Genomic DNA, 72,089 nt, shown 5'->3' with positions numbered 1-72,089 from the left:
AGGCTGATAGGTACCCAATCTCTCTCTTGTGGGAGTGTTCTGGGAACCTGAACACTCCCACCCACCAACCTCCAGCTGCTTGCTGAAGTCCTTTCTTCCTCACGAAGTCCAAGAAGACAGCTCTGAGTCCGTCCTCCTTGGTTCCATGTCAGTCTCTGCTGTGTCATTCTCTCTCTCACTCTCATACCTCAGTTCGTAGGCTGCTGTAGTCAGCTTATCAAACGTCCTCCAAGTCAGTTTTTGGCTGCCCCCAGTCAAACCTCTGTAGGGCACCCGTCGAGCCTCTCTCTGGCCCGTCTCCAGTTTCACCTGGGGTTTTTTTCTTCCCCTGGCACCGAGCTGCTTTCGTTATCAGCCCGTCTCTTTTGGCTCAGCATCAAAATACCAAGTGTCGCATCCACTCCTACTTAACAGTGAGAGGGAAAAAGCCCCTGCTCACCTTTTGCTACAGGTGTTTGGTCCGGTTATGAACTGTCCCGAGCTCTGCAGTCTGGCTGGAAGGGGGGGGGAGATATGTGGATGAAATACATGGACAAGAAGCTTGATGGAAATCTGTTGGAAGCACTGGGATGAAAAAATTTTGATTAAAGCTACAAAGTCCATGTGGAAATTAGTTACAAGAGGCATTTCTCACTTTGCTACTGAACCAAACTGGGGATAGTGGTCAATGCTTTGGAGTTGATATTCAAAGGGATCCCATATTCAGAAGTGGGCTGAAAATAATCTCAAGTTCAACAAAAGGACATAAAAAATCCTACACCTGGGAAGGAATAACCCTATACCACCATACAGGCTGGGGCATACAGCAGGTCTGTAGAAAATACATTAGGCAACCTAGGTGGTCCACACGTTAAACACAAGTCAGTAACGTGTCCTTGTGGTGACATATTTTCCAGGCACATTCTGGGTTTTATTAGCAAGAATTTAACCAGCAGGCTAGAAATAATTTTTCTCCTCTATCCAATGCTTGTGAGACTGTATTTGGATCATTATGTCCAGTTTTGGACTCTGCAGATGAAGAAAGACAAGGTCGGACATTGTTGGAGCAGATCTATCAGAAAGTCACCAAGACAGTCAATGGGGTGCAGCACAAGAAGTACAAGAAGAGGCTGAGAGAACTGTCTTCGCTCAATCCTAAAAAGAGAAGGCTAATGGGAGATCTAGTTGCTGTCCTCAAATATATCCTGATAAAAGATATAGATTCATCCTGGACAGGCTCAGTGACAGGGCAAGAAGCAAGAAACACAATCTGTAGCATGTAAAATTCCAATTACATACTAGGGAAATGATTTTGCAGTGACAAAGTACAGTACAAATGATTAGTTGCCTTGTCTAAATTTTCCCTGCTGTGAGAAGAAAGTTGAACCTAATAACCTCCAGAGGTCACTCCAATCTAAATTATTCAGTGATTACATCCTAAGACATATTTTACCTTTCTCTGTGACTACTAAAGTAATATTCAAAATCAGAAAGAGAGCCTTTTGTTAGAAGATAATTGTTTGGGTATTTTACTAGTACAGATTTGTTTATTTAGACAGAATATGCAGAGGCAATATACTGTTTCTTTGAACACATCAGGGGCAAATACCAGACAGCAATTTCTCAGCTCCATAGTTCAAATTTTTTTTTCTATTAATCTCTGCTAAAAGAAATTCACCATGTTACTTGTAGTCATCATGCTATGGTTCCTCTCCCCCCAGTTTCTCTAGGGGTTTTTGTTTTCAGTACTCTCCAGCTGACACACCACTCTTGCTTTCCCAACCCATTCTCAAGAAACCAAGAGTTAGTCTGAGTTGGCCTTGCTCCAAGTTTGTGTGTTATGAACACATCTGTCTTGTATCACATAATCCCTAAAAGTTTTTTGTTTCTTTTCAGAGATTTTTGTGTGTGTTTTGAATGTTCTGTTTGATTCGTTGAGGAGTCAGGTTTGGGGTTTTGTTTTTTCTTTTCATATTTTTAGGTGAAAAGAAAGTCAAGTAACATTCTTAACACAACTGTCTGTCTAGAAAACTTAATCTATTTTGAGATTGGGTGGAACAGAACTTATCATAATTCAGATGAGACTAGAAGCCCTGACATTTCATAACTGCATGATTTCCTTATGGAAAAGTTGACATTCTCACTGAAAGATGTAAAAATAATAACAACCCCTCAGATGGGAAATTTCACTGTAGATGTGTTTTCTTATTGTGATAAGCATATTTTAAACCATAAATTCATATTAATTCCAGACATAACATCAACAAATTCTGTCAAAATCTGTAATGCTCAGAAATGAAAGAAATGATTGTGTAAAGTCATCAACAGCCTCCATAACAATACAATAGAACTATAGCTCAGTTTTTCAATAAGAAGTTTGTTTAGTTTGTTGGTTTGTTTTTTTCTGGCTCCATTTGAAGGTTTTTTTTTTTAAAGATTCATAAAATGCCGCAGGCTTTTAGAATTCAGTGACACAAAAAGCCCACCAAAGAAACATTAAGGTGTTTCTTTCTTATTTTAAGATATAAAAAACCTCTAGGTAGACAGAATGTTTGTAAAGCTATCATAAAATAAAGAAAAGTTAGATTAATCTTACAGATTTCTTACATTTTACTGGTATACTTATGTATATTTTAAAAATAAAAAAACAAATAGGTGAACTGAAACAATTTTAGCTACATGGTTCTTTGTCTTCCAGGCATATAGCTCCAAATAGGATAATTATTTAGAGTAAAGTATGCCTTAATAGACATAATTTATTGAGCATTTTTAAAGATCACTAGTGCATAACTATATTTTTCTCTTTTTTTTTATATGGTTCATTGCTCTCTGGTTGTACTTGAATGTCTGATTCATATTCCGCAATAAAATTCTATTATGTAGGCATCTCCTGGTTGGACTGTAAAAGCTGGAATACTTATCTCAAACACTTTTATGGCATGTACACACACCTCTTGTAAGCCACTCTTGTACTCCAGCACCATGTGGCTCCTCCAGTTAGAATTATTAGTAGTAAAAGCCTATCTTGGCTTTTCATCTCTTTTATTTGAATGACAATTCCTTTCCTCACTCAAAATGAAGGGCATTCTGACATAAAAATGAAGTGTGAGAGAAAAGTTCTCAGGTGAATTTTTCCTTTACAGGAATAATAACTTCATCAAACTTCAAACACTCACCGGTATACAGAGTGGCAGCTATATTGCAAGGTTATTGCAGAAGAGAAGTTAGGATTGGAGAAAGATTTTTCTGGTTCCGCATTCTACATTGTTAACGAATGTTTTGAAGCGATACATCATTGCTGATAGTTGGGGGTTTTTTACATTATGTCTGAATATTATTCATAGACTGTGAATATTTTTAGGGAGATGTGTTTCCATAGGCAAGCTTTTTTTTTTCTTTTACAATACGAAGAGTAGTCATTCAGTTATGACAAGATTTACATTTGGTCCAGAACCTGATCTAGTATTCTTAAGTATCACAGGGGCACGTTACAGATAAATCCTTACTATGTTAGTGGGAAATGTGTATTTTTCTTCTGATATAGACTTTTGAAAAAGAATAGTTCATCTTCAACCTTGGTATTGGGAGTATAAGATTTGACTTTGGTGGAGTCAGAATTTCAATCCCAGAGGTAAAATATTGAAGAACTTTCTCAATGTTGCTACAGAATGCTTCTTCAGAACAGTATTTAAGCAGAAATATGCAAATGATATTTCATTTCAAAACAATAAAGAAAAAAGCCTAGGTCATCTCCTTGCACTTTCACAGGGAAAAAAAATGCTTTCAGGCATGGTATCTGTGTTCTGTTTGTAATAGTGTAACAGAGCAGAAGTTTTGCATAGGAAAATAGGACACAGATGGTTATAGTATAATACTCACATGTTCCTTGAAGCTTAAAATATTTCCTGGTTTCATATCATAAGTTTCCTTTGATATTACTTGTGGATATTTATGAAGAGCAGAAATGGAAATATATTCAGAAACACTGAAAGAAATACAGAATGATACTTCTTGGTATAACCTTCTTCATTACTAAGTAAAAACCAACATTTTTAAAAGTATTAAGCTCCTAGAAAGCATTAAACTCCAAAACAGAATATTCAATCTGCAATAGGTTTGGTTTTCAAAAGTATAAAGAATTTTTGAACATCTGGAAGTAATTAAACACTAATGTGATTCCTGTCATAACATTCATCAAGTTCAAAAAAGGAAAAGCAAGCAAAAGTTTCAGCAATTACTTATGTGTTTTAAATATCTTAAATTTATACATATATGTATATGCATATATATATATCTTACATGTATATAAATAAAGATGTGTAAACGTGAAAGTATGTATGCATCCATACATATATACAGAGAATTCAAGGTGTTGCAATACCATGCATATGTTTTAGTAAAATAGATTTGAGGAACCATACTAAACCATATTTCTTAATTATGAAATCATTTGTGAAGATCCCAGAAGAAATAATAATTCTTAAATGTAATATTTTTTCTGTGTTTAGGATCATTTCACTTTTGGAGACCATTGGGCCACACTGGATTTAAAAAATATGATTAGGCCCATCAAGAAAGCAGGAATTCCTCCTGTCCAGAGAGCCTCTGCTTTGTGGAAAGTATAGAAATAAGTTTGGTACAATATTCATGTAGATTTGTGTACACAAGAATTAATTTATATAAAATAGTACAGCTTCTTATTGTCTCATAACTTCATATCCCTCAAATTACCTTCATTCTCAGACCAGCAAAATCAAATCTGATTCCTGTAGCCCTTTTATACAAAGTTACTGGACTGCAAACTGAATTCTAGGAAGACATTAACAAAAAGTAAAATTCAAGCAACACAGATATTTTAATAAAAGCTTCTTTAAGTTTATTTTGAAACTTCTGAGACAAAAAAAGAACTAAGTGACAAAAGCAACCATAGCAGTGGTTGTGTAGACTGTTATGCTGGAATAGATACTGTAGCTTGACCATTAAATATATATAAACATACCTTAAATATGCATATTTTAAAGACCAGTTTATGAGATCAAGTACAGCTTTGATGTTGATGTTAATATATAGAGATGTTGATGTTAATATAGTAGAGACATACTGATAATTGTTGGAATATAAACAATAAAAAGGCAAATTTAACTGCAGAGAAGGACTTACTATTCTAAATTATAAGGTACAACCATAGATTTCCAGAGTTTTGATTTAATGTTTATGAGTTCTGTTGTAGAGTATACACTCTGTATGCAAAACCAGGCAGCTATTTATAGATGTGGCCTCTGGTATCTTTCAGGGATTAGCAGAATAAGCACATGGATTTTAGGAATGAGATGTTAATTTCAAGGTTTTAAATTTATGTGGTGAATATCTGTCCACTGACGTCTGTAAAAGCATTCACTGTCATAAAACCACAATGACTCATGAGTGACTTCCTTTTTCTCTGTAATTCCATTTCTACCAGAGAAAAAGAGATGTCAGCTCCCTGAAAGAGAAAACAATGTTTGTTATCTTAAACAGTCATTGTCAAATCAATACATCTCTCAATTTGGCTCAAACAAAATGCCCTACTTGGAGTCTCTGAATGGAAACGATAGGACAAAATTTTCTTGAGTATCGTTATTCTTATTATTTCTAGGTCTTTCAGAGGAAGCAGAGTTCTCTTCATTCTCAGCATAGAAAGATAGTAAGAGTATAAACATGTGCTATAAACTAAAATTGACAGTTGGTCAAGGGAGGCGATTGTCCTGCTATACTCTGCACTGGTGCAGCCTCACCTCAAGTACTGTGTGCACTTTGGAGTAACAATATAAAAAAGACATTAAGTTATTAGAGAGCACCCAAAGGAGGGCAATGAAGATGGTGAAGGGCCTTGAGGGGAAGCCTCATGAGGAGTAGCTGAGGTCACTTGATTTGTTCAGCCTGGAGGAGACTAAGGGAGTGTAAAACTTCCTCCTGAGGGGAAGAGGAGGGGCGGACACTACCCTCTTCTCTCTGGGACCAATGACAGAACCTGAGGGAATGGCATGCAGCTGTGTCAGGGTTTAGGTTGGATGTGAGAAGGCGGCTTTTAACCCAGAGGATGGTTGGCACTGGAACAGGTTCTCCAGGGAGGTGGTCACAGCACCAAGCCTGATAGGGCTCAGGAAGTGTCTGGACAATGCTCTCAGGCTCATGGTGTCATTTTCCAGGGCTGTCCTGTGTAGGACCAGGAGTTGGACTTTGATGGTCCTTGTGGGTCCTTACAACTCAAGATAATCTATGATTCTATGAAAATCATATGTTTTTCCTCAATGTGATGCTGCAGTGACAGTTTGAGGGTCTCACTTCTAGTGGGTGAATCTACATTAACATTTTAACTGGAAAAGCTAGCTGTGCTTAGGTTGTTTTGAAAGCTGTGCTTTTCAAACTGCTTTGGTTCTGGAAGTGGAGTAGCTTTGGGAGAGCATAAACTAGATTTCCTTCAGATGAAGCTATTCTGGAAGATGCCCTCTAGGACACTGGATGCCATCAGGCCCCAGTCAGTGATAACAAGTCTAATGTATGTATTTGGATAAGGATTTGTATATGCATATATGCTTTCTTTACTAGTACATCTGTTTCACAAGTGTTATTCTAGGTTTTGAGTCTTCTATGGTATGTGGAAGGGTGTGGTCGTTTGAAACTCCCAAGAATCTAATTTTTAAGTTCAAGCCCCCCCCCCCCAGTTTGCCCCTGTGAGAGGGTTTGGTGATGGTATGGACTTGATATCTTTTTCACCCCATGTGGAAAGTTTTCAGACAAAACACAACCATTCGTTATTGGGGGAAGGGGAAAATATTTACAAAGGTTTATTTACACCCACAGATATATTTACATTAAATTAAATTTCTCCTCTTCTTCAATAAAAGTCCAAGAAGAAAAGAGAAAAGTCTTTCTGTCACTTCTCAAGCCACAGTTCCTTCATTTCAGTTTTTTGTGGCACTGGTTAGTGTCCTTCATTTTCCTGAGGCAGCAGATTAAGTATGGCAGTCAGGATTTTTGTTCTTACTTGTGGAAATTCCATCCCTGAGCCCGAGCCTTTGGGGTATTTCCTTGTGGATCTTCACTCCTCTTGGGTTAGAACATTGAAGGCAGTTTTCAGTTCAGTCTTACCAATGCTCTTTTGCTCTGTCCCAGCTCAACAGCTTGATAGAAACAGCAACAGCAGCAGCAGAGGGCACGGCCACCTCCTCCGCATTCCGTCCTGGCTCAGCTCTCAGGACAAACTCTGAGTTTTCAGCTCCTTTCTCCCTCTCTCTAGCTACTGCTGCATTTTGGGACTCCCTAAGGGTTTGGAAGTCCACCCCTCCTCTTCAGAGAGTCTCTGGTTTTGGGAAAATAATACAGTCTTACCCCAAACCAGCTCTGTTCAGTTTACCTCTGTTTTGTTGCCAGCTCTCCCTCCTGCAGGAACATCTCTGCATCTTTCAGCTGGCTTCACGTTATCTCACTGCTACTGGCTATCTTTTGGCTTTTAACCATCGCTGTCTCTGTTCAGGACTGCTCTGCTGCCGCTTTCAGTGTCTTCTGCTGCTGCTGACAGTAAGGAAACTTCTCCAGCTCTTGATTACAGGACCTGGTCCAGCTTTGACACTATACCAGGTCTCCCGTAGCCTCGGCTGGGGTCTGGGGGCCCTTGGCCCTTGGCTCCCAGAGGGGCTTACTGGCCCCCTGCCTCCTCGTGGCTCAGATCATGGCTACCTATCTACAAAACTATCTTCACTACCTTCTCTTCCGTTTCTGTGGGTATGTAATTTCCGTAGGGCGCACGTGGACTATTGATTGGTCCAGTATTATCAGTGGGGCAAACCATTACTACCTCAGAGAAAAGGTTTTTCAAACCACCACAAAGGGCAGTAAATCAGATCCAGTGAGTGTAAAGTGTTGAAACCAACTATGTATGATACTTATCTAAGTACATGCGTTTCTTCTAATGAAGAAATGGCTTTTTCCTCCTTATCTCTTTGTATTACTATAATCTGAGACTGTTTATGAGAAAAGTAGGATAGAGAAAACAAAAAAACCCAATAAAACAACAACAATAAAAACAACAAACAAACAAACAACAACAACAACAAAAAAGAGAAAAAACAACTCAAAAAAGTAGGATTTTAAGTAACATGATTTGCTTCCACAAAAAATACAAAAGTAACTTCATTCTTTTGTTTACTTGTCAGCTTCCCAGCTGCCTGCTTTGTGGGTCTTCAAGAGTTGGGTTTTTTTAAGAAATATCAATCCATAATACACCCGCTGAATGTATATACTTCAAGATGAAAAAAAAAAAATACAAACTTCCAAAATCACCACAGATTTTTTTCATGCAAGTAGAGTTTTGAAATAAAATTTGTCAAACTGAAGTTGCACATTCATATCTGGTATTCAGCTTCTTGTTAGTACTCTAGAGGCATAAGAAGTGTATGAAGCAGTGATACATTCTGAAAACCAACAGGGCAGGAATCCTTTTTCAAACATTTATGGACCATTTGATATCCTGGAGTGGTGATGTGTCTATATAGTCTCTATAACAGCAAACATTATATGTCATAAATATAGCTACATGATATACCGTGAAAGACAGGGGAAAAAAATGGTTGAAATACAAGAAAAAGAGTGATTTGTCCATGATCAAACTGGTTTTTTATATATTAACAGTATTTTTGGAAAGGAGGAGGAGGACTCTAAAATAGCTACATTTCTACATACAAATTACCTTGATGTTTTCCATGAAATTGGTTCCTTGTTATTTTTCCAGCATATTAACCTAAATCTGTAGCTGTACTTAGCACATAAGTGAACTCAGATTCTCTGGTTCTCACCATTTACCCTTTAGCATGACATTTTTTGGTGTAATTGTCCTGCTCCGAAAATTTTCAAAAAACTTATTTCACTTGAGAAGATCACTCAGCTTATGCCACAAATATCAATATTTTTCATGTGTTGGGATGAATGACAGAAACTGTGTGGTCAGTGGGAGTGGTATGAAATGACACAAATGCTATAAAATCACTTTTAATGAGCCTTGCATATTAATAAGTACTGCTCGAATTTGTTCTGATTGTATCTGTTGACTAGCTATTTGCAATCTCTCTCTGTAGGTGAGAAAGAATTGTATATTATGTGGTCAATCACAGGACATAATTGGTGTCCACCATCTGCTAGGAGTGACCATCACTGTAGGGTTAATTACCCCATTCTGACAATCTCTCAGGTGTTTACCCCTTTTTTAATGTATCCTATACCATTTGATTGATTATACCTTATACCTATACCTTGTTGATTATATGCAGATATTGCAAGGGCTGATTTTCCATTTTCCTCCTGTTTTTTAAGGTTTGGGGTTTTTTGGGGGGCTAAGAAATTTGTTTGTTGGTTGATTTTGTTTTTATTGTAGTTGTTTGTTTTAACTTTTGAAGTATCACTCATAAGAAATGTAGTATCTAATCACCATTTTTAATAACTCTTTATTATTTGTTTGAAAAGTTAAATGTCTTCATAACTTAACATATACACAAAAATTCCTTAGTGACATGGTTACATCAGCCTTTCAATACTTACTTCCAACAGTAGTTATTTTAGTTTGGAAGAAATAAACTTCCCCTAAACTACAAGTAAGAAGGGAAATCAGTTATGTTTCCATGACATAAGGTCAATTAGAACATGTTGGAATATTAGAATATACATCAGCCAGCACTGATATAATGGTGTCATAGGTTTATCAGTGATAGTGAAAATTTAATCACAGATTTTTGGGATTAAGTATTTTAAAAGAAATACTACATGGTCTTGTTTCCTTTTTACTCATCCTTCCACACCAGGATGAACCGAACGTAAATGGGTGTGAATTTTATTAATTCATAGAACTAAGAAGAAGTTTCTGATTAATGTTTTGTTTGGTATTTTGGCAGCTTCATGACATAATAAGTTATAATGATGTGTTGGTTTGAGCAGAAGTGACTACATTCTCAGAGATGTCCAGTCCTATGGAAAAATATCTAACTTAGAACTAAAAGTTTATTGTGAGGTGCATTAAATTTTCTCAATAAAATTTTTTAAAAAAGAAAAACAGATTAGCCAGTAATTGTTCAGATGGTTAAAAAAAGATTTTTATTTTTTGGTCAATTTTATTCAGAACTTTGGTATACTATACCATTTCATTTTTGGTACTTGGTGCATTTGGGGCATTATTAATTATTTCTTAAGATAAAATTGTAGACTAAATTAACATTCTTGTGTTTTGGTTTTCTTTCAGAAGTTAATTTAAATGAAAATAATTTTGGCATTTCCAAATTTTATTTTGCTATAAGTGACATTTTCCTGTGGAAAAAAAATGGTTTATTTACAATTGTAATTTTAATTGGGAAAATTATGTGACCAATTTCAGTGATATTCCCTTCTAAATCCACTGGTAGTTCAAGAGATTCACTTTTCACTCTGAACTTGTTATTCATAGGGGATTAGCCCTTTTAATGTTTTCATGGAAAAAAAACGGTAAGTATACAAGAATTTTTTTAATTTATTTTAAGCAACTGAAGCATGTAGTTAAGCATGTATTTCAAGCAACGGAAAACACAATACTGAGCATTTCTAACTCAATATACTATAATTGTTAGCTCACTTAAAGGAAGTGGTCTATTTGTTGATATCTTCCTCTGTTCCCCTCACCTGGCTTCACTTGGGATCCTAAGTAGGACCTATTTTGAAATTTATGAGGGAATTTTTGAATGCTTCTATTTGGGGGTAAATTCCATTCTGCTGAAGACTTTCTTTTCCATTGGAACACATCTTGAAAAGGAAAATGGCTAAGGTTTGATGGGGTTTTTTCTAAGCTCTTGATCTAGTATGACAAGATAAAATTTCAAGACTATCAGAGATACTGAAATGACAGGTAGCCTAGAAAGCAGCAGAAGCCTCAAAAGCTGTCAGTGTTTTCAGTTTCTCTACAGAGAAGAAGCAGTCACAACTGGAGAAGGCAACAAAAGGTGTTTTTTGGGAAACAAGCCACTTCTCTGCAATGAGACTGGTCTCGTCAATCATAGAATCATAAAATGCCCTGGGTTGGAAGGGACCTTGAAGTTTATTAGTTCCAATCTCCACCATGGGCAGGGATGCCAAACACTAGATCAGGCTGCTCAAAGCTCTATCCAATCTGAAATTTTGCGTTTCCAGGGATGGGGCATCCACAACTTCTCTGAGCAACCTGTTCCAGTGCCTCACCACCCTCAGAGTAAATAATTTATTCCTAACATCTAATCTAAACGTACCCTCTTTCAATTTAGCACCATTACCTCTTGTCTTATCCCTATCTGCCTATGTAAAAAGTCACTCTCCCTCTTTTTATAAGCGCCCTTTAAGTACTGGAAGGCTCCAGTGAGGTCTTCCCATAGCCTTCACTTTTCCAGTCTGAACAACCCCAACTATCTCAGTCTGTCTTCATAGCACAGGTGCTCCAGCCCTCTGGTCATTTCTGTGGCCCTCCTCTGAACCTGCTCCAATGACCCATGTCTTTTCTGTTCCGAGGACCCCAGGGCTGGTTGCCGGACTCCAGGTAGTACTAGGACTGAGTAGAGGGGCAGAATTACCTGCTGGCCACATTTTTTTTGAAGCAGTCCAGGATGCACTTCCCAATGAGATAATTCTGAAGAAATTGACTGTCACTATCTACAACTGTGTCTTCCTATTATTCCCTCTCTTTCTCCCAATCTAACAAGATCACAAAACTGTTCCAGAATGTGTCCATGTTTTGTTGCTCATTTTCATATACAGTGCAAATCCCTTCCTCTGTTAAGTAGCTGTATGTAATGTTGCTTTCAGAAACAACCGGCAACATATTCAGTCTCTCCTTTGAGCTGCTATAAAACATAGTATTATGTCTATAGACAGAGCTGTATCAAGTGACAAAAGCAGCTTAAGGGTCTTTTATGTCCTTAGTAAAAATTAAAATAAAAGTATCTATTAAAAGTTCTGGTCTGAAATAGATTGCTCAGAAGATGTTGTACACAGCAGTGGTGTTCAGTTAATCTGTGGCTCGCTGATGCCTGCCAACTGCCAAATAACTTCTGATATCCTGTAAGTTAATAAATAATTTACTTGCTGTTAATAGATCTGATGTTCCTGTTGTAGAACTATATTGTGCCAAGTCATTCAGACTTAGTAATGAAAAATCCAAAGAAATGATGATGAATTAATGTTTACTCAGAGTGTCCTTGGATTATCCGTCATAAGCACTTGATCCTCAGTAAATTCTATAAATCTGACTTTCATAGTCATTTAATATATAAACTTTTCTTTTAAATAACACTTTTTCCCCAAATAATTCCCCATATTTTCCCATCACAGCTGTAAAAGATATTTGGAATTCCATGCTTATTACAGTATGTAATAAACAGGAGATGGACACAATGATCTTTATTGATCATTTATTGATCTTTATTGATTATGAGTTGGGACCCTTCCAACTCAAGATATTCTATGATTATATGACTGAGGAAGAAAGCAACTGGCTTGAACCTCTGACTCCATTTCCCTTTGTAACAGCTACTATTTACATAGCTGAAGATGCACTGTTAACACAAAGAACTAACTTCCAATATAACCTCATCTTCATTCTTCCATCCTCTGTTCCCAGTGTGGTTTGTTTTGGGTTTGTTTTAGGGCTGAAATGCTTTGTGCTCTGAATTAATTTAGTCAAGTAAAGAGTCAGTCACAGTCTTCTTTCAAATGAATGCAGCTTAGAACCAATTTGTCAAAACAGCAAAATTAAGAGTATGTTTAACTAGAGTGTGTATATAGTAAAAACCAATGTAAGAGCTTTGCTGAAATATGAATTTATTAAAGAAAAAGGATTTTTATGCAGCTTCTCTTCCAACTTACTTCTTATTTACCGAAAGGTACATTTTTCTGGAGATATGAAACACTAGTTGCTAGAGAATAACTTGTCCAACACTAATATAAAGACAAGTAAACTTGGTTGTACAGCTTTAACCCTTTAGACTGAAACAGGGACGAGTAGCAAGAAAGGATTTAACAACTTTAATCGCACAATTATTAGCACAATTTTAATTTTTTAACAGAAACAGATAAAGACAAGCAGTAGAAAGGTACAATATTATGATATTTTTCTCCATCAATATTATGGTAGTACATTAAAATAAGTGTCTGTAAAGGAGATCAAATAAATTGACACTCAACACCTAAGTAGCTTATGCTGAATTTGATTACTCAGGTTCACCAGGCTCTAGATACTAATATATAATTACATACTGTTTGTGGGAATTAAAAACAAATTAATATAATTTACAAAATCTATATTTTACTGCTAGAAAAAAGGAGTCAGGAGCTGCCCAACAAACATTAACAAATATGGTGTAATGGACTGCACAAGCCTTTTAGCCCAGGCTTACCTCTTAAATCATATATCTTTACTTCGTTTCCTCTAGCCACATCCCAATTCACTTTTTTTATTCCTTCTGTAACCCCAAGAGACTTTATTTTCAAAATCACTTTTATCTGTCATGCCATGTAAAATGTGCTTTAGAAGTCTAAACAAATTAATGCCAACCTGCCTCCCTTGCTCACTGTACTCTATTCTCCCCAGAAAAGTCAAATATATTTCCTAAGTTAGAGCTGCTGTCCCTGAATTCTTACTGATCTGGAATTTAATGAATTCCTTAATGTACAAACTACATTTCAGTTAGCTTCAAAGGATCAGTCCTACAAAAGGAAGGGGTGTTTTAAATTACTGAATAGTAAAAGAATTTATTCCAGAAATTCCTAACTTGTACAAATTTAGAGCACAATAAATAGTTGAACAATTCTCGTTGTTGTTTCTCTTAATGCCACTTGAGTTTTCTAGCATTGCACATATATTTGCCCTACCAAGAACATCCAAATTAAAAATCAATCGAAATATTGCAATTATGAAGTGTCATAATTGAATTATAAATGAAAGAAAAGGAAATCTGTGGGGGAAAAAGTTAAAGACACCAGCAAACAATAATGGTCATGTCAGTCAGAATGCCTTTTCTATATCCTCCTTTTAGAGAGTTGAACAGTGATAATAACAGCAATTATCATGGAGAAGCTCTCCATCCACAAATCTAAAGACAAAGTGTATTCTTTCCAGAATTAGAAGTCAATTCTCCTTGAATATGTCATGAATAGGTCAAAAGTTTTCATCATATGATAAGGGCACTCAGTTCTGTAGGACTTGACATCAACTTCTTACACATTATTTCAATAATTCAACACATTTCAAAACAAAATTCTTAAGAGAAGCTCCTGAAGAATAGCTCTTATCTTAAAACTGTTGAGTTAGTAGAAATTAGAAATCTCAAGTTCAGAAAAATGCAACTATTTCTATCTGTTCATAAGGAAATGTCACCTCTCTAGAATTTGAAGTTTAAATAGTAAAAACACTGTAAGATGAGGAGTTGCCACCTTTTCAATAACAACAGGATTTAAGCCTCCATTTAGAGAATGACAAAACTACTTTCATGAAATGTCATTTGGACTATCTTTGCAAAATACTGACGTATTAGAATTGAAGCCATATGGTGTTATGTACTTGATTGGGGGGCTGGGGGAGTGTGTAGAAACAAAATTAAATGCCTGAGGAAGAAAAGATGCCTAAAATCAGCTCTTAAAAGAAACCCTCTAAGACCGAATTTGTGAGTTTTAAATGGCAGTATTCCATTTATTATTATGATGTTAGATGCACGAGAACCTAATTTCTTCAAAAGCATGCATACCTGAGTTACAAAAGCCTTTTGCTTTTATTTAGTTACCTAATCAACAATTCAAAACATTACCTAATACTGTTACACCCACTTCCAAAACCGTTCCTCCCTTAGTACCACCCCTGACATGCCTCCCTAATTTGAGTTGGAGGTCCCAAAGACCCATTATCTCCATCTTGTCTTCCTCTTCCTCATCTCCTTTGGCACAGTATCACATCTTCTGGAACAGTTTAAGGTTCCTGAACAGCTCTACTTATATCAAGTGTTATTTCTCTTTCTCAGTACATTTTTACAGATAGAGAACTCTTTACCTCGTTAAAATCCCTTGTCTCTTGAAATTCTTAATGAAGAATGTAAACATAATTTTTAGAAATCTGCTACAAAGGTACTAGCAAGCTAAAGGTACTAGCAATCTATACCAAAACTTATTTAATATAGGTTTTATGGCTACAGAAGTGCTGCAGAAAGTGAAAGAAAAATACATTCCTGACTACAACAGAACAGCTACTATTTCCATTACAGTCAACGTTTTTGCAGGCTTTTCTCGTGCACGTGCCCAAGTTAACTTTCTCAGTCTTTCGTGTAGGTATCAACATGAGCTAATCCCCGAGATTCACTGTTGGGGAACATCACAGAGTGTGTGTTGCCGAACCAGACAAGCCAGCCTGACACCAAATCACGTTAACCGTCTGATGATGTTGCACTCTTCAGAGTCTCGCTGAAGTTGCACAACACAAATTTTTAGAGTTTGACTCAACATACTTTCAGTCATCCTTTCATTGAATAAGTATGTGCACATGTTGGTTTTGTAGCTGGTGAGACACTTAATAAATATGTGATAGACATTTAATTGCTTCTGCTCTTGAGTGCAGGGAATCTCAGAACATATTTCTAGTTTATGTTCTAGATTGTTGAGTTTTTTCTCTCTTTTTTTTTTTCCACCTTCTGAAGGACTTTTAATGTCACCATAGTCTAATGAGATTTGGAATTACATTATGAGGAAGTTCAAATGTTATTACATCCCACAGAAAGGAAGTTTCTAGTTCTGAGAATCATCTTTATTAGTAGCACAGTTCTTAAGGACAATGTTTTAAAGATGAATTTTCATCAAAGGACTCTCTGTATGTTCCTGTCTTTCTTTGGAAAGATTTCTTCTACCTTCTTAATTATAGTAAGAAATTTGCTTAAGCTGTACTAGAAACCTAAATAACTTCTTAATTTTTAACAGTAATTTATGTGTATAAGCCACTTCTATACAGAAGACATAATGTACTGCCTAGTCTTCTTTCCAAATTAAACTGTTAAAGACTGTCACTCACACAGTTTTTTAAAATACTTTTAATAAGAAGCTCTTCATTAGTTCTTTCAAAACACTGTTCACTAGATATCAGGAAATGTCACTGTGTTACTCACTGGTCATAAGGGGCTGAGAAAGAAAAAGAAAGGCCCCTACATATTTTATTAAAATTTTAAACAAATGGCAAGTTTATTTGTGCCTAAGTGAGAATTCTAGACTTTGATTTTCATAAGTATACTGTCCAGAGGAAAAAGAAAAACACAACACAACCAAACAACAGAGAAGACCCAAACTGAGCTTTGGCATACTATTTGAGGCACTTTATTCCCCCAAAGTCTAAGATTAGGTTATTTTTTATAAGACTTGAAGTAAATATAAGGTATCAAAACTCCAAGCAAGAGATTAGAACAGTGGGTTGTTTCCATGGATGTCTGTATTAGAGTCAGCAAATATGGTAGAACATCTGATGTCAAAAAAGAGGGGGAAAAAAGCCAAATTAACCTCTGACTCATAGTCTTACAAGAGCCTTGCATCAAACTCTATAGTCAAACTGTTTGTTTGACTACCAAAGTGTTTTTTAGTTAATCAGCAGTTATGGGGGAGGAAGTATTAAAATAGTAATCTTATATTTGGGAAATAAATATAATATTATTTTAGACTGAAATAATTTCAAATTGTTTAAATTAATAAATATGCATGCAGAGATCAGAAGATCCTAAGTCTTACCAGGAAAAATAAAAATTTGAAACTTAAACTTTCTTTAGAAAGTTTGTAATGGTTACATCAGTCATGGATGTCCTGTTCTGTGTTTTGAGAAGCTTCAGCACATAACTGAAGCAGAACTGTGGTTTTTTGATAAAAGATTTTTATTATGTTCTTGTAGTACAACTGATAATGCCTATAGTTCATATTGATTTCAGATAAGAATTTGATCAATATGAGACTATGTAGCTAATCCACACTTTAGAGTTTGACTGTTACTCTATTTGCTTCAAATAAAAAAAAGCTGTTCTTGTAAATCTAGTTATTTATTCATTGACCAGTTCCTCAGTTAGTGAGAAACACCACAGCTTAATCCACTTCAGTACAAGTACACTGAATTTTCACATGTCCAAGTTAAAATAGTTAGGGTGTATTTAAGTACCTTTCTTTCCATTTCCCTTGTCTAACTTGATTAATTTCAGTGACCTAGTTCCTCATTTGTTTGGGACCAGTGTGTTCAAATTCAGATGTTAGTAAACTGGTTTGACCCCTGGAGTTTTGACCTCTTCAAGCCAGACTAATGACTTCAGTGTAAGATGTTTTCAGGAAATGCTGCTGGTACTTGAATCTTGGTAGAATTGTATACAGAGGAATAATCTTTTCCACCCTAAGGCCATCAGCTGGTACTTCCACAAGCATTTAATTCAATTATTATTTTAAGGTTACCAGCTCTTTTTGTTCACAAGGGAACACCTCTTGATATCAAAGCCAGCATAGACTGATGATAAAATGTATTTTTATAAAAGAAAATGAGTAAATAGAATGCAAGAAAACATACCTTAACGAGAATTTGAAAAAAAATTGTTTTCCTTACCTTATTTACCATTCCATTACCATTCTATTCTCCTTACAAAGATGAGAGAATTGTTAACACCAGATGCAGGACAGGAATTATATTTTAAAATCAAATTACTTCACTTGACTTGACAATCATTCTATATCCTGAAGAAGGCCACTGGAAGGCTTGATGCTCAAACTGTAGTGTTCTCTTATGTTTGAACACCTAAGAAATAAAGGGCTTCTGTGAGTTACAGATTTTACTGTTCTGGCAAAATCATTGGGATAACTTAAATCTAAATATAATATTTCATGGTATATCAACATTTTTCTCTGACTACTGTCCTCTCACATTTATACAAGAAGTATAGGCTAACCAAAACCAAATACAGAGACAATCCATAGTATTAAGTACTGTAAAACTGTAACTAAGCAGTTTGTTACCTGTGTTTATTTAGTTTCCGCAACATCAGTTTGGTCCTAAATTGCAACAAGTAGTCATCATAATTGTTCATTTTTCTTTCTCTTTTTTTCCTTTTGATTATTGAGAGTCCCAGATATTCATGTCTACTGTGTATGACATGCATGTACATACAAAATTATATAATGGAATGAAATAGGCAGTTCTCTGCAATTTGGTTACTCATCTAAAGTATGCAAATTTAAGATAAAATTTTCTTTTATCTTTAACTCATTTTGTCTGAAGAAATGCATTTGAGTAGTAAATGGTTTGTAATAATCCCTTATTGTAAACTTTTCCTCTGAAGAAGGGACCATACTTTTCTGCTTCATCTGATCTGTTTTAGGAAAATAACTTCTTCAGAGGGAAAATATATCTGCTTTACATAGGAAAGAGACAGAGAAGACTATTTTAAGATGACTGGCTCCAGCCCGAATACTACCTAAGAGAATCTAACTGAAGACCAAGAAGTGAAAATGATGTCTTTCTACATGAGTCAGCTATGGGTTTGAAGACCATAGAATCATAGAAGGTCTGTCAGCTATAAGATAGAGGGATGAATAGATGGATAAATATATCTCCCAAGGACCCCAAGGAGCTGCAAGAGTGTTTGAAGAAGTCAAATGTGAGCCCAGATCCACTCAGTTAGCTTTTAAGCTTTTTTCTAGTTTAGTGAAACTTTCTTTCCTAATGTTCAGCATGTGATGAACTGATTAACTGAATTTGAACTTAGGCCATATCCTTTAAATCTTTGTATGCCTTTTGATACAAGCCTATTGTTCCTCTTCAGGCAGCCTCCTCCTTGCATACTGACACTGTAGTTATCTAGTTTATATTTTATGTTGATTGCTGAGGAAAGTATTGATTAAAGGTGTCATCATGAGTCAAAAAGACTTTGTTTAGGCTTTAAGATGAATTGGAATTCAATTGTGCATTTCTCTGCTTACTTTTATAAAATGAGAGCATAACAACATAATTTACCTTGGAATTTTTTCCCCTGTAAGAAGCCATGGGATACTAGTAAAGAATATTTATGGCATTCTGAGGTAATTCCCCTGATTATAGCTGGTGAAAATCTATAAAAGAAGGATGATGCAAACTGTCAGAATGAAGCAGTTGGACAGGAGAGATATGACTAGCAGCAATTGTGTTTCAGGTGGAAAAGGGGCAAAATGGAGAAAAAAGGGACACAACATTTTCAGATTTGAAAATTGATATTTGCATAAATTTCATATAAATTTGAACCCATATATGGGAAAAAAAATAATGGGGTGGAAATACAGTGGTTATTCTTCAGCCTAAATATAACTGGGAAGTAATGTTTGTGTGTTATTTATAGCCTTTATTGTTTGTTCTTAAGTTACATGAAAGTAAGTTATATTACACTTAAAAAAAAGTAATGAGAATACTGTGTAAACACAAGCTACCAATTTGTGATTATTTGCAGTGAGTTCATAATTTCTGGTAGATCAAGAATTATTTCCTTAAAAAAAAATTGACAATGATACATGACTTTTAGTTACTCTGATTTTTCAGTCTGCTTTTGGACAGAAATTATTTACATATTTACATATTGTTTTTTGGGGCACAAGGTTTGTTGAGTTCTTGTTTTCTTGAGATTGATCCTGAAAGGTGAAATCCCTGATGCCCAGCTATGACTTACCAGAGTGGCAGCACTGTCTTCCAGTGCCCAGCATAATCTGCTGAATTTGCTCTTACTATTGTGTTTCTAGGACTAAAATCCAGTGTGCAGCCAAGTCCTTAAATACTAGGAACTGGACAAAGGGGATGGGAAGCAGGTTTTGATACAATTATGGACTTAAACCTGGCCTGAAAATACAGTATTGATGTAGATTTAAATAAAATGTTAAGTCCTGCATATTGTAAGCTATCAAATGCCATCAAGTCTTTCAGAAACAGAAAAAGAGAAAGCCAATGAGAGGAAAAAAATTTAAAATTTGTTCTGTATGTACAGATAGTGCACAGAGAGACACTGCCTTAGGTAAATCACTACTGGTGCTCTTCCATAAGCAACCCTGCCCACTATCATAGAATAACAAAATGGTTTGTGTTGGAAAGGACCTTAAAGACCACCTCATTCTGCCCCCTCAGCCATGGCCAGGGACACCTTTCACCAGACCAGGTTGCTCAAAGCCCTGCCCAACCTTGTCTTGAACATTTCCAGCCATGAGACATCTACAATTTCCCTCAGCAACCTGTACCAGTGCCTCACCATCCTCACAGTAAAGAATTTATTCCTGCTATCTAATCTAAACCTACCCTTTTTCAGCCTAAATCTATTCCTCCTATCACTACCTGTCCTTGTAAAAAGTCCCTCTCCAGCTTTCTTGAAGGCCCCCTTTAAGTACTTGGATATTATCTTACACAATCCTCGTTTGACTGTAGCTGTAAGGAAGCTGCACATCGTGATTGTGATAGTTTTAATCTAGGCCTTCCTTGGTGACCAGTTTGTAACCAAGAAGTGGCCGTATTACCCAGTATTCCCTATGGTTTTTACGTAGGCCAAGGGTATAAAGAAGGGAGGAGAGGCCTTCACTCTCTTCCCTTCTGGTGGCTCTGAAGGTTCCCTGCTGATGGTTCTGCTGTGTGGGGGAGTGAGGCCCAGTGAGGCCTTGTAGACCTTGGGAGGCGGAGGGTGCCGGCAGTCGGTCACGCAATTTCTGCTGTCCCAAGGAGAGTAGTAAGATATTCTTTTGCTAGTTCCTTATTTGGCTAGTTTCCGAGTTTTTCGATTGTGCATAACTGTTTTGTTCTGTCCCCTTTTCTGCTTTTTTTGTCCTTTTTTTTCCCCTTCTCCCTTCCTCTCTTTCGCTTTTGGGAGCAGTTTGGGGTTTCTGTGTTCATAAGTACCTAATAACTTAATTGTATATCTGTAATATGTATATATATATATATTTTATAAATTCTGGTTGTTTTTGGTTTCTCTCAGTTTCTATAATTTCCCTTCCTTTCTTTGCCCAAAGGGGGAGGGAAGGGAAGGGCTTTCGCTGAGCTTTGGAGATTTTGCTGGGAAACCAGCTCAGATTTGCTCAGTGATTTTCGGTAAAGTGAGGGCTTGTCATAGCTCTCACGCCACAGGATACTGGAAAGGTGGTAGACATGCTTGGTCTCTGTCTTCTCAATGAAAGCTGATAACCTCAAGCATGGTTGTGTAGCTGTTCTCAGTCATACCTCCCCTTCCCTTTCTCCAAATGGAAATAACCACGTTGTTTTGCTTTACTTTGGTGTAAAGTTCTACATAGATAAAAGCATATAAGTAGCTTAAACATATATGTCATTGGCACATGCAACGTTTAAGAAGAACTGTAAAAGATATAAAGGAATTTTTCTTGCTCTGGAAAAGCGACAATTACAGAGGCCACATATTTTGAAGTCATTACAAAACTTATCTCCAGAAGTGGTTTCTGCCTTTTTACAGAACAGAATTGGCATCTGAAAGACGTGTCCATGGCACAATAGTCTCTTCAGAGTTACGCTAAAATCCCTCGTCACCACAATGACAAAACACAATAAAGTAATAATGATACAAACTCAAGAGCATCACAAGCAGAGTCATGAAAAGAAATGCTCTGAAATTCTTTTAGTATTTTTCCCCCCTGTGCTGTAGCTTCAGGTCTACAAAGGTTTATGTACATAAAGAGCAAAGCCCAGCGGGAATGTTCATATGCCTCAAGTAAAACACAGGCTGTCTTTCTAGGCCTGAGACTGTCAGTTCAGGCTATCTGCACATTAATTTCTCTAAAATATATATAGTGTATATAATATACATATATATATCAATTACTACTTAAATAAATTATTTGCAATGTGAATTTTATTTTATATTATAACCACATATTATTCTTGCATTTGGCAAAAGTGTATCAGAACTCTGGTTCATTGTTTAATTTAAACTAAATTTAGTGTCATTTAGCCCAATGCATCAAAAAAGTGTCAGATGTGAAATTCCTTGTGACAGCTTCAGTATTAGAATTGGACATGCTAAGTCTGCCTCAAAGTCCCTAATGTAAATATCTGAAATTTAGTACAGTTGCTTTCTATACTGAGTATTTAAAAAATTCCCTGGAAGGAAAAGTACAAGGTGACGTGAATGACTGCTTCTGTGTCACCTTTTTTTCATGTGCCTACAGAAACCACTATTTTTCTATGCAATCACATGCAGTAAAGCATGTTGGGTGTTACAGTGAAAGATTATCTGTGTCTACTACTCTCGGAGTTCTGGCTAAATCAAATGATGTGATCAGAGGTGTATGTGCTTTCCCAGAGGTATGGTCCAAACATATATCAAGATCCTTCAAAACAGTTCAGCAAGTTACTTTGCAAAAACATGTCTCTCACCTGTCGCAACACTTCCTCTAGGAAAACAAGGAATGTCTGAACAGTAATATAAGCTAAAGGTTTGGCTCAGGAAAGGAATTTCATTTTATATTCTTCTTCTAATGAAGCTGCTAAAAGCAAAGCCAATAACTCTTCCAGATACTGTGACATACACTCCCTAAGGCCCTGCGTTTGGCTCTCATACTCTTTGACATTGAATATGTCAGCTTTGCCTCAGTAGCTTCCTCCCTCTGCTCCCTTGAGAATCTCAGACATAAACTGGACTCTGGCTTTAAGTTCCTGATAGTAAGGAGAGACAAATACTGGTGTTCCCAGATGCCCTTATCCAGCCCAAATGAGCTTTCCTTCACAGTGGATTGTACAAGTGCTCAACAGGTAAAATTTCATCTCCTTTCCTACTTGCTTTGATGAGGACTGTATGAAGTACTGACATGTCACCAGTGTTTTCAGGGACATCCAATTTAGCAGCCACTGAGATGAGTGAGATCGGTCATACCTCATAATGCCATTGTTTAAAAGTATCGGAGAGCTGCCATTGCACCTATCACTGTGGTTTGTGAGGCTATCGCTATAGTTGTAGCAGTAAAAACCTTTTTTTTGATAAAAGCCTTAGGTTTTGGAAGAGAACAACAAAATGCTGTACTGATGCACATTGACTGGATCTGCACGAGCTATATGTTTCTTTTGAAAGGAGACAAAGATTGCTATTCAGAGCTGTTTCTAATGAGGCAAGAACAGAAGTCTTCTCAGACCTGAGAAAGCTAAAGGGGTGTGAAATTTTGTCGTAAGTAGTGGAGCTGAACCCTACAGCAGCACAGAGCTGTGACTGAAGTGAGGTGTCTGTAATTCACATCAAGGATATGAACTCCTTAGATGGATGTAAATTTTCCTAGACAACATTTCAACAGCCACGGACTATTTTGGATTTTCTCTACACACACCTTAGGTTGTGTTTTTTGGATGAGGAATTCCTGTCTTTCCCATTTTAAATAAATGAAGTTCTACAGCCAGATCCACAAAATTCCCTTAAAAATGTTTGACAAAAAAAATCTCGCTGATGCATTAATCTAATTATTGGTGAAAATTATGAACTCTGATGGAGGAAAAGTGAAACAAAACCATTACACAAATAAAAGCTGAAAGAAATACATGACTGAATCATCAACAACCAGAGATCCTTTTCAGTATCCAGTGAGGGAGACTAAGACTTCAGTATTTTCGGTCTCTCAAATGTCATCAGAGTTCTCAGGAGCCATATGCTGAGTTGGAATGAGCATGTATAAGTGGCCAAACACCTCTTTTTCAACTCTCTGAAGCTATAGTGTCTAGGTTGCATCACAGATTTATTTATTTCAGAAGAAAAATTAATTTTAAAAGGCCTGAATCTAGATGCATTTGTTACCTACCAGGACAGTTACAACTCTGTATAATGGACAAGATTTCTAAAGCAAGTAGCAGTTTTTATATTCCTATTGTTTGACTGTGCAGCTTGAGAAAATGTAAAGAAGCCTGTTTTCAGAGCAGTTGCTTTCTCAAAAAAAAAATATGACACTTTCAAGTAGAAAAAAAAAGCAACAAAAACTGAGGCAAAGTAATATAGGAACAATGGAGTTATAGATTTCCTTCCATGTATGTCATTAATGAGATGGTCTTCTACAGCACTGCTTTCAAACCTGATTTGTATTCTGAAATGCTAAACTCAGAACTAAATGAAATCATTATTAATGTGATCTTCTGTCTATGTCATATATTTTTATTTCAGTGGATTGTTTTCAGAAATGTCAGTCTTCTCTGTTAATATAAATTATCATGCATCAGTAAAAACATGTGATTCAGTATAACTTTGTTTTCCAATTAGAACTGGAAGGCCTGCTTTGAAATCTAGCTGAATTAACTAGTGAACAAATGAACCAGGTAGAGCAGTTGAAGGCTGTGGCATCTCTTTGTTGTATTTCAAAGTCCTGTTTTAAGATTTTGTCTTCTGAAAATAAACAGTCTGTATCTCAGTTTTGAATTTCACTTTCTGTGACATTGTATAAAAGCATCTCACATTCAGCAAGAAAATCAATGCAAAAATATAGTTTAACACCACCAGTTCTTCCCAGCTCTCACATGGAACTAACACATAATACCTACATGTACCTAATACATACACCTAGAGTATCTAATATTTACATAATATCTATCTATATGTATCTCTATATATTATGAGATAGGCCATATTTGTATATCCTATAATATATATATATCTTATAGTATATATATGTATAGATATAAATAATATATATATCTATTGTCTAACATACATAAACTTCTTTGAAGTTTGTGTATATATTGGCTATGATCCTGAAGGGATCTCCTGTAATGAAACTTACAAGTCTGCTACATTTATAGCAATGTTTTCATTATAAATTTCATGTAAAGTCTTCAATTTCTGAACTCAGTTGGGAGGCTCAGAAAGAGGATATTTGGTGGCCACATACATTTTTGCAGGTGGAAGAGAATAAATTAAGTCTTTAATTCTGTTCTCTAGGAGTTATGTTTTTAAAAATATGCTTTTCTTATTTATAAGATCAAGTTGTGAGTTAGTAGGAGTGAAAAGTGCCCAAAATTTAGATATGCAAGCAGTCTGAGTGTTACATATAAAAGAGTGGAAAACATCCAAAGCAGGCAATGTTGAATACTACGTATAAAAGAAATACGTATTTGTACTGGTCAAGCCCCATACGTGGCTGGGGGTGTGGTAAACATTTCTCACTGTCATGGTTTGCCTTCTCTTTTTAGACAAAAGATATGTAGTCTTTGGAAGGCACACTGGGTTGCTGTCATCATTTATCTAGTTAGAAGCTGTTACTTTGTGAAGAAGAAATCCAGAGAATAGAAGAGGTGATGAACATCATTGTAGAAAAGACTTTGTTTCTGAGGATGCACCAAATCTTGAAAACTGGGCATAACCTGTAAAACACATAGGTGACTGCAGCACATTATCTGAACGTTTCTAATTGGTATATAGTTAGAAAAAATGAGCTGCTTGCACTATTTTTTGTTCCTACTGATGCAACATCTCAGTCTCTAAATTCTCCCAAGCAAACCTGAATGACCTGAAAATGTATTGGTCACACAGACCGAAGACAGAGTCAGAACATGATGTTAGAAAAAAAGGCATTGCAAAATAAATTTAATCTTACAAATTATTGCTCCCCTCACCTTCTAGAGCTGAAATTCCACAAAATAAGAGAGCTTAAACAGAACATGGTGGCATGTTGCTAAGTGCTAGCCATTTCACTGAAAGGCAACCATTTCTGTTAGAGTACGTAAGGTACTGGCATTACAAACTTGTCTTAGGAGAGTGCATTTAAATATCACTGTACAACCATATGCAAGAGCTCTTGTACCACTAGAATGCTATGTAGTATTTATGTTTATGCATCTATATGAGGTGTACAGGGCTGTATTTCACAGAATCACAGAATCAATTAGGTTGGAAAAGACCTCTGAGATCATCGAGTCCAATCTATGATTGGACACCACCACGTCAACTAGACCAGGGTACTGAGTGCAGTGTCCAGTCTTTTCTTTAACACCTCCAGAGACAGTGACTCCACTACCTCCCTTGGCAGCCCATTCCAATATTTAATCACCCTTTCCGTGGAGAAATTCCTCCTAATATTGAACCTAAACCTCCCCTAATGAAGCTTAAGACTATGTTCTCTCATCCAGCCTGAGAGAAGAAACTGTCTCCCACCTGGCTACAACCTCTTTCCAGATAGTTGTAGAGAGTGATAAGGTCCTCCCTGAACCTCTTTTTCCCCAGGCTAAACAACTCCAGCTTGCTCAGCCGACTTCTGCTCCAGGCCCTTAACCAGCTTCATTGCCCTTCTAATAAAATTATTGTCACACAAAAATTTTATGGAAGACAAATTTTGATAGTTGTTCAATAACTTTGCACACCTACAGAAAAAATGTTATGATAAAAATATCTGTGAATGTTAAGATACAACATTCAGAGATCAAAACTTATATTAAATTGTATTAAATCAGAGCTCTACGATGAATGATATTGCAAAAAAATTCTAATGTCTTATTCTTTTTTAATGTCATGTTTTCATTGTTTATTTAATTTATTAAATATTTCATCAGCAATTAAAGATATTTTATGAAAGAAAATATATTCCAAAACAGATTGCAGTCTTGGGTTGTCCTAATATTTTTACATGAATAAACAAAATTTTCCTTACTCTTACTTCTTTCAATGTGTAAAACATTTCTGACATTCTATCACACATGATATTCCATATGAGAATGGGTTGTGTAAAATCCTCCATCTATAGTCCTCACCTTCAAGTGAAGGGAGACCCTTTGCAATTGAGAACTGTCACCTGATAAAAATTTATGATGAATCTTCCTATGCAGGGAAAAATACAACTGCCTTGGTTGATATGAGAGATGCTAGGACTCAGGGATAAGAAATGAAGTTTAAGTAGCTCTGTGAATAAAATCTAATTTATGACGTAATTTTTCTCTGTATTGTGCATACTTGACAATGTTATGCATGTTATCAACAGTCAGTCATATATTCTTGGCCATAGCTGGCAGCTGCAAGGTAATAGGCCCTGGTGTCCTGATAGGATGGAGAATTAAATACAGATTTGAATTTACAAAGCATTCTTTTAGTCATGGTGCTGGTGAAATTTAACACAAGGACTGCTTTCACATAGGGTGGATACACCTCAGTTGATTTATCCACAACTTTTGGTTAATACGGAGGTTATTACTGGGTGGGTCCAGAAGACTGCACTTCATCTACCATCAAATTATATGTCAAAGATGGGCCTGTAGAAAATATAATCAGATTTGTTAAATCCCATTTGTTTACAATTTAAAGTAAAATTGTTTTTTACAGGCCAAATAATCCATGAACTCACAGTTCACTGATTTAAATGGTAAAATGAGGAGTTAGTCTTCTGCACCTTGGCTGGAAGCAGTATGAGGAGTGGCTGAGGTCACTTGGTCTGTTCAGCCTGGAGGAGACTGAGGGGAGAACTCATTGCAGTCTACAACTCCCTCATGAGGGAAAGAGGAGGGGCAGACACTGATCTCTTCTCTGTGATGACCAGTGACAGGACCCAAGGGAATGGCCTGAAGTCATATTAGGAGAGGTTTAGGCTGGATATTACAAAAAAGGTTCTTCACCCAGAGGGTGGTCGGGCACTGGCACGGGCTCCCCAGGGAAGTGGTCACAGCACCAAGCCTGACAGAGTTCAAGAAACATTTGGACAATACTCTCAGACACATGGTGTGACTCTTGGGGATCGTCTTGTGGAGGGACAGAGCTGGACTCGGTAATCTGTATGGGTCCCTTCCAACTCACCATATTCTGTGATTCTGTGACCAGGAAAGTGGCTTTGTGTCCCTGTCACAAACTTATATTACAGGTAGACAAAAGAATATTTCACATCAAATGAACATTTCTTCTTTCTCTGTTTTTGTATATGTAACATTGAGATAATACATGCAAATATCTCTGAAGTAATTTCAGGAACAGATATGCAGTATTTTCTTTAGGAAAGGAGTGTTCTATTTTTTTTTGCATTATTGTAAATAATGTATGGGAAACAGGAGCCACTGATCAAAATACCTTTCTGTTGATAACTTGATTTAGTAGATGAGACAAAAAGCTTTTTCCCTTGAAGCTGTTGGCTTAAATGAGTTCAAGGTGAGGGCTAGCTTAGGAAAGGCTCCAAAGAAATGAGCAGTTTCATTTCTTGTAGAACTGCCACACTGTCAAGTTCAATATGTCCCTGGTAGAAACCTTTGTATTCTTGGCAAAATGCTGAAAAATGGCATGAGCTTGATTACACGCTATTCTTTTGCAACTACCACCAACTTTTTGAACTCAAGAAAGAGAACTGCAAATATCTTACCCGTTACTTTAGAAGCTACACTTTCTAAAGTCACTCCATAACTAAGATGCATTTTCCCACATTAATAATTTCAAAATCCATGTTTTCAACCTTGCGACTCACAAAAAAAAGGAAAGATGCTAAAGTAACTACATAACTCCATGAAGGTTGCAGTTTTATTCCATTAAGGACAATATTTAATTAGAAGTAGTGCATGGAACTGTTTTCTAATAAACACCATAAATGTCATATAAGTAGATATTATATTAGAAATAGATATTCTTCTTTGGTTATTTCCCCCTTTCATTCATACTATACTGATTTGTACTGACCATTTTTTTGCTGGCTAGCTATCTAAGAAGAAGAGGGTTTCTGTACATGCGGGATTCATTTCTTGTTCTAAAAAAGGCAAGACTTAATCTCTTTTTTTTTTCTCCTGTGGGTGCATATTGGATTTAAGGGCTTTTCAGTTCCCTTTAATTGTTATGCTCATCTTTCTTGAAAGTAGCAGGCAGAACTGATGATATGCCATCATTCCCTCACCACTGTGCCTTATGTTGTAAGTCATATAAAACAAGGTACAAATCTTTTGGCTCTTCTTTCATTCCTTGTTTATACAACAGAGTCATAATCAATGAGTAGTGTGACCTAAAGAGAAATAATAGCAGCTTCCTAGTGTACCAGACCCATGTCAGATTTAGTGTTGGTATCTTCTGAAGGAATTTCTATGATCCTTTTCACTGTCATGCAGAATAGGTGCTCCCTCATAGCCACAAACTTGTTCCTGCTCTGATTTCTGATAATTTTAATACAACACCCTTTTCAGCTTTCTAATCTCATCTCTCCGTGAAGTCAGGAAAAAGACTGTTAAACATGAGTGTTTCAGGCTTAGTATAAGCTTCTCATTTGAAATAAGGAGCTATAGGTTAGGAATTCCCTGCACACTGCTCAGCTGCAATTTCAGGGCATGATTAATTTCTCGGTGCAAATCATCAGGCAGACACCCTCAGGGGTTCCTTGCTTCTGCTTAAAGCCGAAGATTGAAAGAGAGGACTGCTCATTCACAGTGAATTACATTCACTCCCTGTAATTTTACCGTCTACATACACCCATAAATTTTTCTCTGTATCAAGAGCTACCACTTAAATGTATACGCAGATGTATACTTTCTGATAAGTTCCTTTCAGATTCTGAAGTCTGAGTTTTAGGATCTCTAGGAAATTACCATATGCGATGAGAAATGCAGTTCACAACGGAGAGAAATGCATCAAAATGCAAGGCTTTTTCTCAAAACTTCATTGTCAGAGCTCTGCCTCACCTTCTCTCTCGTTGCCGATAACCTCTCAGCAGCAGCCCCACGAGCTGAGACGCACGAAACATTTGCAGGCGGTAATATGTGATGATAACCTTGACTTACATTCATCATCATTACCGCTCCATGTGGCAGGGGCGACCTACATGCCCAGCGCACCCAGGCAGCGAGAGGGGGCGGCCACTCGGTTTCTCAGCCTACTGTCCCTTGGGATTTTCCCGGCCTCCCTGGCCGGGGTGCGGCGCCCCTCCCTCCCTCCCTCCAGCCCCCCGGCGGCCCCGCGGTCCAGCCCGGCCCGCCTCGCCAAGGGCGCGACGCCCCGCGGCGCCGCCAGGTGGCGCTCGCGACCACACTTGGAGCGGAGCCGCGGGCGGGCCGGTGGGGTCGGGGCGGGTCTGGTGCGGGAGCGGGGCCTGGGCCGGGGGAGGGTCTGAAAGCGGGTGCGAATCGGGGAGCAGATCCTGGGCTGCGAGGGATGGGGGAGTGGGTCCGGTCCAGGAGCGGGTCGAGGAGCAGATCCCGGTCCGGAAGTAGGTCAGGGAGCGGGTCCCGGCTCGGGAAGCTGAGACGCCCCGTGGAAGAAATACTTCAATAAAGGGCGAGCCGCCGCCGAGCTCTGGGCGCCGAGGCGCGGGGGTACGGGCGTGGGAATGAGGCTTTTCAGTGTGCGGGGTGGAGCCTTACGGCATGAAGTGCCCCAAACAACGTGTCCCTTTTAGTGATTATTATAAATATTATCAGAATTATTAAAGTCTGTGAATTCCAGATAGTTCCCAGTTAGCGATGCTGCGTGTGGTTCGGTCGCAGCAGCGCTAACGTGTCGGTGGCATGTTCGTACAGGTGCGGCTCAGCACGACGGGTTTAAGTAGACATACGGGAGGAGGGGGACGAGGGGATATGGCTTTTCCCTGCCACTGGTGACACCCTGCGGCAGGGCGCCCCGGAGAGGCTGTCCCAGTGGGAATACCGCACCTCGCCGCGGCTACTCGCCATGTGCCGAGGTGCGGCTCCAGGGAGAGGGGCGTCTGGCCGGGGCAAGGGATGGGCTGCGGGGTAGACGGAGGTGCCGTGGCCACACTCCGCTCCGCTCCCGGCGTCTGAATCCCTGCCGGGTGCGTGTATGTGTGTGTCTGTGTGTGTCTGTATGTGTATGTGTGCGTGAAGAGGGGAGGAGGGAGGAAGTGGGGTGGTGGTGGTAGCGGCTGGCGGGAGGGGGATGATTATTGGCAATGGGCGGGAGAGAAAGAGGCGACTCCTGTTTCCTTTTCTTTCTGCCAGCGCAATCTCGGCTCATTTTCTCTGAGCAATACAAGTTCACGGACGAGCTACCTAGCCAGCCCTCCTCTCCCGTCATGGACCTCCCAGGTAAAAAGGCGGTTCTCCTCCCCGCCGGCTGTTCCTTTTGCAAATTACCATTTTACATGATAACAAAAATAAGATGCAGCGTTAGGGCAGCGGTAGAGATGCCTCCGGGGAAGTGTAGGGGCGATCTCCCAGGAGCGAGATCGCCGGGTGTTCTGGTGAACGGGAAAAACTGAGATGCAACTTCCGAGGGAGATGCCGGGTGAGGCTTTGACTTCTGCGATAATGTGTGCATGCCGGGGTGGGAGCTGAGGGGTATCGACTGCTTCCTTCCCGAGAGTTTAGGAGCCGCCGGGGTCGGCGGCAGCGGTGGCAGCCTGGCCTGGGGGGACAGAAGGTTGGGAAGTACAAATCCACCCGAGCGCAGCTCCCCAGCCAGGCGGGGAGAAGGGCGGCGGCGGCTTCCAGAGCCCGTCCGGGGCAGCGCCGCGGCGGGGGCGGGGGCTTCGAGGCGTCCTGGCCACCCGCGAACTCTAGAGGTAGGGGGGCAACTCCATCGAGGAGCGAGAGGGCGCGTTACCAATAACAAGAATAAAATTTCCTCCCGTAGTGGCTGGGGCGTTAGGAGACGGATGTAAACCCGGCTCGCAGATGTAGTAAAAAGTGGGGCCCCGCGAACTAGCCGGGTTTCGGAGCCCCCGTCAGTTGTGGGGTGCCCCTGTGGGGCGCCTGAGGCGCCTGCAGGGTACTCCACCGCGGGTTTGGGGATGCAGTCTGCCGCGCTGCCCCCTCCTCCCGCCTCAGAGTACGGCTGGGGCTGCGGGAACTCACGGCTGCTGGGGGACGGGAGAAAGAGGGATCACCGGGCATGCGAGCATGTCTCCCATGACCTGTTGTGCCGGCCTGGGGCTCCCGGGGCGGGGAGGGGCAGCCCCGCTAGCGGGGCACTGCCGGGTGGCGCGGTGCTGGCTCCTGCTTGCCCGCTGCGGTGCCTCACCGCCGCCTTTCCCCTTGGCAGGCTGCTGCGCGCCGGCCGCCCTCTGAGAAGGCTCCTTCGCCCCGCGCGGAGGAGGAGAAGGGGAGGAAGGCGCGGTCCCAGCCCCGCTGCCCAGCCGCCGTCCCGCAGAGCGCTGGCCGCGGGGCGCCGCGGCGGCAGCAGGCGCGCAGCCCCCTCCGCCTGCCCGCGCCCGCCCGCCCGCGGCGGCGGCGGCGCGGGGCGCCCGCACGGCGGCGGCGAGCCCGAGCGGCGGCGGCGGCCCCGGCGCTGGGCATGGGGCGGCGGCGGCGGGGGCGCTGCCGGAGCCAGCGGGCGGCTGCTCCTGCTGCTGGCGGCGGCGCTGCCGCTGCTGCCGCTGCTGCTGCTGCCCGCCGGGTGTCCGGTGCGGGCGCAGAACGACACGGAGCCCATCGTCCTGGAGGGGAAGTGCCTGGTGGTCTGCGACTCCAGCCCCTCGGCCGACGGCGCCATCACCTCCTCTCTGGGGATCTCGGTGCGCTCGGGCAGCGCCAAGGTGGCCTTCTCGGCCACCCGCAGCACCAACCACGAGCCCTCCGAGATGAGCAACCGCACCATGACCATCTACTTCGACCAGGTTAGCCGCCGCCTGCTTCACATTCGCTACCCCCATCCCCGTCCCTGCTTCCCCCTTACTGCACGCGTGTTCTCGTAGGGGCTCCCCTTCCGTCTTTTAATCCCGACTCACCCGCTCAATAGCAATTTTACGGCTCAGCTCCCCTGAAAGAGTGTGGGAAGTTCTTTTAGGTGTCTGCGGGGTTTTCCTAGAGTGGTATCGGTGGGAAACACGCTAGCTTCTTGTCCTGTCCCATTGCTAGTAAGGAGAGGGAGTTAACGTGAGAGTCTCTGCCTCGGACGCGTACAGGGGTTCCTTGCAGCAGAGGATTGCCTCGCCCAGCCAGGAACGACCCGGGGGAAGGTGCGCATCCTTCCTTTGGTGCTCCGTCGGGAATGCTCATTTTTAGGGCAAATTCGGAGGTTTACCGATGAGGAGTCGCCGGATCTGCCTGTTCCGAGCGCATTTGGCAATGTTACAGCATCTCTTAAGGGGAGAGAGGGAGGAGGAAGAAGAGGGTGTTTCCCGCGTTATCAAACGAGGAGAACGATGTCCCCGGTGGGCTATAACGGAATGGTGTTATCCTGCACAGCATACGCCGGACAGAGAAAAGAACAGGCCGGCCTCGTCCTGCCCCTCCCTGCCCCTTCCTCTGCCCCTGCCTCTGCCCCGTCGCACTGCTTGCCTCCCAGAGGCTATGCCCCGTCCATCCACTTCACTTTTGCGATGAAATTTACTTTTTTCCTGCCGCTTCTGACTCCTGAAGTAGTATTGCAGAGTCAGCCAAAATAAGCAGACTGTTTCTCTGGGGGCTTGTTTGGTTGGTTGGTTTTGGGTTTGTTTTTTTTTTAACTTGTCTGTTCTCCTGTCATTCATCTGTCTACCTATCCTTCCTAATGAATTTGCACAGATATTCCTCGGATACAAGATGAGTAGAGGAAAAAGAAAAAACAACTTAAACAAAAACCAAAAAAACAAACAAAAAACCCAACAAAACCCCAACTTGCTGAATATATAACATATTTTAGACACTTTACCCGGCAATGTTCAGTTCCCTGGGGTTGGAAGGCGTTTCCTCGGTTCTCCCACAATAAGAGGCTTTATTTTTTGTTCCTTTTTTTTTTTGAAACTTTAGAGTTTGGCTGTTTGGAAGAAAGGCTCGGGATCTGGGGGGGAGGCGGGTGGAGGTTAATTATTTTCTCTTGCTTTGTATTTTTCTTCATTAACCCAGAGGTTGTAACCCTCAAAGCTGAGCGTGGCCGGGCTGCCCCGGGGGCGGGCACGGCGGAGCAGCCGGCTCGGGTTCACCCACTCATCGCACGGCATCGCCACGGACCCGCGGGTTCTTCTCTCCTCACCACCCGCGCCTTTTGAGCCAGATCATGCTGCCTGTCACAGGCACCTGGAAAAGGAGGAGAGGATGAGCCGAGGCCAGATACCGGGCAGATCAGCGGGATCGGAAGGATGTGGCTGCCCCTTCCGAACGAGGCTTTGCGCATCTGCCAGAGGGCTCAATTCTTGCTCTGTTTCAAAAAACATTGAAATATATGAAAAATTAAGGTTGTTGCCAGGAAGGAGGAGACGGCCCACCCAGCCCCTTGAGGAGCGTGTGGGCCAAGCGACACAGCTCTCCAGAGGGACAGAGAGACATGAGCTGGAAGATGTTGCTGGTGCTAAGCATCTGCTCTCCTCCTTCACCCCTCTCTGCAGTGCAATTTTTAACCCTATTAAACTCGAGGGTAGCTCTGTTTTCAATAGTGCTAGCTAAAAAGCATACATTTGCATTATGAGTCAATGACTTTAGGGATTTTTTCCTAGCTTCTTTCCCCTCCCTCCTCACCTCCATTTCACACTCTTCCCCCTCCCCATTCTGCCATCTTTATTGACAGCGCAGTGTGGACATTTGCACTTCATCTAACAGGCTTTGGAGATAATTTTTGTGTAACTAAATTGTTTTATTAACTCTGATGCCTCTTAAATGCCTCTGTAATTTGACTTTATTCCCCTGACATACATTTTTAATTGTGCTGCAAATGCCATTTTGCCTAGGCTTTATATCAGTCATGGAGCTCATGTTAGATTTTCACTGGTACTTTTCTGAGGTGGAGTCTGTTTTCTCAGATTTATCTTTCTCTCTCTCCTTTATTTTTTTTTTTTTTGATTTTGTTTATTTGTTTACTTTCCAGGTATTAGTTAATATTGGGAACCATTTTGATCTTGCTTCCAGTATATTTGTAGCGCCAAGAAAAGGGATATATAGTTTCAGTTTCCACGTGGTCAAGGTCTATAACAGACAAACCATCCAGGTGGGTTCTGATCTAAAAAAGATGCTTTCTTTTTTTTTTTTTTCAAATGCTCATTTCTAGCCACACATTTACCAAAACAGCAGTTGAAGAATGAAACTGCATGTTATTTTTAAAGGGGTCTATATGCATGACAGAAATCACACATCACCTTAACTTGATTCAACCGATTCTAACCTGCACAAAAATTCAGTGATGTGCACAAAGCAAAAAAGGCATTGAGAGTTTTCTCAAAACTCAGATTCTGTCTCTTTGCACTTTTTAGGTAAGTTTAATGCAAAACGGCTACCCAGTGATTTCAGCTTTTGCAGGGGATCAGGACGTCACCAGAGAAGCAGCCAGCAATGGGGTCTTGCTCCTCATGGAAAGAGAAGACAAAGTGCATCTCAAACTGGAAAGGGGAAACCTCATGGGAGGGTGGAAATATTCAACCTTTTCTGGCTTTTTAGTCTTTCCACTATAAAAGAAGGCCAAATAGGAGACAGATCCATGAGCTGGAGCAAGGATTCAATCGTTAATGACACCCTGAACTTGGCAGCACATGACGATATTTTCAGTCACCCTGTCAGACTGTCACGGTAGAAGAATGATAACCTTCTAAACTCCAACATTTGCTTTGAATATTGACAATTCCTTGGGAACCTGCGCCTCTAATTAGTTTTAGACAACAGTGATCTTTAGGAGAAATGAAATTATCGACCTGAGCAATTTGTACCTGTGATTGTAAAGTCAATTTTGGATTTTATTGTTGGGATCATTGACTTTCTTATTCTTTTTCATTTTTTCCCTCTCTTTCATTTTTTCCTCTTTTTTTTGTTGTCCCAATGAGACAAATAACTTGGACCACAGAATCACTTTGGCAAAGGCTTGCTCCAGAGCCAGAAGAATGGATTGTTCAGCCCAATGAGATGTTCTTTCCATTCTTTATTTCTTTGTGTTGTATAGCCTTAAGAAAAAAAAAAAAAGAAAAAAGAAAAAAGGGAAAAAAAAAGAATGGCTTCAGTCTCAGTCCTGTATTTTTCTGGGGGAGGGGGATTCTGGACATTACTGTGTCAAGAAGTGCTTTATCCAGTGAAGCAAAATTTGCACGATTGGAACCTTATTTGTGTTGTTCGTGTTTTTCATCGACTTTTTATTTTTTCTGGTTTTTGTTTCTGTGTGCTAAAAATGTAAGCTAGATTGATCAATAAGACAAAAGAAAGCACATATATACCCTGTAGCTCTAAGTAAAGCTAACCAGTGAACAATTCTATCTGCACTTTCCAGCTGATCTTTATAGACCTATTTAGAGAGAGAGAAAGAGAGAGAAAGAGCAAAAGAGCTACATGATCCTTCAATTACAATCTGGAAACTGGTAAAGGAACTGACATTTCTGAATTGTCCTGACATTTCTAGAAGCAACAGTGGAGGCTTTGAATATCTTCTCTGACCATACCCTAAAATATATCCTTTCTTTGCATTATCAAGCATATTTTGGGTGCTTTTATCTGGTATTTATTTGATGTATTTGTCCACTAATGCTTGAGTGCACATTGTAGGAGCACAGAGAGATGTCAGAGCAAACTCTTCCAAATCAAATAAAACCGTCTCCACTTGAGCTGTCCATGGCAAGTATCGGAGGAGCTGACACTAGCATCTTTGACAGCCTTGGGGAGAGGGGCCTCAGAGGATCCACAGATGCTCCAGAAATTGAATGAGTGCCATGCATTTATTAGCTATGTGTGCTCTTCCAAAACAAATGGCATCAAAGTTGTGGGGGTGGACTGACATCAATATTGAAGGTTGGTAAAAGTCATTATCCAAATCAACAAGAGGTAAAATATCAGGCCAACGTCAGTTGTATCCTGTTGCCTCATTCTCAATAAACAGATCTTGTTTCTTCAGTTTTTTAAGGTTTTCTTGGGGGACGGGGTTGTTGGTTGTTTTGTTTTTTTTTTGTTTGAGGGGTGTTTTTTTTGTTTACTTGTTTAGCTGGGTTTTTGTGGATTTTTTTTATGAAGGTTGGTGTATTAGTGTGCTGAGGAAAATCTTGTTTGAGGAGATCCAGAACGACTGTTTATTTTATAGAATTTTAATCTTAATTTATTTAATTTAAAATATTTAATTTGCTATGAATCCCCAAAGAGTGGATGTGTATAAGAATTTATTTTTTTCAAATTTACTCCTGTGCCACGAACAAATATAATGCAAAGGCATTTGCAGGAAATCGGTGGTATCTACATTGTATTTCAAAATTATGGTAGACATGTCATTTTCACTGTAAATTTATCATTAAAGGTACAAAACCAATTAAAGTCATATATTCTTTAAAAAAACCTATCTGTGTTGCTTATATACCTCAGATGACTAAAGCATTAACCAATTTAATATTTAATATTTTTGTGTATTTTCACCATTGATGCTGTTTGTTTGCTTTCCTGTTTCTCTTTGCCAGTTACTGAATGAATTGATTTCAGGTTTTGTTTTTAATGGTTTGCATTTTCTAATTACCCCTTGTGCGTGACTGCAGTGTTTCTAGTTGCAAAATATCGCAGGACTGTGTTTAAGTACATGAAATAAAACCTGGGTCAGCAGCAACCTTTTTCTATTGAAATTAAAAAATACAATAAATACAGTTGTCTTAATGGTAGATATTGTAAAGATACTTTTTGTGTTTAAAATTTGATCATGTCTCTGAAGAAAACGGAAACTGTATTGGGTTCAAGGTCCCAATTTTTCGGTTTCTAGTACATTTCCCATGTTTTATTTTAAAATTCTGCCTACCATAATCATATCCACTTGTCTCATTCATTTCCGTTTGTCTGCCTTGAATAAGGCAATGACATCGTAATTCGGTCTCTCTCCTAAGCCAAGTGAGGCCAATGACAGGGTTTTCCTTGGACCTGTTCTTGAAAGTTTCTTGAAAGCTCATAGAGCTGCAGAATCTGAAAATCTCTTTTCATGTATTCAAGATCAGTAATATTGACTGCTTATTTTATAGAGATAAACATGTTTATATGTATGATAACTAATCTTCTGAATTTAATGAACTTAAAATACTACTTTTCTCCCTCTGCTGCTTTTGTGTCTTTCATACTAAGCTATAGAGTTAGTACTCTTATATAAAACAGTTAAATTAAATGGAAAATGTGGAGTAAATTCTAATTGTACACTAATTGCAGTCATGATCTCTCCTTTTATTTCTTTTGTGTTCTTTGTAATATTTGTTCTCTTTCCCCTTTTAATTTTGTATCTGAGTTTGCGAAGGTAAAATCTATTTGTTATTGGAAACAGTAGACATTTTGATATTTTTATAAGGTGCAAATCTCATATTTTATGTTATGGGGGAAAACGTACAACAGCAGCACTGTAGATTGAAAGGAAATATTATGTGAGACCAATTAAAGGAGCCTTGCAGCACATTAAGAATAGACTTATCTAAAGTAACTTATATAAATAAATTGATTGGGTAACATTCAGAGTTGGCGTAAATTTAATGTTGAGGTACACCACGAGAGTTAGTAGGTGTAAAATATATATGGTAGTGAAGCAGGCCAACAGCACAATAATGACTGGTTCCTGAGGGAGCAATAGCACAGTATTCCTTCCAACAAATTTCAGTCTTTCTCATAAGCTGGTATATAACACAATCATAAGCTACTCCTATGAAAAAACTGTCTGTTTGGCTGCTTCCCTTCCAGGGAACAATCTGTAGCCTGGGTGTTCGCTGGTTTTGGTGTTCACTGTTTTACTGTTCCTTCAGCCTACTTACAGCAGGGTAGAAGCTAGGAACTGTATTAGGAATTATAATTTCTTGTCATATACATTGTTGCCTTCCTCTTGGTTTTTAAGTTTTATATCCATAGTTTGAACATGGTCTTGCCAAAGCCTGTGTGATCTCACCTGCGCCCGAGACAGTGGGTGTGATGGATATGCAGTGTACCTCATTACTGGTCAGCATCTTGCAGGCTGGATCTGTGGGAGGAGGAGAGAGACAGGACATGAAACTAGGGAGTTGGTTAGAAGTTATACTGTGTTTGTTGGCTGTGACTTTTTTAACTTTTAAAAAGAACATTTTGATTTTATTGACCAAATTTGTTTCTTGGAAAATATATTAAAGTAGAAGATAGGCTAAAATGGCTTGTTTACTGATTGAGTTATTCAAAAATAGCTGAAAGCAGTTTCATGTCCTTGTAATGTCACATTGATTTCTGAAATAGTCAGAGTCACAGGTAGAATTGCTTAAAAATAGCTCTTATAATTAATAGTCTGCTTCGATCCAGAATAAGTTTCTAGTGTTAATGAGCGCTCAAATTCAGTGTCATTAATATACTTCATAATTTTCATTGGTAATGACTTATCATTAAACAATTAGACATAAATAAAGAAAAACAATTGATTCACCTATTTTAATATATTGTTGAAAGGCCAAGGAATGTCTTTGAGTCATTACATAGTTTCTAGATTTGGAAACACTCATTGTCTTGAACCATTGTTCCAGGATCGTGTTTGAAGGGGAGTCATGCCCATTTTTAATCATAGTGGCAAATTATAATTCATTGTAAAATACCCATTTTCTTCATGGAAAAGAAGAAATGTCAGAATGCTCACCTGACAGAATTTTATGGTTCCTGACCACCTGTTAGCTAAATCACATTAACATCTTATAAACTCCTGAGGATTATTGATATCCATCGCAACTGTAGTTGGACACAGACTAGGTGGCTGGGCAGATGATAGACAAGCCTTTAGATCCGCTGTTTATATAATCAAATATTAGTAAAATTCAAGTGTTCCATAGTAAAATAAATACATTATCATTTCAGCAAAGAGACTAATCTTGCTTGTTTCACTTATTTCAGTAAAGTCATTTCATCTTATCAATGGACTTGTGTGCTCCTCAGCGTTAAACTTACACCAACTCTGAATGTTACCCAATCAATTTATTAATATAAATTACTTTAAATAAACCTACTCAGAGTGTGTTGGGAGGCTCCTTTAATTGGTCTCACATAATATTTCCTGTTCCAATCTACAGTGCCACTGTTATATGTTTTTCCCCTCTAACAGAAAACGTATCATGATATCCACACCTTATATCAAAATGTCTACTGTTTTCAATAATAAATAAGAGGAGCTTATGAAAATGTCAGTAGTATTGTGCTTGAATTGTAGGGTTTGGATTTTGGTCATGACTTAATATTACATTTACTTAAAAATCAGTGATAGTCATCAGTGCAAACCCTTAATTAACACAACTATTCTTTAGTTTTGAGTTATTTCAACACTAATCGTAATTCTGATAATATAAGAAAAAGTCTATAAATGTATTTTGAATGCATAATTTAAATCTATTTTTAAATCAGTCATGTTTATGGTCTTATCCAACATAATCATGACTTTATTTTCTTATTAGCTATTATTAATAAAATCCAAAGACCACTGGTGGTATTCTATGGTATTTGAGTGTAAAAATAAAAACACACTTCACAAACCAAGTATATCTAACATATCCTGTTTCTCAGATCATACCTTAACCTATTTAGTAAATCCTCTGCTATTCATCAGCAAAATAAAGTTGCCTAACTTGCTGGTTCTGTGCAGAGCACGTACCACAGATGGTATAAATAATGGCCTAACAAGACACGGGGAGGCAAGTAATGAGTACTATAATGAATTCTGCTTTTAAAAAAAAAGTCTGCCATCAACAGAAATTCAGGTTGTATTGACAAATGCTCCAAAACTCAGGAAATACAAAAGTTAAGTTTTTAAACTAATGTTTCTGACTTATCCTACTTTCACTGTAATAATGAAGTGTTATTTTTTCTATAGGAATCTAAAAAATAATTTAAATTGTTTTGTGATGTCAGCTGTATTAGAAGACATTCAGCGTATTGATATATTCAATGTTATACATATTCAACTAAAACCTAAGTTCATCAATTAGTAATTATGTAACATTCTGATTTCTGCCAATATTTTTAAATTAATTGAAACTACCCCTTTGAAATGCATTTCTCAATGTGTAAATATACACACAGGTACGCACATACATATATATGCATATATTTACATATATATGTGTACATGCATGTAAAACACACATTTTTAGCTAGGAATGGATTGAGAGCTGGCTTTTTGTGTAGTTTGGCCGTCCTTTTTCTGAAGCGCTACCACAACAAATTAATTTTTAGTTTATTTATTGTCATTCTAAACCTGAAACTGTTTATCTTTGCTTACATCTAAGAGTACATACAATGATAGCAAATAACAATATACATTTCAGTGTCTGAGAGCTGCCACAGCTAAGGTGATATTTGAGTAAGGTGAAGCATACAGTTACTAATAAAAGACTTTAATTAGCTCAAGTTCTGTTGAGAGATTTTGTGATGCATAAACCTACAGCACTGCGTGGGAATTGCTTCAAAAAGACATAGAGGGGGATTGTCACAGCTGGAGCTTCCATTTGCCCTTGTATTGACACTAGATGGGAAACCTTTAATACATATTATGTAGCAAATATGTAGCAAATAAGTTGTTTAACAACAATAATCTTTATATGCTGACTTAATTTTGATTGTGTAACTTTTCCGTATAGAGATGCTTTATACTGTCACATATTGGAACTAAGAGTACAACGACTTCAGTGGATAAAGAATAAAGGGTTTTCCAATGTTGTTCACTAGTAGAAATAACCTAGCACATAATATATGTTGCTTCTACAGACTTTAGTGCCAGTGAAAATATGTAGGAAATTATTTAAAAAAGAATCTTTCAAGTTCTTACAAGTTATTTATTGTTAGCAGCAGCAGAATTTTCTCAACCCTGTTCGTAATAGTATGACTAGGAGTATTTTAGGATGGAGTTTAAATGGATATAGCTAGACCTAACAGCTGACTTCTTCTCTATCTGAAATTTTCTGGACAGATATGTGTTCTCATTAGATTTTATAATCTCTCTAGATGAAACTGTCCTTTAACTCTGACTGGTTTTACTAACCAGTCTTGCCTAATTATTTCACCTGAGTAGGGAGAGCATCCATTTTTCTGCTTCTTTGCCATGGTTATCTTGTTTTGTTATACTACATCAATTGTGCTAAAAATATCCAGCAGAGAAAAGGAGATTCCCACTACACTTGCCGCCTTAAGACACTAATTTCTCTTCTCCTGCCCTCTCTTACCCTTTTGTTCATGTTTGAAAGGCTCCTGTTGTTGAAGTGAGTATTTTTTAAAATAATGCTTTTCCAACTCTGAAAACTTGTTCATGCAAAATGATGACAGCTTTAGTTGACTGCTCATAAGTTATCTCATTCCTCTGTTCTGCAGCCAGAACTCTCAAATAAAAGAACCCAATCTGACTGGGGAAAAAATATAACTATAAATAAATAAATAAATAAATAAATAAATAAAGCGACATATGTATATGAATCAGTGATTTCTGGTAATTGTTTTGATCCTATTCAGACTGTTCTCTCCAAGAGAATGATTTGTGCAGCCAACTGACTTGATACCCCTCTGTTTTCTTAAATCCTTTTAAAATATCCCTGTTAGCAGGGATATTAGGAATCTCCCCTTTTACAACCTGTTTATAAATTACAGACTCTTTTGTATGATCGTCATCATGGCTAGGCTTCGCGAATGAAGATTTGGGAAGGACTCTACCCACATTTGCTGCAAGCTCGCTGGTGGCTTAAAAGGCCAATTTGAGATAGAAAAGTCCATAGTTGCGAAAGGCACAGCAGAAAGACTCCTTAGGTGGTATCGACAAGACATGGTTCTTTCTGCGTTGTCTTTTTTCCTCGAGATTCACCCGGCTGGCCCTGGCCACGCCAAGGGGGCTTTCCAGACCCTTTTGTGTAGGTGTTAGGCATTGCTCAAAAGTAATAAACCAGATTTTCAAGAACTTGAGGAATCCTTTAATGTGAGCACCTTGTGAGAAAGAGAGAACAGTCTGCAGGAAGGGCAGAAACCCTCCTAACAAACAGAAGAGTCGCTGATTATTCTTTGCACAAATACAAACCTCAAAAGCATATGGGGACACATGTGCATGTCCATGTGTGAGCTATAGCTATAAGGGACAACCATTTATATGTAAAACACTTTCATAGAGCTCTAAATTTTATGCAAGTAAAAAAATTGCATGAAAATATGTATGCGACTTAGTTGGGATTAAAGATGCACTTGCAATTAGTGGTTGTACCAAACTGTTTATTAAGGTCAGTGGCTCAATGCAGATATTCCACAGTGTATTCCACTCGAGGGTGGAATGATGCACTTTGTAATAAATATCTAAGCTATTCCTGAGGAAACTTAAAAAAGTTATCTTTACACAGCTATGAGATTCAGAGATCAGAGTGCGGCTAATACAATTCACACCATTGGACACATTTTAAAAGGTGAGATAAACATTTTATTCACATTTGGTATTTTTCCCTTAGGTTCGGTCAAGAAGCAGCTTACCTCCTGAAAGCAACAAAATGGAATCCACGTGCACTATAAAACATTATTTAATTTCTACTGGGAGTAAAAAGAGCCTTGCTTATTTGCCTTCACGTCCACATTCTCTCTAAGGCATTTGCCTGTCGCTTGCTTTTTATGTGTCCACTAATGTTTTTCAGAGCTTCATAGGTTATGTCTGAAATAAATAATTGAAAGCTGATTTGCAAGTGGACTTTAACAAGTTAAACCTGTAAGTGGCAGGCTTTCTTGCCATACTACTGATTGTCAGAATTACTGAAAGTAAGGCTGTATTGGCTGAGATGGACTTCATTTTCCCTGCAGAACTCCTTACAGTGCTGTGCTTTGCACTGGTAGCCAGAAAGGTGTTGATAGCGCACCAGTGGTTTGGCTACTGCTGAGCAATGCTGATGCAGCATCAGCACTGTCTTTTCAACATTCTGCCCCCATCAGTAGGCTGGGTTTGGACAAGATCTTGGGAAGGGACACAACCAGGATAGCTGACCCAAATTGACCACAGGGATATTTCATACCATATCAAATCAGTTCAGACAATAAAAGCTAAGAAAAGGAGAGGTATTGGGGGACATTTGTTACTTAAAATGTTTACCTTCCAGAGTAACTGCTACACGTGCTGAAGCCCCGTTCCCAGGAAGTGGGTGGACATCCCTTGCTAGTGGAAGTTGAGAACAGGTTTGCTTTTTTCTTTACTTGTGCACGCACAACCTTTTGGTTTTGCTTTAGTAAACTGCCTTACCTCAACCTACAAGTTGTTTTCCCTCTTATTTTCTCTCTCGTGTCCAGCTGAGAAAGGAGAGTGATAGATCAGCTTAGTGGGCACCTGGCATCCAGCCAAAGTCAAACCACCACATAAGGCGTGAAGTACTTACATCATGTTTAGAAAGAGCTAGGCTCAAGATATCAGTTGAATATGGGCTGCACTGCTGTACTCTTATCCATGCCCATGGCAGCAAGGTGCAGTGAAAGACAACTTCAGGTGACATTTAAATGGCATGGGAAATACAAATTCAGTATCTCAGCAGTACTTTGGTGCTGGACCAAAGATAACCAATCAGTTTATGCTTTCTTGTAAACAATACATGTCGTGAATGAATCTGGACTGGAAAAGAAGTTCCCAGCTGTATATAACTGCCCAACAATATGAATTTAATGACCTATTAAAAAAATATCCATAGTGTCTTGGGCAACTTACTATCTTGAGGTTTCTCTAGTGGACTAGCTCCCCAGTGTCACTGCTTTTCCTGTACTGGGAAACCAAAACTGGGCAAAAACTCCATATACAGTCACAAATGCCAGATACAGAGGATCTTGATCTTCTGGCTACTCTCTTGCTAATAGATCCAACTATGCATTAAGACTTTATCGCTGAAAGGCTACACTGCTGACTGGTATTCAACCTTTTACCCCAGGATCTTTTTTTTTTTCCTGCAAAACTTTCTTCTATCTAGTAAGTCCCAGACAACACTGCTGCATATGGATATTTTATACCAGGTTTAGGACTTTGTATTTGTTTAACCTCATGAATTTCTGTCAGCTCGGTCTGCTAAACTCTCACAGAACAGTAGCACTGTTGTTTAACATATTACTTTCTTCCTCTAAATTTGGTTTCATCCACAGACTTGAGGGTGCGTTTTGCCCTGCCATCCAGGTAGCTAGTTAAGATATTAAATGGTGACAGCTCTAGTACTTTCCTGTGAGGAAAGCCTCTAGTAACCATCTGGCAGATGGATTTCAAATTGCGACCCATTACGCTTTGAGTCTCCAGATCCAACCAGTTTTCCAGGCATCCTGTAGTCCATTTAGTTTTTTAAGCATCTTTTCGTCTATGCATCAAGTCTGTATCGCTTTAGCTTGGCTACAAGGATACAACTGGAAACCATGTCAAAAGTCATGATAAAGTCAAAGTTAATTACAAGCTCTGACCACAAATTCATTTATCAGAGAGGGTAATCAGTCTGAACAGGCATGATTTTAACTTTGTAAATCTGTTGTGTTTTTTCCCAATCATCTTCTTATCATTCATGTGCCTACAAATGACTTCCGTACGCAGATTTTTGCCATAATCCTCCAGGAGACTGCAGTGAGGCTGACCAGCCCCTAACATCCCAAATATTCTTTCTTGCTGTTTTTGAATAATGATGTGACACTTTCCATTCTCTAGTCACGAAGGCCCTCTCCAGATCACTTGGGTGATCTGGAGATTTTGGCCAAGGTGATTTTAGCCAAGCTCCCTGATCAATATCAATTGTACCTCATGTGGTCTCATGAACTGTTGTAAAACCAATTTATTTGCTCAATTGACCCTTAACTTTTCCTACCGTGGGCAGTACCTCAGTTTTACAGGTTCTTCTGCCGTTAGGCATAGAAATCTGAAAAGCCAAAGGGCACACCTTATTGGTAAAGGCCTTGGCAAACAAAGCCTTGAACACTGCACCCTTCCATACCCTTATCACAAGACCCCTCTAGTTTTCCCATCAGTATACTATAGAGGTCTTTATTTTTGCCATTCATATTCCCTGACAGTTTCAATTGCAGCAGAGTTTTAGATTCCTAATTCCATGCCAAATCAATATTTTTAATCTTTCTTCTGATTGCAAGGCTAATTTCAGTCAGCTAAAGAAGGTTGCATCTTATTTTGCCCCTTGATCAGGAGTTCTTGTAGCAGAAGCCCATCACAAAAGCTTCCTCATTAATCTCCCTTTGATCCTGACCAATAAACTCTCAACTGGCTTGTGGATCATTTCATGGCAATGAAGCACACATTCCACACTCTGTGCTCTTTAGCACAGAGCACAATTTCTCTTCCTGCTGTTTCCAACCTGTGCTTCCTAAAGGACCTATATCCACTCATTGCAATGCTCCAGCCATGAGAGCTAACCCACCATGCTTCTGTTACTCTGAACTGCTCACAACTTCTAATTCCTCTCTTCTGTTTTCTATTTTCTTCATGCTGGAAAAGTTAATGTCCAGGCATTTTGGATAGGTTCCCAGTAGTGATGTTTTTTAGGGAATATGTGAGAACCTTTTTTATTTTGCTGTCATCCAAACTCCTGTCTCCATATTATGTCACTTCTCTCCAAGTCTGATCTTCTTGAAAAATCATGTTTAAAGGCTTTGTCATTAAGTTAACAAGTTTATTTTTAAAATGCTATTGTTCCACTTTGTCAGATGGAGACAACCATTCCTTATTCCGTAAACAGGGTCTAGTGATTATAGTGGCACAAACCCCACATGGGATATGAACCATGCCTGAGCCTTTTCCTTTCACTGGAAATATTGAGGAATCACCACCTAACCTCTCAAGCTCTTTTGGGTCAACCCCTCTTGATATATTTTGGTTGCCCCTGGCTATTGGTACTCACACGGTAGGTAGCAAGAGTTTATAATTTAGGGGCTGGCTGAGACTTCACAATATTTGTACAAAATCTTGGATCCAGAATGCACTTCAAATCTGCTTAGAAACAGGTAATAGGTGAAGAGATGAGGATACTGAGCTGGCATACCCAGTGCTAATTCTTTGAGGCTGTTGAGTGGAGAGGAAAATTTATGATTATACTCTGTGACATTTGGACAGTATCTCAATGTTTCAGTACCAGCTAATCTGACAATAGAAACAATGATGTGCTTTCTTTACTGATATTTTTACCATCATGTATCTTTCTAGCACGTGAAAGTCAGGCAAATGTGAAGAAATGGGAAAAAGCATATGTCAGAAGAAACAAGAAATTATATGAAATGACAAATTGAAGAACATGGGAGGCAAGAGAACAGAATTAAATGAAAGCAGGAATCCTTTTGGAAGTTGCTGTTAGGGCTGAAAGTGATTTAGTATAATGATAGATAGGGCATGGGAGACAGAAATTAGGTGTAAAACATGGGACAGGTCTTGAAATACTGGAACAAGGGTCAGAGACTAGAATTTTTTCCAAACTGGAAAAGAAGGATTTACAGAATGAGAGGCTTGGGGCAAAAGTAACAAAAATGTAGGAAAAAAAAAAAAATGCAGAGCAAAGACAGGAACAAATAAATGGGGTGAAGTGACAGTGGAGGAACATGGCAAAAGGGACATAGCTTTTACAAATGGTTTCCAACTTAGAAGAAAAAAATGAATTCAGAAAATAAGAGTGAAAGATTTAAGGTTTTGTGCGTTTATCTCAAAAATGCATGGACCGGAGAGAATTCTGTTTCCCTGCTCCTACTTATTTCAAGGGCTTTTGTACCACTTGTTTTTTTTCTAATAGCCTTTCCACTTATGCTAGTTCTCATTCCCTGCAAATGACTCACCAGTCCTACCTGCTGTTGAAAATATAGCCAGCATGAGCAACTCCCTCCTAACAATGCCAGTGGGAAGTGAAGGGTACAGTGCCTCTCAAGACCAGGTTTCTTTCCCTGACCCATCAAAAGATGTTATCGGACTTGATTTGGGCCAGCTAGCCTGTCCCTTTCCCTTTTGTTTCCCTCTGGTGTGCTCAGCATGCTCCTTGTAAGACAGCTGTTCTAGAGAGATAGTCATTCTGTGCTGCAGTTTGTCCAGAGCTGACTGGGGGCAGCAAGCTATCTGGCTAGCTGCAGTCCTTTTGGCTTCCAAATGATGATTGAAAGCAATGGAAAAATAAATGATGCACGTTTTTAGTTTATATTTTTCCTGACCTTTTTAAGAATCTGCTGTAGATTTCAATTTTCAGTTTGAAGTGGGAAGTATGTGAAAGAATGTATCTTTAAATACACTTTCATAGTTTTGGGGATTTTTTTTTAAACTCTTTTCTGATCGTAGTCTGTGAATTTGGTGATTAGAAAACACTCTGAATATAAACACTTCCAAAGGAAGATGGGCTTACTAGAAGCCATCCTAACATCCTGCCATGGCACTGAGGAACTGCCAGCCCTGCCTGTCCTGTCCACCCCCTGCGCTTTCCCCTACCCTGCCCAGGCCCAGGTCCTCATCTCAGCCCCTAGAACTGTCAGGCCCTGCCCCAACAGTGCCACAACAGGGCTGGTCTCCTGCTCCTCACAGCCTGACCCTACCTGGCCATGGACCCTGTCAATCAGGGCTACCCACAGGTCCATGTCCTGACCCTGTCGTATCCCATTCCCATCCCAAAGGGCGTGCCTTGTGCCTGAGGTTAAGGCTGCCCCTGCTGTCTCCCAGCTGCCAGCTCCTGGTGAAGCCCATGTGGAGCCCTCAGTCTTGGAGTCCTTTGGCCTCTGGAGCCACCAGGGTCTTCAGTGCCCTGCCATGCTCCTGGGCTAAGGAAAAATACCAAAATAATCTCAGGTGTTGTTTGTATAATGGTTGTTTCAAACCATGCTGGAAAAGCCACTTTGCCCTCCTCCGTTGCCAGTGCTTGACCATCCATACTTTTTCACTGGAAATTGTGGCTCATTTCCTCAAGAAGAAATTTTGGCAGTGTCTGGTATCATTAAAGCATCTAGTGCATTTATCTGGATGGATAAATGCAATCAGTAAGGTGTGGCCTAATCTGTTGACCAGCAGCAGAGACGTGCTTCATGTGAGAGCTGATGCAGCTAGGAAACAAGGTGTCTATAGTGACTTATCTAGTCAGTAAAACTCATGCCTTCTGTGGGCAACAGCAGGTACCCCAGGGATGAGAGTGTCCATGGATGATCAAGCTTTTTTCACTCATAAGTTTTTCTTTAAATTTTCTTTGTTAGGGATTTCTTTTTCCCCATGGAGTATTTCTCGGCTACAATTTGCATTCATCACTCCAGAATTTGGAACACTGATTTGTTATTTTCATGTGCCTTTTTAAGCAATTAATTGGTTAATATCCAGTCTTACTAACTTGAAACAGCAATTGATTCTACTCTCATTCCGTTCAGCTGGGATTTATTTGCCTTCAATCAGAGCAAGGCAGGCCTAGGCACAGTGAATTGGTACTTTTCTGTTCACTATTGCTGAAATGTCACCATTCCTGTAGCTGGATTTATATACATTTTAAGGTCATTTGATCATTTTGACAGATTGTATCATATTGTATCATCTATTGTATCATCATTGTATCATGGATTTGATCATATCGCCAGAACTTCATTTATCCAGTAATCGAGTTCCTGAGATAATAATTTGCCTATGTATTAAAGTGTATCTTTCAGAAAAAAACATTATTGTAATGATCTCTTCAGTAGGTGGCAGTGCTGGGATTAAAACTGTTGCTTGACTAATATGCAAATTCCCGCCTGTTGGGATTTCAGTGTAAATAGTTTTGTTTTTCTTTTTTTTTTTTCTCATCTTTAAATTTGGGCTCTAGGTTGCTTGGAATGCTGAAACTGTGAGGAGATTCACTTCTACTGGCTGAGAAGGTATAGAAAAATAGATCAAGTACAAGTGCAGTCAGTTGGCTCCAGAGATACGTATGAATAAGCTAAAGCTGTGGAAAGCATGTAACAATAGAGCTCCAAAAGTATTAGTTTCTCCACTGCACATAACATAATCCATTCAATTGCTCTCGGTAAAATTATGTTGCTGGCTGAAATGCTATAGAGTCTGAATACACAAATATTCACAAGTCTGTATTCACATTTTAATTTTACATTTATTAAACTTTATTGGAATCACTGTGGTATCCTCACGTTGTGGACAACTTCTCTAAATATGGTGCCATAAAGGACTCCATTATTGGGTTCTGGTGACTTCATAATCCATTCCTTAAATTGTGATGAAGAACAGTTTTCTACCAGGATGTAATATACAGGTTAGGAAGCGCTGATTCCTGGTAAGGTCTAAAATAAAGATTTGAGTCACAACATGAAGCTTTTTACAAACACTTTTCTCAAAAGGTGGTTTGACAGAAATCTCTCTAAAGGTCATACGTCTTAATGGCACACATTAGGTAGTCCACATGGAATACTGCTCAGGAATACAAAACAAACAACAGAAATTTCCCATATCGTTAGGGCTCAAGACTTCTCTTGGATTAGAGCTGGACTGCACCTGTGTGGATTACAAAGAATGGTTTATTGCGGCAATTAAATTGTGTGGTGGGAGCATGTCATTTTTTGTCCATTGGGAAAGCAGGATAGAGAGAAATCTCACAGCTACACAAAAAGCAGTGCTGCGTAATGTATTCCAGATCACACACTGAAAGCAATAATACTAAATCTATGAGCAGCTAAGAATTCTCAGTCATCTTGATGCTGATGACACTTGTATTGACACAGTACTTCAGGGAGGCTTTGGAAACAGCACCTATGGAGATAGCATCTTCTCTTTAAACACAACCCCAAAGAAGGGAAATTTGGTAATTTTCATTAATAGCAAAACATCTATGGAAGATCTGGACTGATCCTATCCAGTGGGGGGAAAAAATATATGTATTACAAGAGAAAAAAGAGAAAAGAACAAAATGAAAAAAAGCATGCTAGCATTTTTCAACATTAAGAAAATGGAATTCTCTTCTCCTAGATGAGTAAAGGTCAGATAACTTATGAATTCTTTTGAAAGAAAATTGAAAATATTTTATAATTAAAAACAATAAAACAATATTGACATTTATAGTGGCTTGTATTCCTGAAAAGATGAAAAAATTCTACTCAGAGTTAAAGCATTTCCAAAGGCAAGTGAAATATGTTTGAACACAATGAAATTTAGAACAAGTTTAAAAAAGTTTAGAAAAACAATATTTGGGAGCACATGAATTCCGTGTTCTGAAAATGTTGAACCTAAATTAGCAAAGGGACTCCAAACTCCTGTTCTGTTTGGGAGACTTGAAGACCTAAGACCGTCCAAGAGGATCCAGACTCCTGGGTGTCCTACAGAGATACCTTGCACCCAAGATCTCAGGAGATCAGTCCCCAGAATCAATAAGCCCGCTTATTACATATCTATGGCACTGTAGTGTCTGCTGATTCTGCAAGACTATATATTTATCAGATTCCACAGCAAAGAGTCAGTAGCCATTTTTATGAAACTAAGCCCAGTCTGTGTAGAGTAGTAGTGCTGGCTTACACTAGCTCGGAATCAATTTTGTTTTAATTGAGACTTTACTGTCAGAAACTAAACACAAAAACATGAATGTGTGACTACTTCCTGTTTATAATTAGTAAATAGATACATAGAAAATCACTTTTCCAGAATAGTAGAACTAGTAAGAGAAGAAAATTGTAGCATTACCTTTGACTGCATTCACTACATGCAAGATTCATCATTCATCTCCCTGAAAATTATTTCAGAACTATGTAATCTCATACCTAAATCAGTCTAAGGAGCTTCATTTCAGCATATTGGAAGATATACTAAAATAATGAGAGGAAGAGAATTTACTATCCACTTTATACTCACTATCTGCAAAGAATTGTACAAATCACAAAGCAATGGAAGACAGAACTTTTGCAAGGAATATGCTAACTTTTTCTAAGACAAGAGATGTCTTTTTGAACCTGAGAGGTATTTGAATTCTCTCAAAAGGAGAAAAGTAGCCTTCTGAATCCTATTTGTAAAATGAAAAAAGTTGCTAAAATGGTTTCCATTGGTTGGAATAAATTCTTGTTCTCTTCAATATAAGCAGTGATTTCAGATCTGCTGGTACGTAGGTCAGCTGCCTACTGCTCCAGCAGACTAAAGAGTGAGAAGCAAAACCTGAAGCCTTTTAAGCTCTTGAATTTTTACTGTGTCATGCAGTGAGGGGATAAGATTTGCCTTCTGGCAAGAGTATGTCCCTCTAAACTCACAGATGACCTGTGGTCTTTTGAGACACAGGTATCACTGTCAAGTTACAGCTTCTCTCCAGCATTCCTTAAGCATCTTGTCCTAATGCAACTCCACTTCCTCAGAAGCTATTGACCAGAGCAATCCTACCTAACTCCGTTCTCAAGGGCCTCCTGAAGCCAGAGAAAATGAGCCTTTGCACGCTAATGTTGATTTTGTCAATATCAATTTAGGAACAGAATAACCCCATGAATTTTCAAGCAGCCTAAATAGGTACATTTTGCATAGAAAATCTTCAAACATAGTTTTATTCTCTCTTTTTTTTTTTTTTACTCCACTGACTAGAGCATTGGCAAAAGAGAACCAAAAGAGAAATATTTGAATTGAGCATGGGCTTGAAGAAATTGAGAAGTATTTCAAAGATATTTTTTCCTTTTTCATATGGCCCTGTCTTCTTTGGGATTAACTTTTCTTTTGAACTTTACTTCTGTCATATCTTCCTATTAAGAGAACGTGCCAAAAGAATGAGGTAGTTCACTGAATTAACAACCCCACAGGTACCTGTGTCTATTTTGATCTCAGTTACATTCTTAAACAACAATAATGGAAAGTCTAAGATCTTTCCTTCCTGGTGTTTAGTTTCATAAATTCAAAAGGGCAATGTTTTATTCTCTTAGGATGTTTTTACTCTCAACTAGTCTCAAGCTAGTCAGTGTAGCTTTATAAATCAAATGCCAAAACCACTTTAACCAAAATCTGTGATACATTCCTTGCCTAAAGGAACTGCATTATTTTAAAACCATAACTGTATCATAGAATTATATTGCTTCTTGAGCTGCTTGAGGGTGACTGGGGGGTAGGCTAGGAGCTGAAATCTCAGCTAAAACTATTTTACCTTGTGAAATTCTCTGCAGTAAATCCATACAGGTAATGTGGAGCTAGTAGCTCTGCAGGCTGTTAATGCCTGTATAGCTCAAGAATGCTTAAGCTCCATGTTTTCATTGCTAAAACATCTTAAATTAATGAATTACGTGGAATGATCCATTTAAAAGTATATTTGCAATGGTCATAGAGGGCTTGGTTTTTTTACTTTTATTTTTGCTGCTAAACAGCTTTTTAGAAAAAAAACCAAAACAGCAAAACAAACCACAACAGAACACAAAATTGAACATGCCTTGGTGAAAACTTAATCTGTCTCATGAAGCCTAATTCTTGTGCCTGATACGCTGATTGATGGTAACAGTGGAAGTGGTTTCTGTAGTTAACTCCTATGTTTAGTATAATACGTAAAATATTGATAAGAGAGATGTTTATTTTATGATTACATTTTAAACTAATATCAAACAGTGAAAGAGAACACAGCCTCTTTACAATGGGAAAGTGAAGAAAACACACAGATTGGTTTTCTGTTTTAGGGGTGATATCATTTAGTAACAAGAACAAACTGATGAATTTTATTGACGTAATTCAGTAAAATCTAAAGATCTGAAGTGTAACACATAATAAGACTCCTTAGATTGGATTAAATTAAATGCTTGCATTGTTTAGAATCTGGTAGAGATAACCCATACTGATGATTGTGTGAAGGAGACTGTAGCAGGAAGGGGGCTGCCCCCTCGTGGGGCAGGAGGCTGAGGGTAAATCACCCTTGCTCATTTGTGGTAGCCAGCTGGTGTGAATCGTTTCAGTCCTACAGAGGCTCTTTAGAGGTAAATTTCAGGGGGGAAACTGTTTTCTTTTTTGTTTTTTTGGGAGGCATTTTGGAGTAGACAGATATAAGGACAAAGGTCTGTGGAACATGGTCTGTTCAGGGAACTAGTTTTGCTTTGTTGTTTACTTTGTTCTTGCTTGTATCTGGAAATTCAACTGTGCCTGAGAACATATCCCAGAAGATAAACGTGGTTCATTGCTTCCTGAGCTATGGCAGCCAAATTTTGAACCATACACTTTCACAGGAAGATCCTAGAAAGAAATCTTACAAGAAAAAAGGGTAGGACCCTTGGAAATTCCAAACCTGATAATTAAATATTAAAAATGGACGTTATCCTTTCTGATTGCTTAATTTCATTAAATCTTATACACCGTGTATCATAAAGATGAGGTATACTGCAGAGAATAGTTTACAAAGAACGTTCTTCAACATTAGAAGTAAGAGTTCTCAGAAAAGTTTTGCTATGTATTCGTGGGGTTATAGATTCTCTACTTTTACAGGCCTTTGGACTAAACTAAAAATCAGAATACAGATACAAAGACACAGATACTGCTTTTTTGGCTCTTAAATACCCAGATCTTAACATTAATTCAAATGTACATCATCTCTCTGCAGAGCCTGTATGAGTTACACAGAACTGAGTATTAAAGCAATAGGGCGCACTATGTCATAGAGAAAGAGGTAGCTTAATATAGCAGTTTAAACTTCTGTGATGAGATTGGTGCTCCCTTTGTTCCACACCAGGATGCTAGCGTACACTTGTGTCAGCTGTGAAACTTTCTAAATAGGAAAACCTGAGGACAGCTAGAAGATAGCATACATGAGAACAGTGCATGTCCTAGTATAACAGAGAACATAAGACTGAACATCTATTGTCAAAAAGCAGTATAAATATAAGTTTTAAAAATATCTGGAAATGTTCACCCATTTCTGTTTTTGCTACATTTGACTACATTTTTGAATTTGGTTGTAGTGTTATTTTCCCGATTGTTAGCTGCAGTTCAGTAGATCATCAAAATATGTCAAATCAAAAAGTTAAAATAACAAAATGTTGTCAACAGCTGCATTTTTTTCACTTGATTGATAAACTGTAGGTAACACAGTCCTCATATCTGAAAGGCATGCACAGCACAGTCATAAGAATACATAATACCTTGTTTTGTTACTAAGATACCCACATTTGATCCTAAATGTACCAGCACACTACCAAAGATGATAATATGCATTTGAGACAACAGGCAGGAACCTGCTCTGAGCTGCTGGCCAGTAATGAGTTAAAGCTGTACTAAGCTAGCTAGACTGCAGCTGTGAATAGTAAAATATTGAAGCTGGGGGGAGGGACCAATGAGAAAGTCAGACAAAAGGTTATAAGTCTGAATAAATTACTCCCTAAGAGTCAGTAGAAAAAAAACCCACATTAAAACAAAAACACCCAATAAACCAAAAACTTGAATAGACTCAAAAGTATTATGAGACTATTTTTACAATATGTCTTTTTCTACCAAATTGTTTTGCATGCTACAGTTAGGAGCAGGGGAAGGTAAGAAATATGATATTTGTAATGATGATTTCCTATGCAAGTACTTGCAGTAATTGTAGTCTTAGAAGGACAATTTACTGTGTTCTGGCTCCTTCATTTTTCCAAATGCTTTTTAATTTTTTATAGTTAATCAGAACTTATTTTTCAAAAAATTAAAAGGGAATGGACAAGTCATTCTTCTTAGCCTTTGTGTTTGGAGATTTTTAAACAAAATACTATTTCTGATGTTTTCAAAATGCTTGGAATAGTTAGAACTGTTTTCAAATGCTAGTAAGCCACTGTTAATTTTATAAGCTGTTTTCTTTCCTTAAGGACATAGGTTTATTTTCCTGAATTATGACTTAGTTTGCCTATAATATGTTTAGAACTACACATATATTCATAAAAATCTTGTTACATATGAGGGCATAAAAGCAATTTTTACCCTACTCTAAGAAACATCTTGGTATAATGGTGGGACACAATTATGCATATACTGGAAAAAAATGTATGGAGCTAGGTGCACTTCTAGCTAAGAAAAATAAAATGGGAATTTAAGCCACTGCCTGACTACCTCTAGTTCTGAAAATAATCCCTTGTGTCCTCACATACAGTATTGGTGGTGAGCAATAGGGAGATGTAAGAGAAAGTAAGAGAAGAACAATAGTGGCAGAGTAATCTAAAGGGTTTACTAACAATCTTCTTGCCATTATTTGCATGAGAAACCATAGGATCAAAATCTAGGAAAATTTTTTAGCTGCTGGGCTTTACTAAGAGAAGAGTAGAACACAGAAAGTTTAATCTTTACCTTCCTAACCTATGGTAAATTGTTAAAGCATTTCTGATGTGTTACTACATCCTTCACACAGCATTTGTTATATGCCCAAAAGGGAATTTAGAAATTAATGCTGAGGTTTTTATTTATTTATTCATCAACTGAACTGTTGGACTGATGACTGAACCCCTAGCTCTGGGGTTAGTAGTAGTAGCTGATCTCCAGCTTCACGTAGAAATAAAAACTAGGCATGTGTCACCCTTGGCTACCCTGTGCTCTGGCTTCTCTCAGAAAGAAACCTGGGCATATGAACTAGAGGAGACTTGTGCTCCAGAGAAGCATATGATCTGGCTGATAGCAGGGATCAGGACTCAAGAGTATGCTACAGAGTGTTTTTCCTCTTAGGTTTAGACACAACCGCAATGTTTTAAGAGGAGGAGCTCTTGCTGAGTAGCGTAGATGCTATACCAGTCAGAAAGGAAGGATGGAAAGGACTGTGTGACTCTTCTGTAAGATGGAAACCACAAGAAAGGAAGGCAGGCTTGTACATCTGGCATAGAAGGCATCATATGTGTAACCACGTGCAATTATTATTTCCATTGTGACTGATAAACAGCAAGTAAATGCTTCAACCAGTTTGTTGGGTTAAAAAGCCGACACTTCATTATTGGTGGCATGCTGGGTGCAAGGGAATAACTCCACAAGACCTGGACACCCAGCAATGAAACGGATCAGATTATATTCCTGAAACTAATACATATTCATGACATTTCTATAACATATTCATTACATTTCCTGAATACGTGCTAATTATTTCCATGGACTTATTTGGATATGGTTCCAGGTCTTCTGATAAATCTTTTTTCCTTGGGAGTATATTATATATATGGTCAGGTCATTATGTACTTCTCTTATCATTCTTTGCTCTGACACACGATTCGTGTTCTCAAAACTAAGATATCTGCTAGTACATATTAATCACTGATATAAGTAAACAAGGGTTTGCAAAGCTGGCACAACACTATTAGTCACAGATGTAGGGATCAAACACTATTGCACTGAAGTTAAAAGAATTTTCCAACTTCTTCCCCCACTGCTGCACAGACTTTAAAAAATATATGACTTTTTCAGTAGCACCATTACCTCAATTTTGTGTGTGTTTTTTTTTTTTTTCTCCTTTATTGCACTGGAATGGCACACTTTTTGCAGCCACAAATGATTTTTGCATCCAACTCTTGGCACAGGAGCAGCAAAGAATAGGTTTGCACTTTTCTTCATATAGTATCAAATGATGGCAACATATTCTTTGACTTCTCTGAGGCCATATGTTAAGGGTGTCTTGTGTCCTCTATTGCAGTGATTAGTGCAGGCCACTGAAGAAATTCAAAATGCATTAATTCAGTGTTTTCTTCTTACCATGATGTACGAGGAGTGCTTGAGGAGGAGTGGTGAGGGCATAGTGCAATTTTGTGGTGAGGGAAGTGTTTTCTTAATAGGAATGGTTAGCTATGTGTTGTGATTTCTCTGCACTGAATTCCTTAAGTAAGAGCATCTATTCTGAATTCAAGATGCTATGCTTTTTTATATGCTTTAAAGAAAACTACATTGTTGTTTACTCTGACCCTGCGCTGTATGGACTGATTGAACCTGCTTTGGAGGGCTGGAGAAGGGAAGTTCTGTGCATATGCATGTGTGTATTTCTTGGGACTTGTCATCTTTTGTTCTGTAACTTTAAGCATTTGTGTGTTTGTGTGCATAAATTGCTGCACATTTTCTTTAGAGAGTTGGCACAACTTCTAGCTGACAGGTGGCACATGCTCTGTTCTATGTTTTTTTGCTGATAATATGCTGAATCTAGCTCAAATTCCCTTTTGATGAGTTGTTTAGTGTTTGGAAATGGATTATCTTGGGTTATATGCTGTCTCTTAATAATAATGTTGATTCTTTTTAGGCTGAAATTGGAACACACGAATGAAGGATAGTTCCTGATTCGGAAAAAAAGCTAAGGGCTAGAAACTTGTGTGTGTTCACTTGTTCTGAGAGCACTTGCAAGCCTTTACTCAAAGGTACCTACTTTTGCATTAAGAAATAAGCATTTATTTATGCCTCCTCTTGACATCTGGTTTGCCTTTTTTTTACTTTAAAACTTGGTTTCATAAAAGATTCTGAGTAGATTTGACCTCTGCGTCCTTTCTTTCATCAATTCCTAGTCACATTAGGTACCAGAAAACAGGTCAGAGAGGTCCTCCTCACTAACACTGATGCATCCCCTTGTTTCTATTCTTTTGGAAACTGCAAACACAACAAGGACAGTTTAAAAAGCAGTCTGGGTATCCTGTTAACTTACATGAAGAACGACTGGTATCTCTATTACAAGTGTGGAAAAGTCAAGATAGTACTATATAGCTCCAGTCAAGTACTATGTATATAATTCAAAAAAACATGATGTGTCTCGGACTGCCATTTAGTATGTCCATGGAATATGCAGAAAAGCCCAAACTAGTTGTGGCCCCCTGGTGCTTTAACAAGATAAACAATAAATAATAAGATTTTTCAAAAGTATGTTCAAATGACTTAAAAACTACTACTAAAATAGTTCTAGAAATACAGTGTTAGTAAGGCAAGCTATAATTTTTTCACTTATGAGTGCTACCAAATACTACAAATTTTGAACTGAACTCTCAAGAAAGATATAAAGTCTTGTTAGATTTAAGAAGTTGTGTGCCTCAATGTAATACTCTGGGAATTCCACCGTTTATGATTTTAAAATTTTTATAGATTCAAGTATCATAACGTACTGGAGAGCTTCTTGTTCTTGTGATACTTTTTATTAGAGAGGCTCTCGAAGTGCTATGTGTGCTCTCATTTTAAACAAAGCAATATCACAATAGATATCAATTATGATGCATTTAATTTCTGGATATATCACTACTGCATGAAACAGTTGGTCAGTATTAGTCTGTTCAAAACGTGGAGCTGATGCAGCTGATGGTGCACATTGTTAGAACAGAACAGGTGTTATAATAGTAAATAGTGTGAGCAGCTCTGCCTGGCACTTCATAGGATATTTAATATCCTATACTGCTGGAATAATATTAACACATATACTTTTTGAGAGAAAATACATTAGTCCAGAGGAAAAATAATTGTTCATAAATCAGATTTTTTTTATTTATCTTAAATTTTTTTGAATCAAAAAGGCTGTTTCCATGACTACTATTTCTGCACATATTTGATTACATTGTTTTGTAATTTATGATACAAAAATGTAAACCCCACCAGCAGTATTTGAATTAGAATGTAGCAGGTTTATAGCTTTGTTTGGCCCCAGGCACAAGTAATAAAATTCTAGCTTTAAGTACCATTGGGGTTTATGGAATGAAGACATCTGCATTATTGTAATAAAGTGTTCCTTAGTGTAATAAATATAACTGACAGAAGTGCATGACTTCCTTTATGAAAAATATGTTGATAACAATATAGTCTTTAAATACCGAAGAAAGTGACTATTAAAATTTTATGTTTCCAGTTAGAGACATCTGTTGAGCATTTAGGTGGTATTATCAGTTTACTGCTGGGTATGTCTAATAAGACTTTTAGTTTACAATTAAATGGAGAAATATTGATGAAAGAAGGTATTAACCTTCTGCTGATGAATGTTTTTTAACAGTTAACATTTTAAATTTTCAATATATATTTATGAACGCAGTGTAATGGATTGGATCATAAACAGTTTCTTTTGTATTCTCCAGGAAACTCTAGGGGAACATACATTTACAGTTTGATCAAAAGCAACTTCACTGTCATCTTTTCAAAAATTGACAAAATGCTATAGATGTTTTAGTTCTTACTTATTTTTACCAATCTTTCTAATTTATCTCCATTTATATGCTATCAACTAGTCATTATACAGATGATTTAGATGTACTGATTAACTAAAATTGTTCCCAATACAAGATAAAACATAACCCAGCTGGACTCTTGTTTCTGTTTGAGACATTATTGTCTTTTTCATTTGATGTCCCTGTCAAAACCTTCATGTAATTCACTTCCACTCACCATTATTTAGAAGTATATAGATAGATATCTTTCTTTATTGAGTAGATGATTTTTTCTTTTTTGAAGCATGATTGGTAGGAGGGCAGAATTTAATGTGCAAAGGGTTTATTCTCTTCAGTCTTGTTTACCTTATATTAGTTAGAAGATGCTGAATCGGTTTGCACAAGTTAATCTCACTTCCAGAATTATGTTGCTCCGATGGCAACTGTGTCAGTATTCAAAGGATTGAAATACTGGTCTTTGAAGCCTTTCTTCTAGACATTAAAGGAAACTGTTTTGTATTCTGGATGCAGTGGTTGACCAAGCTGTTTTATATATACATTTCACTTTTTAAAACTAATGTGGATTTGTTACTTCGACGCTTAAAAAGTAAAATAAAACTCTCTTGTAAACTCATCAGGATACTTAAAAAAACTTTGGAGTTCTAAAGAACAAGATATTATTTTTTAAAATGTAGCTCAAGTATTAATCAGTGATATATTATCATTGTAATATATTTGAAATGAACTTTCACATAATTTATTCATAAATCTAGCTGTTCTTGTTTGCAGACTTTCTTAAGTCTTTTTCTGTTACAGATTGTTTTTAACAGAGCATCTCCCTAGATTTTGTTTTGCTGAAGGTCCTACTTGAACATGTGCTATTTTGTAGTCATAATCTTTGGTTGTCAGTATAACAAACATTTCTGCTCTCTGACTGACAGGTTCCCACAATGATCACAGGAATATTTTTCTATCTTCTTTATTCTATTGCATTGAACCTTCCTTCCTCAGTCGGTTATTGTTCAGTCAATCCATTTCCATCTTTCCTAGCTCTTTTTTATGTTTTCCTTGTTTGTTTATTTTTATTTTTGTCTTTTTTTCTTGGTCCCTTTTCCTTTCTACTGTCTCAGTATAGTGACAATTCAGACACTTCAAAGATAAAGGCTTCATCTTTGCACTGGCACAAAAATATGAGTTGCAATCATTGTATGTCATTACCAAACCAGATTCTTCAACCAAAAATAAAAGGAGATGCCAGACTTGGATTTAGGAGTATTGTAAATGGAAGAAACAAATAATAGATTACTTCAAAAGCCCAACTTAAAGCTTCATTATTTGAGATGATGGCCTTTCCTCTTAGGCAATCTCAAAGGAGTAACTTGTTCTTTTACTAAATTGTTTCTACTTGTGTCAAATCATGTCTTTGTTTTTGCTGTTTTTGACATCCTACAGGTGGAAGGAACTTCTAATGAACTTTACCAGTGGAAAATCACATGTATATTGGTCTTTACCTTAGTTGTACGCTTCTAATTGGTGCATGCTTTTATTTTTAAACAGAAATTAAATATATGAAAAAATTAGTTCCTGGGCTTGCTGAAACTTCTTGGAGGAAAAAGAGGTTTGAAGATTCCATTATCCCAAACAAAAAAAAGTGGGTTTTATTTATATTTTTCCCCTTTATTTATGTTCCTGGTCATGTTGAGGGCCTCTTTCTTTGAGGCAGAACTTAGAAAAAGCCCAGCTATTTGCGGAGTGATATTATTGTGTGGTTATGATTGAATTTAGGTGTAATCAAGATTATTACCTGGTGAATACTAATAGGTATTTAAGAAAATTATTCTTCAGTGAGGATTCAAGGGAATATCTGAATAATACTTTACATTTTTATAATGACATTCATTATGAAGTCTTCCTGTGTTGCATGTGAACTGTATAGTCTTAGAATGGTCACGAGAGGTTAGCATTAGTAATGTAATTTTGCAGTGAACCAAGGCTAACTAAGTCTAAATTACTTTCTGAAGGTAATGTTATAGTTCAGAAAAAAGATGAGAATAGGATGCTTATGAATTTAAAATTATAGCTAATCCAGTGGGTGCCCTCAAATGTGAAAAGTTACTACTGAAACTTTAATAATAATATTATTATGTAAAGCATGAGAGAACAAATCTCATGATCAGTTATGAAGGTACATAGTACATCTCACTCAATGACTATGTATAGAAAACCAACTATCTAAACCTTCCTTTTGTCTGTGTTCTCAATGTCTCAATAAAGTATTAGAATATTACTACTGAATAAGGACTTCTGGGGTTAAAAATACTGGATGTTAAGATACTTTGGGCAATGATGATAATTTCCTCCCTTCATTATACCCTGGAATTAAACAAATGCTCTTCAAAATTACCTAAGAAGTGGATTCAATTTGGAAAAGGGAGAAAATAGGAAAGGTATATAGAAAGTTAAACTGAAAGAATCTGCCTGACATAATAGTTGATATTTGGATTCTGAAGTTGTTGGCAGCAAGCATGCATGCACGCAGAAATATGTGCTTTTAAGAGTCAGTGCCTGAGTAGAATAAAATAAAACATGAAAGTGAATCCCTGGTACTCCAAACAGATCAATATGAGTATAAATTGCATTGTAAAACATACTGTTTAAGGTAAGCAGAGCTAATTAAGAAAGTACTTTGAAAAACAAGAAGAACAAGGTGAACCTGACCTTAGCAAATTATTAGTGTTGAACCATATCTAAAAGACCAGATCATACCATTGTCATTCTGCAAGAGTCAAGATAAGTTTGATACCGATTGTCTCATTTATTAAGATCCTAGCAAAGGCTGTGTTTTTTTGGGGATGTGTTTTTTTGTTGGGTTTTGCTGTTGTTGTTTCTCTTTTTCTTTTTTTTTTTTTTTTTTTTTTTTTTTTTTTTTTTTTTAAGATTCTAAACAACCTGTAAAATAGTAAGGAATAGTGTTTTTTTTCTGGTACACAACTTTACTTTCACCTAATGATTTGAAACTTATCAGATATCCTGTTAGGCATAAGAAAAGAAAGTCTCTCTGAAATCTCTTTTAGCTATTTTGGAGAGTGTTTCTAAAGCTTTTTGGGATCATTTATAAAACTCAGATGTCTAAAATGAGTAAATATGTCTCTGAGTATGTCTTGGCAAATTAATGTATAGCCTCATTCCCATAAGATAACCAGAGTTTGCTGAATTATGTTATGAGCTCCTCTGTCTTTAACATACCATTTAGCAACTATTATTTGCTGGATTTTGAAGTTATTGTCTTCAATAAGTAATACACTTTGATGTGTTTGTCTCTCTGTGGTAAATTTACCAAGAAAAAAATCTATATACCACAAAATCAGGATTTTTTTTTTAAGCAGTAAGAAAAGTATGCAGCTAAAGCTTAGTTAAAAAAATCAAATGTTTGCGTACTTAAAGGGGTCAAGTTGAAATAATTCTTTATGCAAGGCAATTATTAAAAAAATTTTGGGGCTATGAGCAGGATTATTATTAAAGATTCCCATTGGAATTAAGTAAACTCTTCTTATTTCAGGCTTTAACTAAGTTATTTTGCATCCTGCATAAGAAATTGGTTACTTTAATACAGATTTTTCCACTTCCTTCTCTTTGAGGAGTGAGTGAAACGCTAAAAGTGAGTCTTTCCTAATCTAATATGTTGCTGATAAAATCAATAGCAGACATATAATTGATCAGAATGAAGAATGAACAAGGAAAACAATCACCAGATGGGAATTTGCCATACAAAAGCTCTTTTGGTTAAAGTTTATTTCAGGTTGGTTTGCCACGTTTGGGTGATTTTCGCTACTGAGTCCTTATCTAACTTGATTTCTTCACTTTCCTTTAGCATTTTGGTAAGATTTCTCCCCCTGCCTCCCTTGCCCTGTAAGGTAAACATTTAACTTTATTTCATTAAATATTGAAGCATTTCAGGTTTAACAGGTCATTTAATAAGAAAAAAAACCCGCCTTAAATCTTTTGTTTCATAAGAAAATTTTTTTTTTTAATGTAAAAAGAATTCTTCAAATTGGTTGGATTTAAATAAAAAAAAACGTGATTTTTTCCCCCAAAAGTTTTCTGTTGGTAGCTAAACAAGCAATGCAGAAATGTCATTTCCATTTGTTATTAATTAAAGTAACACCATTCCTCATTATACTCTTATTGATTTTTATTTTGTTTTTAAGAGAAGCATATTTTAGAAGCATGATATCTTCTCAGACTACTCAGGTTTTATTTGCCAATAACGTGTGTGTTGTTCTGTATCAGTCTCGTAAAACATTTATGCTATCAGAAAAAGAGTTTCTTGGGGGTGACTGGTATATGCTTAATAAATGTCATTGTTCCTTCCAAAATTTTTCTGCTCTTGTCTTTTCTTTTCCCTTGATTGTTACCAAAAGATGTCTCAGACAATAGAATGATTAGCAACAATCTCGCTATTGTTTTTGCATAAAATAGGGAAATTATTTTTAGTAGAGTTTGTACAATCGGATATTATCTATGTGTGGAATATTGTTGAATGAGAATTCTCTCTGATGATTACTCTAGTGAAGTTGTGGCCATTAATTTAGCTAAAGAAGTGAATTTCTGATTCTATGGAAAAGCAGCAAGCTACATTTTTGGGCTGGTGAGGAAAATACTGGTTAGAAATGCAAAGGCAGTGTCACAGTTCGATCACCTGTGTTTGCAGCTATTTTAGTTCTTAATTAGGAACATTGTTCTATCAGATAGATTTTGGACAGTTACATACTTTAGATCTTTCGTGACTGGCTACTTTACTGAGATTGATTAAAGTGTGTGGGTACCACTGTTCAATTGTGTGGGTGCTGTGGATCATAGGCAAACTATTCAGTTCTGTAAACATACATAGAACCAGTGCTAACTTCATTGAGTAACATTGCTAATTTTACTGTGCTCTACTGCAAATGTTTTGCAAGTCCTTCTGTTATAAGGGAAAGAAGGTGGGTGAAGTTGATCTTTCCAATTACAAATTTCTATTCAGTGAAAGTCTCACTACATAAAAAAAAAAAAAAAAAAAAAAAAAAAAAAAAAAAAGTTACACTGCCTTTTTTTTTCCTCATTGCGCGTGTCATCCACTTTGCTCTTTATGATTATCAGGTAAATGATCCAAAACTGGAAGAAGTGATTGATAGACCAGCTTGTTATGCTTCTATTCAGAGGGACTTCAACAAACTGGAGACATTGACAAATGGGAAACTCATGAAGTTAATCCAAAGGAAATGTGAAGTCCTACATCAGGGGAGGAACACCTCATGTACCAAAACAGGCTGGTGGCCAAGTGCCTGGAAAGCAGTTTTGTAAAAACCTGGTGGTCATGGTGGTCAATGGACTGATAGTGAGAAAAAAATGTGCCTTTGCAGCAAAAGAGACCAACAGCATACTAAAATGTATTTGGAGAAACATTTTCAGAAAGTTGTGGGAGGTGATCCTTCCTCTCTGCTTAGGTTGATGAGACCACATCTGGAGTGTGATATTGAGTACTGCACTCTGTGGTGTGAGAGGCATGAATATACTGGACTGGGTCCAACAGAGGACCACAGATATGATACTTGGAACACGAGACACAGGATGAGAGGCTGAGAGATGGGATTATTCAGTCTGAAAAGAGAGGATGGTCAGACAATGGAACAAGTTTTCCAGAAAGGTTACAAAGTGTCCACCCTTGGAGACTGTCAAAACCCAACTGGACATGGTCTAATCAGCCAGTTATAGCATACACTTTGAGCATGAGGATAGGACTAGACAATTTTAAGAAGTCTCTTCCAAATTCAACCATTTTGTGATTCTAAATTAGATAAGGTTAATTCTAGTAACAAAAGCTACTAGTAACAAAAGTTGCATGGTCGATCTATCATGCAACTATTACTCTTAAGGAATTGTAGGAGCTATAGGTATTTCAGACAGCTCAGTATCTTGCTAGATGTCTAGTATGTTGTTTCCTCATGCTGGGTGTGGGGTACAGTGCAGACCTCATATTTGTGAACATCATGTGGAAAGCGTCACATACTGTGTTTTCACAGCTCAGGCCAAAGCAAACCGTCACCTCTTTACCCTCCTTTTTCTGTGGAGATCTCAAGGGACAGCTGGTAGCTGTGGGAACTGTAAGCATTAATCACCATGGGAATAAGACTAGGGGAGTATAGATAACCCCAAGCGTGGGCAGAAGTATTGTGTTTTTATACTAATGTTGCCAACCTGGATACCATGTGGGAGACTTCAAGTTTTCCTTGGAAAAAAAAAAAAAAAGGAAATTAAAAATTAGGAGATGCAGTTTTACATTTTTACCTTTTATTTTTTTCCTAAATAAACGTATTCTGTTGTGTAAAATGTTAGTGAAAGTCCAGAGCTTTGATAAGGCAGAAGCAAATACTCTTATGTAAGTTATCTGCTAAATCAGAGCCTGAGGTTGCTGCTAGTTCTTGGCTTGTTAAAGCTCACAGCAAGCTGGTGTCTTAGCACTGTTGGTGCTTGAGAAACTGATGCAAAAGGTCAGTAATCTTCATAAGTTTCTGTTTGGGCCTGAAGCTTCAGAGGACAGTCTATAACTGTCTCCCCCTAAAAAAATGAACAAATAAATAAAAACAAACCCAAAAACCCCAAAGAAATGAAAAAATCTGACAATGATGAACCCAACTCCAAAAGCAAACAAAAGAAAACTGAAACAACAACCCAAGCAAACAAATAAACCAACCCCTGACCAAATCTAAACCAAAAAACTTTTCCAACAAAAACCCACCAAACCCAAACAAAATAGACCCTAACAAAAATTGTAGTTGCTGAAACTGCATGGAAGACCTGCTGCAACTTTCATGTTAGGGAAAGGTTTCTGAAAGTTAATTAAAAATACCAAGCAAAGAAGTAAGAGAAAGCTGAAAAAGGTGAATGTGTAAAAAGTTATATTGTGAAAGGTACACTGTGATAAGGGCAAACTATCTTCTGTCTTCTTTGAAAATCTCTGTCTAATCCGGTGTACTTTGTTATAATGCTTTACTAGGATGTATCTGTTTCTGAAACCCTTCTTTTATAAAAGAAGTGAGAGGGAAAAGACCAATGGTAACCTAACTACTGTGTACACATTTCCTTTGTGTTATGCTTACAGTATTTCACAGTAGCACCCCATTTCAATTCTACTTCTCAGTGAGTTGCAAGAATCAGGGGGTAAAGATGGCATATAAAATTTCAGCTTTTATGTCTTCGTGAACTCTTCTATGTCTAGTAAAAAAGACAGTATAAAGTCAGGACTTTTGTGCATTACAAGGATATTATTCTGAAGGCTAGAAAATGGTACATATGCAGTTTCTTAAATTCTATATTGTTTTTATTTACCTTCTATTTACTTCAACTATCTACAACCAAAATAAAACACATTCCTGTAAAATTTATTAAAAGTGTCCATACATCTATATCCTGCCCCCAGCCCTCTAGATCTGGGCAGATCAATGTGTTGACTCTGGACCTTTCTCTTGTGACAGAAATAAACTGTGTTTAAAATTTGTCTAAAATTCAATTAACGTCTGAGTGTTGTTCAGCATTAAACAACAACCGCAAAAGTTTTGTTCTTCAGAATTTATATAATGAAATCACAATTATGTCCGGAATAAAATTACGTACATCAGAAATCTAATTTTTTTTTTCTCTCTACTAATACATGACAACCTAGCTACCATATCTACAAAACAATTTAAAAATAAAACCACCTTATTTGGGCCTTGTATAACCTGAAACAATTTGGTTAAAAGGACCTTGCTATGTATAACCCTAAACCCTTTTAGGATTTACTATTGTCATAAATTTCAAGGAATATTGTTGTATTTCTTCCTCTCCTTGCCTCAATCTAATAAAGTATTCTCCTCAGTTTCTCATTATGCTGCTATTGCACAATATGTGTTTCTTCAAGATGATCGGTTTATGAAATATTAGCCAAAGACCCCTCCCCAAACAAACAAAAAAACCAAGCCCACCTGTATTTTGGGCTCTAATATTAAAAATAAAGGGAAGCAAAAAAATCCCCACAGTGAAAGCTGGAGTCTTTCTCTAATCAACCACTGCTAGATTTAGAAATTAGATTTATTGAAGAAGCGGTCTTTATACATATATTTAATACAATTGGATTCTTCAGACTTTATGTTGAATGGGAAAAGGAAATGAAAACATAATCTCTAGAGAAGTATGAAAATACATCTGACTGAAAAGGAGAAAAAAGATTATATCACTTTTAATTCCAACTTGACTAGGAACTGCTGTGGGTTTGTGTGTATATTACCAAACTGATTATTTCCTAAATCCTAGTGAGATTTTCCTTTTTGTGTGTTACATTTTGGCGTGCTTTCCGCTATTACTTTCACATCAGACATTGAAAGTTGGATTCAAATAAAATCAGAAGATCTTACAAGGGAATGTTTCCAAATTTGAATATAACTACATTTAGAATCTTCTGCATTTCTTAAATAAAAAAAACTCCAAAACCTACCCCCAAAAAGAAACACCTCAGCAAGCATCAACTTACTGAATAATTCAGTTAAAAGAAGACTTCTGTACTTTTGTGTTATGATTGGAAGGGGAATCAATCCTTAATTCCACTTTACGGTTGTGATCCAACAGCCAGTAAAATCAGTGGAAAACTGGATTGTGACTCTGCATCTCAGGTGTTACCAGGTTTTTCACTGCTGTTGAAAGAACATTATTGACTTACTGTGGGGATTTTTTTGTTTATTCTCTCCCTTTTTACCTCTCAGAAAAAATGAGTTACTTACAGGAGATGAGTGAGGTGGGCAAGAGATGAGGGAGGTGGGTTAACTGGGAGTTATGAATTGAAAAGTAGTCTAAGTAACTCTGGCCGGATAGCTTACCCTACAATAAATAAATAAATATAATTTTTTACTTGTAATCTTCTTGTTTCTATGCATGTATTAGGGAGGATTTGTCCTTACACTGGAAACTGATCAGTTTAACTTGTTTCCATTTTCATCTAGATAATCCAATGCAGCTCTCACGTGGCTGGGTCAGAGCAGTTTAGGATGTTGTTGGTGCCTGAGTGAAAATTGGCAGTGACTGGTTGCATCTGGTTTCTTCTTTCCTCTTCACAGTTCTTTATGTCATCTCTGTTACCAGTTTGACTGTATTTTTGTTTAGCTGATGTTGGAACTAGACTCCAAGTAACAGATCATGTGTAGACAAATTAATAAAAAAGCAATTTTTTGATGGTTTTTGTATTTAGATAAGGACTTCATTTTGTGAACTTTATGGTTCTTGCTTAATCTAGTATATCTGTACAAGCAGTGGTGGCATATTTTACCTGATTTTTACTTCAAAAGGCTGGCACTACACAGGGTTTTTGGTATTAATATATCTTCCTGAAAATCCTAGGTGAACATTCCTGTCTGAAGTTTCTTACCTCCTCCACCCACAAACTTAGTGCTGTTCTGAGAAGGAACTGTGAGGCTGGGGATGCTCTCCTCATACAAAATACTTTACTAGATCTTGAAGTCTCAGCTTCTGAAGGATGTGGCAGTTCTGCTGTCTGAGACATCCGTGAGGTACACAGACAAGTTCCCAGAAGCAAATAGCACAAGCTTGTTGTCAGTCTTAGTGCTATGTCCTGTGGAGGTTTTCTCTTAGTACAGATCTGTTGCTATTGAGCTAATTCTGTTGCTGTCCTGGGTAGCAATTTTCACACTGTTGCTTGTAAAGTGATCTTTAAAACTATTGTTCTGATAAGCTTAACATAATTATATAGTATGTATATGAGATTATTGCAAGTCTTTATTACCAATATTAGCTAAACAAATTACCTAACAAATTAAAAAAAAATTCCTTAAAAGACTAGCCATGTGTAATTATATATAATTTAGAAAATCCTCAGAAGACAGTGTACTGTGTTTTCCTGCACTGTTCTATCTGCATTATTGAAATCAATTTAAATTATGGGCATTTGTGAATTTCCAATATATTATTCTGCCTGTACAAATCAACTATTTTGTCACTGATGCCATGGAAATATTTTTGTTAGAGATCACACAAAACCTGTGAGAAATGCTGAATGAAGTCAAACACTATATTCAGCTACAGGAATAAACTTTGAAAAAGTCAGTTTATTTTAATTAAGTCAAATGTAGCCTTTGGTTCACGATCTGGGTACCTATCATCACAATGATCTGATTTTGCAAACTTAATGAACAGTCCACTTATATATGCAAATCTTCTAAGAAAAGGTGAGCTATTTTAACAGATTTCTGGCAAGTTTAATGACTGTGTACGTGAATATATAATTACAAAATATTAGCTGCACATTTTAATGTGTGACTTTCTAGACTAGAAATTTATATAAATTTAGATAGAATTAGGAGGATAACAAGCAAATGTTAAACTGCAGAGAGATATACTTTTCAGACCGTGAACAGTTCTTTTCCCACAAATGATCTATTTCTTAGTTTTTAGTTTACACAAAGTGCCAGAGATTTCTCATTTGTTACTGACTTGTGACATATGCATAGGGAGTCATATACATGGTAAGAGGGTAGGAGATGGGCTCCTTGAGAGAATTCTTTAGCTTAAGAATCTAAACTTTTGACGCCTCCCTTCTATTAGCTCTAAAGGGAGACTGTTATTGTTATGAAAGTGCTTTTGTTATGCACACTGAGCTGAGTTGTAAGAAAACCTCTGAAGAACTTGTTTTACTAAACATACAATGTTGTTTTCTGGATAGTCTCAAAGTAGTACTGGCTATAGAAGATAATAGAAAGATTCTAGGCCTGAAATGTGTGCTGCTATTGCCAGGGAGATTTCTTTAGAGATCTTTGCACTAAGATATCATTTACTTATTCATTTAAAGCTTTGTCTTACATTTGAGCCTACTGGCATTCAAGATCCAAATATTTTCTCTTTTTTTTTTTAGAAATTCCTTTACATTTTTACTAAGCTGTGCCAAAAGGGCATATACGGGTAGAAATGAGAGTCTAATGTGAGTGTAAAACTTTTTGACATATGGCTCTTCCGCAGTTTACAAATACTGGAAGGAAGCAATCCCTTGCTGAACTATACACTCTACTCTGACACTGAAAGAGGAATATTCAGTGAGCCATTGAGGTGACAGACCATCTTGAACATGCTGGTGTCTGCAACAGAGCTGTGACAATCTATGTACTTTTATAAGAGTATTTCAAGAAGCTGCTCAGGCATTTGTTGATGCCACGTTCACCATGCACCAACTTTTGTGGGCACAGTTCAGTTGAGTTTTTTTCTCTCTCACCTACATAACTTCAGTCTGGCTATTGGATCAGTGCATGCTGGTTTCCATGAAGAGATACTGTATGAGCCAGCCTCTTTTTCCTTACACATCTCACAGCTACCTAATTGATTCATTTTTCTGGCATTGAAAATTAATTTCCTATGTCCCCTGATGTTGCATTGTATGATGACTATTAAGAATCATTACAGTTATTTTGAAAAACAAACAAAACCTGAATGCAAGTCTGAAAGTGAAAAACAGTCAGAGCCCTCTGGAAGGAAGCATTCTTCTTTTCCATCTTAGCAATTACAAGTCCTGGGATTCAACTGGTGCCATATCACAGAGCCAAGTGCAGGATGAAAAGCTCCAGCAGGTAGACACAACCTCCCTTCTGGAAGAATGTACCCCTAGCTCCTCATCCTACTATGACAAATACCATGACAAAGAAACCTAGGGGAGCATAGGCTTAGAAGACATTTCTTGTGGAAGACTTCTTGCAAAGCTACTCACATGCAACTAACACCATTCAATCAGGCCAGGGTTTTGTTGATACAACTCAGTGTGCTTTTGCCCTTTACTCAAGGTTGTGATCATAGCCAGATCCTTTTCTGCCTATCTCAAAGCTTGCACTGTTGCTTGAGGTTGCTCTATTTCATATGTAGGACTTTACATCTTACTTTGTGGGACCACATCACATCTTAAGTTTGCCCATTTCTTCCAACAACCAAAAGAAAACAATTGTGCTCATTTGTGCCAGAGGACGTAAATTTTGCTATTATACTTCCTACAATGAGTTACAGTCTGTGAAGCACTTTTTAGGGCTTACTTGCATATTCTGACCTGTGACCTTAATGCCCTTTATAGCAAATTTTCAGGGTTAACAATTTCATCATATTTAGAAATTAAAAAGCATGTCTTATACAGCACCTAATTTTCCCCTTTTTGAGAATTTTCATGTATATTCAATCATCTATAGCAATTTAATCTACTGAAGTACTGTGGAAACTACAGCTTCTTTCTCCTTGATCTCCTTTTAGTGCTTACTCAAATTGAGCTATGTAAGAAAAATCTGGGCCAGTTCATTTACTGAGGTTG

At 37.8% G+C, this 72,089-nt stretch overlaps 1 protein-coding gene across 1 annotated transcript; it reads left to right on the top strand.

Annotated features, from left to right (window-relative positions):
• Positions 1 to 32,174: 32,174 nt before the first annotated feature.
• On the top strand, positions 32,175 to 35,730 carry CBLN2 (cerebellin 2 precursor). Its single transcript, XM_018075349.2, is given in 5 exon segments — positions 32,175 to 32,187; positions 32,190 to 32,228; positions 32,231 to 32,496; positions 34,662 to 34,781; positions 35,044 to 35,730. Coding segments are annotated over 5 exon segments (636 nt in total). The 3' UTR covers positions 35,242 to 35,730.
• Positions 35,731 to 72,089: the final 36,359 nt, after the last annotated feature.

The sequence above is a fragment of the Manacus vitellinus genome, unplaced genomic scaffold (assembly GCF_001715985.3).
Source record: "Manacus vitellinus isolate BGI_N305 unplaced genomic scaffold, ASM171598v3 scaffold_1_pilon, whole genome shotgun sequence".
Lineage (NCBI taxonomy): Eukaryota > Metazoa > Chordata > Aves > Passeriformes > Pipridae > Manacus > Manacus vitellinus.
This window is presented reverse-complemented; position numbering and strand designations above follow the sequence as displayed.